Source organism: Ranitomeya variabilis, chromosome 5, assembly GCF_051348905.1.
Source record: "Ranitomeya variabilis isolate aRanVar5 chromosome 5, aRanVar5.hap1, whole genome shotgun sequence".
Lineage (NCBI taxonomy): Eukaryota > Metazoa > Chordata > Amphibia > Anura > Dendrobatidae > Ranitomeya > Ranitomeya variabilis.
In genome coordinates, this window is record NC_135236.1 from 122,765,414 (window position 1) to 122,837,502 (window position 72,089).

Genomic DNA, 72,089 nt, shown 5'->3' on the forward strand with positions numbered 1-72,089 from the left:
TACACACGTGGCTGGTAGTATCTGAACAGCTGTATACAGGTGGCTGGTAGTATCTGAGCTGTATACAGGTGGCTGGTAGTCTCTGAGTAGCTGTATACAGGTGGCTGGTAGTACCTGAGCAGCTGTAAACACGTGGCTGGTAGTTTCTGAGCAGCTGTTTCACGTGGCTGGTAGTATCTGAGCAGCTGTATACACGTGGCTGGTAGTTTCTGAGCAGCTGTTTACACGTGGCTGGTAGTATCTGAGCAGCTGTATACACGTGGCTGGTAGTATCTGAGCAGCTGTATACACGTGGCTGGTAGTATCTGAGCAGCTGTATACACGTGGCTGGTAGTATCTGAGCAGCTGTATACACGTGGCTGGTAGTATCTGAGAAGCTCTATACACCTGGCTGGTAGTATCTGAGCAGCTGTATACAGGTGGCTGGTAGTATCTGAGTAGCTGTATACACGTGGCTGGTAGTATCTGAGCAGCTGTATACAGGTGGCTGGTAGTATCTGAGCAGCTGTTTACACGTGGCTGGTAGTATCTGAGTAGCTGTATACACGTGGCTGGTAGTATCTGAGCAGCTGTTTACACGTGGCTGGTAGTATCTGAGTAGCTCTATACACGGGGCTAGTAGTATCTGAGCAGCTGTACACACGTGGCTGGTAGTATCTGAGTAGCTGTATACACGTGGCTGGTAGTATCTGAGCAGCTGTATACACGGGGCTGGTAGTATCTGAGCAGCTGTATACACGGGGCTGGTAGTATCTGAGCAGCTGTATACAGGTGGCTGGTAGTATCTGAGTAGCTGTATACACGTGGCTGGTAGTATCTGAGCAGCTGTATACACGGGGCTGGTAGTATCTGAGCAGCTGTATACACGGGGCTGGTAGCATCTGAGCAGCTGTAGCATGTTGCATTATGAAGCATGGTCCCACCACGGCCGGGGCGCACTACTGTCTGCGGCCGCCCGTCTGGTATCTCTCCCGCCAGTGACTGAACACGGCATTCTGCGGCTGCGCTAATCCTAGGCGACGTTCCCACAGACAGAGTTGCAGATTGATGACGTCAGAGCTTTTGAAATCGGCGCGAAAACACGGAGGAGAGAAAACAAGATGTCTGAATGTGTGCTGTGATAGAACCGGGGGAAACAGAGGTACCGGGATGGCGACCGCCACTACGTCGTGACTTCCCTCTGTGCCGCTTGTCTGAGCAGCACAATTGTATGTTTCTCACTGTGGCGAGACATGTGCGTGTATAGTATTTCCCCGTCACGTCCGATCCCGCTGTGAGCGCGCAGTGAGTGTAGCGTGTCATTGTTGTTCCGGCTGCGTGTAGTGCAGAGCACAGACGAGACTGATAGTGACTTGCGCCATAGAGAACATGCGCCCACGTGACTCCGCGCTACGCTGTGATTGGTTCCCTTGGTTAGCTGCAGCTGTGGATGGTTTGTGACTTTGTGTGAGGTAAATAGAGAACATGCGCCCACGTGACTCCGCGCTACGCTGTGATTGGTTCCCTTGGTTAGCTGCAGCTGTGGATGGTTTGTGACTTTGTGTGAGGTAAAGTCTGGCACTGAGTACAGGCCCGTCTTCAGTGTCAGTGCAGGCTCCTCAGTGTCAGACAGTCCAGAGTCGTCAGTGTCAGTGCAGAGTCCTCAGTGTCAGACAGTGCAGAGTCCTCAGTGTCAGTGCAGGCTCCTCAGTGTCAGACAGTGCAGAGTCGTCAGTGTCAGACAGTGCAGGCTCCTCAGTGTCAGAGCAGAGTCCTCAGTGTCAGTGCAGAGTCCTCAGTGTCAGTGCAGGCTCCTCAGTGTCAGACAGTGCAGAGTCGTCAGTGTCAGACAGTGCAGGCTCCTCAGTGTCAGACAGTGCAGAGTCCTCAGTGTCAGTGCAGGCTCCTCAGTGTCAGACAGTGCAGAGTCCTCAGTGTCAGAGCAGGCTCCTCAGTGTCAGGGTATGTGCACACGTCAGGATTTTGTCAGGCTTTTTCATCAGGTTTTGTAGCCAAAACCAGGAGTGGGTGATAAATGCAGAAGTGGTGCATATGTTTCTATTATACTTTTCCTCTAATTGTTCCACTCCTGGTTTTGGCTACAAATCCTGATGAAAAAGCCTGACAAAATCCTGACGTGTGCACATAGCCTCAGACAGTGCAGAGTCCTCAGTGTCAGAGCAGGCTCCTCAGTGTCAGACAGTGCAGAGTCTTCAGTGCAGGCTCCTCCGTGTAGGGTCGGTGTAGGAGAAGTGGCGGGTAATACACAGGGCTGGTGACAAACGGTCCTCCTGACAACCATTTTACGGTCTCTAATAAACCATTGAAAAATGTAATTCCATAATGTTTTCTTTCCCCTTCTTCTGATGTTGTTGGTTCTCTGTGAGGACGGGTTCTCCCCAGAGTTAGGAACTCTATTGTTCTATTACGTTACAGGAAAAGATAAATAAGATCTATGCAAGTAACGGTTCATTCAGATACCAAGCACAGTGACAGACTGACCCCATGGACTACAATGGGATCTGTCGGCTGTCTCTGTCCGTCCTTTTACCATATAATATAGCTCATCGTGCTGTAATTTTTTCTTCTTGTGTAAATTACAGAACTTGCAACCTAAATGAGACTGAAATGCAGATGTGGAAATAAGCCTAAATGTTGCAAAACACTTGTACAAAACGATGTGATGTCAGCACGCAGTACAGTAGTGTAAGGGTATGTGCACACGTAGATGGAACCTCTGCAGATTTTTCCACCTGTTTTGAGAAATCCTTTAGGTTAAAAGCGCTGCTTTTTACCTGCGGATTTTATGCGTTTTTTGTGCTGATTCCACCTACAGTTTTACATCTGCGGATTCCTATTATGGAGCAGGTGTAAACCGCTGCGGGATCCACACAAAGAATGAACATGCTGCGGAATAAACAGTGTAGCGTTTCCACGTGTTTTTTTCCGCAACATGTGCACTGCAGATTTTGTTTTCCATAGGTTTACATGGTACTGTAAACTCATGGAAAACTGCTGCAAGTCCGCAGCAAAATCCACAATGTGTGCATATACCCTAAAGCATGGTGCAACTGCAGAGAAGCTGCCGAAACCTCGGACAGGACAGTACGTGGATTGCAGACTTCTGAGTTGTAGTGACAGAGCGAGATACTAATGTAACATGATTGGAGTTGCTTGTTTTGTTCACTGTTGCGCTTGCTTTCTCACAGCATGGCGGCTTTACCACAGAACAACCTCCAGAAGCAGCTGGAATTATTCTCTTCCAAGCTTGCTGGGAATAAGCTTTCTCTGCAGAAAAATAAACCTGGGTGAGTAACCTTTAGTTATTTGCTGCAATATCGGAAATGTCTGTTGTATGCTTCCCAACAAAACCTGCTAATTAACAGATCATCTGACAGCTGTCTGCATGGGGGTCTCTATTCTGTCCCAAATCTCTGTATTGGCAAATCTAGAGGGGAGGAATTATATGCTGGTACATGAACCTGTCATTCTCTAGTCAGGGACCCGCAACCAGTCCATGATTGGACCGAGATCCATGGACATCTGTGTGACCCGTTACGGTTCCTGCAGACGAGCATATGACAAATCATCCGAGTTTTATCTAATTTTCATCCATGTAACATCTTTTTTTTTTTCGTCAGTGCGATAACCGCTTTCATACAGCAACATTAAAATGTACATGATCACATATAGTTTCCTAGGTTTATAATAAATATGTATCCGTAAAAGTCAGATTCCACTCTAATGGTCCATGTGAGATCCAATTTTTTTTTTCTCACATCCATAAACTTTAATGTTTGAGACTCAGATGAAGGCCGGGGTCACACTTGCGAGTGCAATGCGAGAAACTCTCGCATTAATACCCAGCACTCGGGACCGGAGTGTGCGGCTGCATGTATTTCTATGCAGCTGAACGCTACGGTCCCGAGTGTCGGGTATTTATGCGAGAGACTCGCATCAGACTTGCAAGTGTGACCCCGGCCGAAAGTAGTGCATGCTCAGATTTGTTTCTCGAGGACACTCGTACCGAGAGAAAAGGCATTCATCTGAACAGTCTTATTGAATAACATGGGTGAGTGTGCTGTCCGCGTGCTATCCAAATCAGACAGCACACATCCAATTTATATGCTCTACTGCATGAGCCGATAGGCTGATGACACACAGTGTCTGTGCTCAGTGCAGGTTTTTATGGTAACATCATAGTCATATGAGGCTTACAATGCAACTTTGACTATAACACACATCAAGCAGCTAAAGATTGCAGCAAGGCGATGATACATAGCAACATAATGATATGAAACTAGATGTGGTCCTTTTGTGGCCAGTAGGTCGGCTACTTCACCCCTGAGGAAGCCTGCAAAGTGTCAGCCTAAGGGCCCCTTTACACTTGCGAGAAACACGTCCGTGTCTCGCATGTGGAAACCAAGCTGTGGTGCCGGCACTTTGGAGCGGAGCTGTGCAGCTTCATGTGTTCCTATGCGGCCGCACGCTCTGCTCCACAGTGCCGGCGCCAGAGCTTGGTTTCCACATGCGAGACACGGACGTGTTTCTCGCAAATGGAAACAAGCCTATACACATGGGGTCTTTCTTACCTTCCATGCCCAGTTTCTACCAGAGTTCTCCTTTGTCGCCATGTATCTGAACTGTACGTAATATGACTTGTTTTGTATAACTTATTCTCCCTTTACTTACTCACCCACTCACGTGACTATGCTATTTCTTCCATTCACTTTATTCTTGTTAATATTTGTAGCGTGACTTTCATTATATCTATTCTTTATTGTGGCTGTTAATGTAGTTTTGCTTATTTGGATTGTTACATTACATCTAAATTGATTACTAGCGTTTTATGCTTGTTATATTCCATACATGTATTTACAATAGTCCATATATTTTGGAGTAATTTCTCTGGCTTTATGTGTGTAGATTTTGGCATAGCATGGGAGTTTACTTTATAGATTTCCCCTTGTTTTTTCATGTTTTCTCATGTTTTTAATTGTCTGGCATTTTTAAAAATATTTATCTCCATATACGCTTCAACTGTTTCTTGCTTGTAAGTTGACTTGACATGTAAGTTGCAAGAAACCTGAGGGATTTCTCGCAACCACTGTGCCATGATATCAGCACTTCGACAGCCTCAATGTGAACACATCTTCAATATGTTCGGACATAGCATTGGCATGCTAAGAATTTTAGGAGTGTGATGTTTAGCTACAACCATAAAGGGGTGTCCACTACTGGATAACCACATATTAATTGCTCCAGGTGCTGCATTAATTCAAAACATTTCTACACTTACTTCCCGGAATGGCGTCGTCCTCAATCTGAACCACCGGGGTGGTCTCCTGATATGAACAGTGTCATGTGACATCTGCAGCCTTCAAATTTATGTCCAAAGAAGTCAGATACAGACTTTTAGATACAGGTTTGTTTTATTTTATGCAGCATTCTGGGGCAGTTAATAAGGGGTTGTCATCTAGTGGACCAATCCCTTGATGTTTTAGGCTGGAATTTTTTGTTAAGTAAATTAGTTAAATTAAAATATACTTTAAAATATTAGAATATAATGCAAAACAAGTTTTGTAGGAAATTCTACACAAATTTCTGTGTATTCTGATTTATCTGGACTTAACGGGGTTGTCATGTCTCTGGTGCCGACGCCAGGAGTGGGTGGGTGCGTGACCACAAACATACAGACCAGAAGTGCGCCACATCGCTCACCACAAGTGAATCGAGCGAGGCCAGACACGTCTAGTCGGAATGTGGCCAGAGGTATGTAAATTGCATACTTGCGGTCACATGACCACTCCTGGCGCCGGCAGTAGAGAATCCTGACAGCACTCGCTGTATGTGACTGCAGACTTGAGCACCAAGCCAGAACAACCCCTGCAAAGACAACCATTTTTATTTCAGTTAATGTTGTAGTTAGCTTATAGCAGCAGGTCCCGGCACTGTGGTCAAACAGCTGATTATTTCTTTAATGTTACGAAGTGGCAAGTATTCCAAGACTACTGAAGAAACGGTCACTCTGTCATTTATTGCCCCTCAGAATGTTTAGTGGGCATAACAAGTAGATGTGTTTTGACCTGAGTGTGCCTTTAACCTCTTTCAAATCTCATAGCCACTATGTGTCCGTCAGATTTCTCATCTAACTTGTATGGTTCTCCTGTTTACACGTGATGGTTACCTTTTTTTCTCCTCTTTTTTTTTATAGTGTTTTTACCTTTAAAAAGAAGAGCTCTCCTGATGGATCCACATCTACTAGTGTCATTCAAACAAAGCAGCAAGTGCCTCTGAAGGACAAAAATGTGTACGTTTCAGTTGGCGACCCATCAAAAAACCACTTGTCAGTTTCGTCCTCCAAGGAAAGTGATAAAACCAATCGATTTTTCACTCCTAGTTGCCTGAAACTAACTGAGACGTCTCCAAAACCGACTTCTTTTAAAGTTGTCCAGCTTAGTACAGGTCAACAGAACGACCATGTTCCTCCAGAAAATTCTTCCTCAAAGACTATAAAAGACTGCAATACCTCTCTCAGCTCTGTTCTCAGCCTGGAGGATTGGGATGATATAAATGATTTTGACACTTCTGTATCACCAGTATTTCATACAAGGAAATTTGGAAAGACACCACAGAAATGCAGCAAAATTAAGTTAGAGACTTCTTCCAAACCACTGTTTACTGAAGTCGACCCCTGTAATAGTAAAGATAATATAAGGACCTCTGCTTCTGATCAGCTTGTGGATGCCAAGAAGCCTGATGTTGTGTCTGCAGCAGTCTCTACAGAAGCAATGGTGTGCCCAGGTCAGTTCTCTAGAATGGAAAGTAAAGCATTAAGTCTCTGTTCACATTGGAGGTTTCATTAGGACTCATGGCTGAGGCAGAATAGTGATTCTGTGTGTCAATTTGATGCAATCTAGGGTGGAACTTAGTGGACCCCTGAGTGAGATCCATCGGGCACTAGCACTATCCTTAATACCACAGACTTGGCAGAGGTTTGTGGTTTTCATTCTAAGTGGAGGCTATAGTGTGAACATGGGCCAAGCTTACCTTTTCTTTACTGACCTGATCTGGCCTGTGTTTCAATAATTTTCCCCGTTTGTATTTCTTTTTTACAGAATATAAATGGCAAAATATCTGCAATAATGTGAATGTTATCTCTGCATGGAAAATATTTGCTGCTCTTAATACAGTTCATGTGCATATATTCATTCATAGAGTAGAAGGGGACAGCACTTTTTGGTGACAGGATGTCTAGTTTAGGGACATAATTATTTTTACGTAGAGCTCTATGATTGACAAATTAAAGGGTTCTACGGCAATGTGATAAAAATGGTTGCTGTCACATATTTCATGCTGAAACCTGCCCTAGTCACGTGTGGGGATGGATTACAATCTCGAAACATACCACTCGAGATATGCGTCTAGTGTCAGAGGAGCAGCAGCAGCAGCAAAATATCTGATCTCTTCACTCAGCTGTGGAGCAGGGCTGTGAAAGGAGAAAACTTCTCGACTGACAAATAGAACGTGTTTATTTTTTTACAGCCTCAGTTCTGCTGCTTGCTTGCTCAGTCTCCATGCTGTGTTGTAAAGCTGTCAGACTGACCAGGCAGAGTGGGTTTACAAATATGCATGGAGCAGGATGAAGCTGGAAAGAAATAACAGCCAAGGAGATGTTTGTGTTTTTTTTTTCTTGCTGTCACTGCTCTTTTTCATAGCTGACTGAGGAAATTAGGTATGCTGCTTCTCTGACCGATGAGACACATGTCTCGAGTAGCATTGTTTTTCTGGCTACAAGCTTGAAATATGTGATGGCAGCCATTTTTATCACATTTTCTGAGAACTTCTTTAATAAACCCCTTGCATTTGCCAATGTATCTCTCACAGCCTGGAAGATGCATCTGCTGGGCAAGTCCTCCTACTCTCCCCTGTCCTGCTCTGTATGATGGACAGATCTTTTTCTGTCTGCACCTAAATAAATATTAGGGAATGCTAATATTGCAGTTCTCTAAATTCCCTGTTGAGCTGACCCTCCAGACTCAATGCTTCTGGGCACTGGTAATCTTGGACAGCTCCAAATTCCGTTGTGCCTAGTGCCAGCAAACGGCAATTGAGGCACTGCAGAAATTGTTTTAGTCCGGAAAACCAATTTAACCACTTTCTGTAATAATAAATTCCGTAACTAATAAAATAAATGTATGACCTAGGGGTGAAAGGGGGGATTCTCTTGGTAGGAGCATAACATGTAACTTCAGCTATCATCATCAGTATCATTGTAGCTCAGTAGAATGGTTTTAGCTTCTGTATTGATTTAGATTAGAACTAAACTTTATTAATTTAGATGCGTTGCCATTGAACTGTTAACAGTATCATAATTTTGCTGCTTCTTAGATGACAGCGCAAAAGTCACTGTGGATGCAATTTGTGATGATGACATTGATGCAGAGGCTTTGGACGAGGTGATACTTCCTGAGGATGAGTATGATGAGGATTTTATTCCTCCATCTCCAACTGATAGCAGTCTATCCTCCCCGCCGGCGCTCAGGGGTATCAGGTAGGTAGTACCTAGTAATGTGTGGATGCAGTAGTTCCTGAAATCAAAATATGCATAAGCTTTGTAAATTCATTGTTGCCCAAATATTGCTGCCTTTTTGTAATGTCATGATCCATTTTCTATACCCATGGTTTTACTAAAGTTTTCTGGGGAAGTCATCAGTCAGCTCTGGGACTGCGGAGGAGAATACGACAGAACATGTCCAAAAGGACTATGTGTCCGCAACACAGGGTAGGTTGTATCCTATGCTGGTGCCAGAACACAATGTATTGGTAAAGACTTAAGAACTTTTTCCTTGGGTGATTCCTTACATTAGGACAAGAGGTGTCACCTGAACTCTACACTGTGATGCTTGATATCTGTAAGCTTGTTGACCGGATTCCCACATCTGAGCTGCTGTTCCTGTCTTGTAGAAAGGAGCTGCAGAAGCAGATGGACATTTGGTAAGTACGTCAGATGTTCTATATATGTTCACTTTTTTTTTCTTTAATTTCTGTTATTTACTTTGACCTTTAATTGGACAGGAAAAGGCTCTCGTCGAATGATTCTGTGCTGAAATCCTCACTGGTCGAGGCTCATTGCTTATCCAGTGGTTCAAAGCGATCAGATTCTAAAATGGACTCGGCGCCAGGCTTTTTGGGCACTCCAGTGTCAGATGCATCAGTACAACGCCCGTTGGGGAATGTTTTTAGATTTACCTCGCTTGCTCCTGACAAGCCAAAGCCAAAAGAAGTTACTACGGATTGTGGAAATATGAGGGACTCTCGGATAGAAAACAAATTGTTTTCCTTTAAGGGTTATGACTGTACTAGTAAAGATTCCTCCAGTCTCCAGGACTCTGTTTTTTCCAGTCGTTTCAATACTCCATACAGTGAAAAGCCCATCATTTCTAGTACATGTGCCAAAGCGCCTGCACCGCAGCCGAATACCTCAGACATGGATGACATGTACTTTGATATTGACAATTTTGACATTGAAGATTTCGATGATGACGTGCAGTGCTTGGACAGCCCAGCTGCACCACCTACTAACAAACCGTTACCCTCACCATACCCCACAATACGGGAAGCGCCAGCCGTACAGAAGAGCAACCGAGTTTCATTACCATCTTCTGGATTCACCTCTAAACCAACTGGGACAGCAGGTAAATAATTATAGAAAACTTTAAAGGAGATCTCATTGTGAAAACCCTTTATGGAAGTGTAGCTATTCATTGAAGGGTCGGCTCATGAAATCTCTGAAATGGTTCTGGTATTGTCAGGAAGCTTGTGTTAAGCAAAATCTAACAAGTAATTTTACCATTTTATTGAGCACCGTACACCATATCAAAGTATCATATCAATAAATACACAATATAAGTTCCCAGTGTGCGACCTCTACCCCCACGCACCATCTATATCACAGTGTCGTTATGGTATATATTCTATAGGGATCCATTTGTCGTAGCAAGTACATTTGTCTGTCCTATTTTTTTTTTTTCATTGTACTATATCCTGAAACTGATGTAAATATTATTAAAGGGGGTTTCTCCTACGCCTCATTGGGGGACACAGACCGTGGGTGTTATGCTGCTTGCCACTAGGAGGACACTAAGTGATACAAAGAAAGTTAGCTCCTCCCCTGCAGTATACACCCTCCTGCTGGCCCTCAGCTAACCAGTTCTTGCTTAGTGTCTGTAGGAGGCACTTGGGTCTGTTTTCAGACCCCAACTTTCTTATTTTAATTTTAATTTTTTATTTTTCTGTAAATTTTTATTTTTTATTCAACGGAGTGAAGGGGGCGACGGATCCTTTTTTATGGGACCCGCTCTCCCCCGAACCAGCAACAGGCGAGCACGGCGAGTATACCTCCCCGTCCCTCTCCTGCGACGTTGGAGCACGCCAATTTTGGGGCGACGGTTCCCTCCTTGGTTCCGATCTCCCTTCCCCCCCTGCAAAACGGCGAGCACATAGAGCCTGGCTCTAATGTTCCTCTCCGGGGCCCGACAGACAAGGCCCACATTATATGGCGTTTGCACACTTCCATCGGGAAGAAGAATTCTCTCCATTCACCAAGGTGCATGGATTGAGAGCGTACACTCACTGTGTCAAGGGGACCTGCGCATCTGGAGGCTGTGAGTACATACTCCCCCCCCCCCCCCCCCCCCTCCTCCTCCCTTTCCTCCACGCTCCGGAGCTCTTCAGGAGGATGTTCTGGCGGCATGAGGTACGGTCCGGGTCCCTGGGGAGAGGCGCCGCCAGCAGGGGTCAGCGGCGGTTAGCGGCGCTCCATCGCGGCCGACACCGCGCATCGCCGGGCAGGCCCTCAAAATTTAGTCCCCGGCTTTCCAGCCGGACTAGGCCGCAGTGATTAGATCCGCCAACGGCCGTAACTCCGCCCCCTATATCGGCGCTTCTCGTCTGGGACGAGAGGCGCCCTGCAGATCTCGGGGGCCATGCTTCCTCACGCTGCCTGCCTGGAAGATGCGGTCCTGGGGGTGCCACTGGCCGGTACGCCAGCGGCAATCATTCGGCGCGCGGCCCGCCGACGCGCTCCACCGGCAGGCTCCATAAATTTAGTCCCCGGCTTTTGCAGCCGGACTAGGCCGCAGTGAAATACCTTTCAGGAGCGGAGGTGCTTTCATGGTCCCGATGGGCTGAACTTCGTGGATGTACAGAAGCCCCTCTCCATGGTCCGGGCAGCCTCCACCACTGTGAAAGCGGACAAGGAGGCGGACGGTTCCTCTCCACCTCCCTAACAAAGGGATGATGGATTGAGGTTTATCTCTCTACCCCTGCACCGTCCACGCTGCAATACCCGACATCCGCGGCGGCTCCATGCCGGGACGCGCACCGTTGGTAAGTGGATCCTGCCAGCAATGGGCTTCTGCAGCGGGATATTGACAGGCAGTCTCAGACTTCCCTGTGGCCACCTCCCTGAGGTAACGCTCCAGCCGGCTAACAAATTTAGCTCCCGGCTTCGGCCGATGTGTAGTCCGCACCTCCAGAAGCGCACTGTGTCGCCTCAAGGCGGCTTAGCCTTTTTTCCCGGCGCTTAGCGCCTGACGCGGAAGCGCTCAATTTTCTCGAGCAACGGGTGACCACCCCTAACTCTTACGCTGACGCCGGCTGCAGAAATTTACGCCCCGGCTGGGGCCTATCATGGAAGTTTCGAGGCTCCGACCACATCGTGCCTGTAGCTCCGCCCCCTAAATTGGCGCTTCTCGCTCGCTGCGAGATTTTACCTAAACCCGCATGACCAGTATTCCCGGTCTTAAAGTCACACGACCAGTATTCTCTGGTCTTAAAGGCACGTGACCAGTATTCCCTGGTCTTAAAGGCACGTGACCAGTATTTCCTGGTCTTAAAGGCTCGTGACCAGTATTCCCTGGTCTTAAGGGTACGTGACCAGTATCCCCTGGTCTTAAGGGTACGTGACCAGTATCCCCTGGTCTTAAAGGCACGTGACCAGTATTCCCTGGTCTTAAAGGCACGTGACCAGTATTCCCTGGTCTTAAAGGCGCGTGACCAGTATTCCCTGGTCTTAAAGGCACGTGACCAGTATTCCCTGGTCTTAAAGGCGCGTGACCAGTATTCCCTGGTCTTAAGGGCGCGTGACCAGAATTCCCGGGTTTTACAGGCACACATCCAGTTTTCCCTGGTCTTAAAGGCACGCGACCAGTATTCCCTGGTCTTAATGGCGCACTACCAGTATTCCCTGGTCTTAAAGGCGCACTACCAGTATTCCCTGGTCTTAAAGGCGCACGACCAGCATTCTCTGGTCTTAAAGCCACACGACCAGTAATCCCTGGTCTTAAAGGCACACGACCAGTATTCCCTGGTCTTAAAGGCACACGACCAGTATTCCCTGGTCTTAAAGGCACACGACCAGTTTTCCCTGGTCTTAAAGGCACACGACCAGTTTTCCCTGGTCTTAAAGGCACACGACCAGTTTTCCCTGGTCTTAAAGGCACACGACCAGTTTTCCCTGGTCTTAAAGGCACACGACCAGTTTTCCCTGGTCTTGAGGGCACCATGACCAATCCGAAACTGGTCATAGATGAGGAGCCCTCTGCCGCCGATCCCAGTTTATCCCAGTGTAACTAGTTCCCTCAGCCTATACTCCCTCGTAGAGCTTTTGCCATCCAGTCCGGATATGCGATTCACTGGACAGAAGCCTCTACGCGGGACGCTATGCCTGGTCTGATTTTTAAGGGCGACAGGCACTTTAAAGGGCGCCGGTCTCCCCACACCATCAACAGACGGGCACTCGAAGGCCCAGGCCTAACGCCAGACAGCCTGTCCTGTCCACCCGGAGACCTGTACTCTGTGGATGTACAGAGGCATCCGCTTTTTCGGGCGTCTGAGCACCCCTCTCTGCATCACCACTATTTAACAGAAGATGCAAGTAGGCGAATTTCCCTCTCCACTTCCTTGTTAAGAGGATGGTGGATCGAGGCTCCTAATTTTTAACTCTGCAATGACCTGATGGAAGCAGCGGCGCATTCTGCCACTCGGCAGATTAACCGGGTACAATCTCCTATGGGTTACCTACCAGTATCCCTGCCCGATATGTCCTCAATTAAAAATGCCACGATCTGTCAAATAGCATCCAGCCCTTTAACCTCCCTATCCGCCGCATGGATGCTAGAGCAACGGTCTCCTGCTTAGAGCCCTTAACTACTTTGATTCACACCAGTATCCCTTTCCTGAAGACAGTTCAGCTGGTCAATCATATTCTTGAGCGGGGGACTAACGAACAATCGTACGTTTCCGCAGCCCCGAACAACAGTGAAAGGGTTGTCCAGGACAGTCTAGATCTAAGGGATCTTGGTTACTAAAAGGTGGAACGATAAGTAGGACCGATTCCGGACCTCAAACTTCTAACAATCTTTTCACAAGGTTCTTCTTCTTCTTCGAATGGAGTCTCATCCGCTCAGCCATTACTTCAACAAAAAAGGTGCAGTTTCGGGCATCCATCGACATTCGGGATGCCTAACCTCTTCAAAAATTCCTTTGCTTTTCCATTCGTGAATAGCATTTAAGTCACGACATTGTTCTTCGGCCTTGCTACCGCATCCAGGGTGTTCGCAAGGGTCATGGTGGCTGTCATCTTGCACCTAGAGGCGTGGTCGTCCTATCCTGTTTGACCGACTGTTTACCCACCCTTGCAGGACTACGCTAAGTCGTCTATATCTCTTGCGATACCCTCTCACCTGGGCTGGTGGCTAGACTTAGACAACTTCTCATTTCCAGCCCAGCAGATATCCTTTTTGAGGATGATCCAATATTCTTCCAGAAGGGTGGTAAATCTCCCTCCGGACAAGGTCATGGTTTTTCAACAAGGAGCTCGCGCTCTTGCTCACTCATCCCCTCATTTCATTCGATTTGCTGGGAGGGTTCAAAAAAAAAAAAAAAACGGAGACGACAATGGAAACAGTTTCCTTTGCTCCGTTAGTTTTCAGCAAGTCAAGCAGCCTTTCAGACGATAGTCTCGGAGTTCCTTCTTCATCCGGAGTTTTTTCTCCCGGTTCCATGGTTACTAGTAACTTCCAATGCCAGTCCTCTTCTCCCGATCATTGCTCTGGAGATCTCAAGGGTAGTCCTATAGTAGGTCCACTCCTTATGGCGGGTCAACCCATCCGAATTCAATTGGACAACGCCACGGCTGTGTCATACGTCAATCATTTAGCGAGTACCCACGTTCAAGCACCATGGCCAAAGTACCTCACATGGGCCGAGATCTATCACTCGGTGATATTGGCAGTTCATATCCCAGAAGTAGAACTCTGGGCTGCGAACATATTTAGTCGTCAGGGTTTCATCTCAAGTAAGTGGGAACTTCACCGGAAGTATTCCATCAGACCCGCCTTCACTGGAGCTCTACAGTTGTAGCTCGGATAGCGTCCTGACTATCGCCGGCGTACTGGAGTTGGTTGTTCGGCCTCGAGATCCAGGAGCCTTCGCACTGCATGCTCCGGTTATTCCGTGGTACCAGTTTCCACTTCCGAAAGCCTTTCAGAAGCAGAAAGGGCCCCAGTGATCCTCGTAAATCCGTACTGACCACGTCAGTTCGCTTGCGGAGCTGGTAGCTTTCTGTATTTCTGCAACAAAACTGCAAGTAGGGACCACCTCGCAGGATGTTTTTCACATGTAATTCTTCCCTATTGCATACCGTTAGATCATTGCGATCTATTCTATTAGGGAAGGTTGTCCTTTTCTCTCGGCTATATCCTCATCCTGACGAGTCTTCGGTGCTAACGGGTCTTTTCAGACTTTTTTCTCTTATTTCCTTCAAGGCAAGGTTGTCCTCAAGCCTTCCCTGTCCCTAGTTACCAAGGTGGTATTGTATTACTACTGTCATGAGGGCATAGTTTCTCCCTCATCTCTTTTGGCACCACTCCACAAAATGGAATGAGGTCCCCATATTCCGGACAGAGCAAGTGCTCTGACTAGGCATGTCTTGAGGACGGCGTCCTTCCGAAGGTTGGACACTGTATCTTGGGTTTCCTACCGGTAAGAGGAAGGTTTCCTGACTTTTACAGGAAGGGTTTGGCCGTCTCCATCGGCCATTTAGCCTGGTGTATTCTTTCAACATCCAGTAGTCCTTCCGTGTTAGATGACAGCCTATCTCCCCGTCTATCGTGGGTTCCAGGCACCAGGCGTCAACAAGACACGCCTGCATGTTTGCGGATTTGTCCAGTCCGCATGCATTCTTGAAGCATTATAATTCCCAGACTTCCACAGATGTGACTCTGGGCAGGCGGACTCTGCAGGCCGCGGTGGCGCACTTGTAAGTAGCGGTTACACAGAGCCTGATCTGATGTTGTCCCCACCCAGGGACTGCTTTGGTACGTCCCACGGTCTGTGTCCCCCAATGAGGCGTAGGAGAAAAGGAGATTTTTGTTTACTTACCGTAAAATCTTTTTCTCCGAGCCAATCATTGGGGGACACAGCTCCCACCCTAGTATTGGCTTATGCTTGTTTTTACAATCCGATATGCTATACTCTCATATATAATATGACATGCTGTAAGCTAATATGTTGTTACTGATCTCCTACTGCTTTTTGCACCGAACTGGTTAGCTGAGGGCCAGCAGGAGGGTGTATACTGCAGGGGAGGAGCTAACTTTCTTTGTATCACTTAGTGTCCTCCTAGTGGCAAGCAGCATAACACCCACGGTCTGTGTCCCCCAATGATTGGCTCGGAGAAAAAGATTTTACGGTAAGTAAACAAAAATCTCCTTTTCTGGTTTGAAAAAAAACACCACCTGTCCTCCGGCTGCAATTTTTTTTTTTTTAAACAAACTAATCTATACTCACCCTCACCGGGTCCAGAGCTGAGTTTACGCTGCTTCTGTTATTGACTGCAGCATTGGGATCACCTGGACAGCCAAGCAGTGAGCTCAGCAGCTTGTGTCGTCAATTTGGGCAGAGCTACTAAGCTCGCTTATTGGCTTCAGTGTTGTCGAGGTGATCTCAATGCTGCAGACAATAAGAGACTCCGGCAGCAGCTGAGACTCTGTGCAGGACCTGAGGAAGGTGAGGAAAGTTCGTTTTTTAAACAAACTGCACCAGGAAGTTTTCAAAATCCTGAAAGTCCCTTTAAAGGATATTGACACCTTTCGGAGTAATTTTTTAATATATAGAATTTTTTCTTAAATGCATATACAGTAGTTTGGGCTAAATTAAGATCTTTGTAGTCACTGTAAAATCTTTCTCGTAGTCTTCATAGGGGGAAAGAAAAACCATCGGATATCACATATCTGTCCCTGGGGTGGGCATAAGCTAAATATTATACTGTTACCACAGAATTTTCCACTCTTGTCTTGCTCAAGCCATCGCCTGAGCAACTGTGGCCTGCAGTGTCGTCCTCCCAAGACTTGCATCTGCAGAAGCAAAGGTGTGGACCCAATAAAGCTTAGACAAGGTATTCCCTTATGAGCACGTAGCTGCCTTACATAGTTGCAGAACTGATGCCTGATGAGGAACGGCCCAGTAAACTTACAGCCCACACAGGGGGGGGGAGCGCTGGCCTTGCCTCACAAGCCTCCATAACGGCTGATCTAATCCAGCAAGCAATCGTCACTCTCGAGGGGGTCTGACCTCTGCGAGAGCTTACCGGGATGACCACAATACACCTGAACAGAGCTGTGAGGGACAGATGGAGAAGCACAGCTCTGACCACGTCAGATTATGTGAGAACCTCTCTAGGAAATGAGAGGCAAAGTATCTAAAGGAAGGAGAGCCATCGCCTCATTAAAATGAAAGGAGGGAGCCAAACGTCAGACTACTCTATCCCAGATAAGGAGAGAGACAGGAGAGAGCATCGCTTGATGGGAGGGATCACTAAAGAGAATAAAAATCATTAAAAAGCTGAAAAGAAGAGATCGTTCTGACTCGCACCAAGTGAGAGGACCGAAGGGCAAAAGGACCCAATAGAGGTCTCTTGGATCCCGGGGGGTTATATGGTGGTCTCAAGATCACCCTGTCTGAACTGGCAGTCCTGACCCATGACCTACAAGTTAAATTCTACTGAACCAGGATAATCAAGGAACCTGATTCCTGGGAGTCTACCCTAGCTCAATAGAGGCCTGCAAAAATTAAAATGGAAGATATTGCCAGATGAGCACTGCCCATAGGTTCTCGCCAATGAAAAAGGTGCCAAGAGTGGTCTGAGACTCAGAGCCATGTTACCTCGAACTGACACTACAGAAAACTGAGGAGGCCTGATGCTAGCAGGCGATGTATAGTCGCTGGGGAGGAGACAGTTTTCATTTAGGATGTAATTATAAGGTCATCCTCCAGGTGGCAGCAGGCTAACCCATGGTTTTTTTGTGTCCCCCAATGAAACGACCAAGAAAAATATTTTTTTAATTGCGTCTCGTGAAACATTTTGCACCGTTTGCCTTCTGTTGTCTCATTGTGTTCTTTATTGCCAGCTGCAGAATCAATTGAAGCTAAATAGATTTTGCTCACGATGTTGTGATCGGGAACAAAAATTAGAAGTGACGAAAAAGGATATTTTTAGTTATAAAAACATAATGTTTATTTGATGATAAAATAAATCACATAAAAGTTCAGCAGTTGGTGCTGGAATATAGAGGTATAGGTAGTGGAAAAGTTTATAATTAGCAGCAAGGTATACAATGTTACTTTTCTATATATATCTATTAAAAATCATGTAACACAATTTATAAGGTAGATTATAAATAATAATTAATCCAGATAATTTCTAAAGTGCCGATGTTGATGAAGAAAATTATAGAATGAAATGAACAATTCTTTAAAGTGCTGATACTGGTCAAGTACTCATTAATTTCAGGAATAACTTGATTAAAATATGTCAAGAGGTGTTAAAAAGAAAGCTACAAGGTGCAGTTTAAGTGATTGACCACTAGATGGCACTGCTATACTCTAAAATGCATTGTGCATAAACCCCAGAAAAAGTGTTTTCTTGGAAACAACCAAAATTATGATGTAATGCAGGATCTCCTGCAACTGTCTATAGTAATCAATGTAGTTTGAAAAAGACTGTGTAAAGCCATGATTAAACAATGGAAATGAGCACAGAATATCTCGGATCTGCTGCACTATGAAGCTGTTGTGCTGTTGTAAGACTATAACCTCCTGGCCAGGAGGCCTCTAGTGAGGAGATCCTGCATTAGATCACAATTTTGGTTGTTTCCAAGAAAATACTTTTTCTGGGGTATATGCACAATGCATTTTAGAATAATGATATAGCAGTGCCATCTAGTGGTCAATCACTTAAATTGCACCTTGTGTCTTTTTGACACCACTTGACTTATTTTAATCAGGTTATTCCTGAAATTAATGAGTACTTGACCAGTATCAGCACTTTAAAGAATTTTTCGTTTGATTGCATAATTTTCTTCATATGCATCGGCACTTTAGAAATTATCTGGATTAATTATTATAATTGTGTTACGTGATTTTTAATAGATAGAGAAAAGTAACATTGTATACCTTGCTGCTATTTATAAACCTTTCCACTACCTATACCTCTATATTCCAGCACCTATTCCTGAAATTTTGTGTTTTTGTTTTTTTTGTTTTTTTTTTATAAATAAAAATACCCTTTTTGGTCACTTCTAAATTTTTGTTCCCGATCTCGACATTGGGAGCAAAACCTGTTTAGCATAGATTTCTCCAAGAAGTGCAGCCCACTATTTATGGGCATATTATATATTTATGGACAATTTATGATATTTGAAGAATCAATTAAAGGTAGCCATGCAGCATTAATCACAGACAGACTCAGAGTTTGACAGCAGCACTTCACAGATTAACAGTAGCGAGCAGATTGTTAGAGGCAGGTCCGGAATAATACAGACATCACCTGCCCAGTATTGCTTCATACATCCGCTTCTGAGTGCGCTGAACGTGTACGTCTGATGTTGTGAAGGGGTTAATCTTAGTGTGTGCCAGCTTTTTCAGATATTTTGTTACATTCTAGATCTGTTATACCTTTCAATATTTACTTTGCTTATACATTATTTTTTCATCTGTAATCTCGTAGATTCTTTTATAAAGCCACCAATAGAGAACCCGGCTCATGAGCGATTTCGGGGTTACAACTTTTCCCACTCAAAAGAAATGATGAAGATTTTCCATAAGAAATTTGGATTGCACCGCTTCCGTATGAACCAGCTGGAAGCCATCAATGCTTCCTTGTGTGGCGAGGATTGCTTCATTTTGATGCCAACAGGTAAGTCGTCTTCTAAAGAGGGACTGATTAGTGATGAGTGAATTTGTTCAGAAAACGATCGCCAAACATAAATTCGGCATGAATATGGCACATTTGGATTCGTGATCGGAAACGCAAGCAAAACTTTAAAAATCTGGAAAAATCGGTAACATACTGTAAAAAGTGCGGAAAAATATTTGCGTTGCCACAAAAGTATTTTCAGCACTTTAGCAACGATAATGGTGGTGTATCATGAGTGTTTGGCACGTGTTTGATGAGGGGAGGAGGTTTGCAGAGCTCAGAGGCGCGGCGTTCTTGTAAAAAGTAATTGTTTTTTCCTAACTTTGTGTGCACATTGCAGCTAGCCAATCAGGGCCCAGGAAACATCCACAATGTCATGACACAATGGCTTGTGTCATTGGCTGCTGAAATCACATGTCCCTCTCCATATAAAGAGCGGACATCTTGATTTAGCGCCACTTTGACACTGTAACAGCGCAGAGAGGCTGCTCCCGATGCTGGCACTGTTACCAGTAAGATTTTAGCTAGTTAGCTAGGCGGTTATATATCAGTCAGCTAGTGTAGCTAGCTAGTGTCCAGTGTGACTGTGAAATTTACCTTCCAGCATTTTTTTTTTTTTGTCACTACTGAGGTCCACAGAGAAAGCTGGCAGGGCACCTGTCCTACAAGTGTGTTGTGCACTGCTTCTGTTGTGTGCAATGCTTCTATTGTGCTCCATTCACAGCCTGAAACAGTCTGCTATATTCCACCTTGTCATTTAGTGCTGTGGTGATATGAACCTGTCTGCAGACCTAACGTGCATTAAAAAACAATTATAATTTTTTCTTTCGTAAAATGTGATACAGCCCGCTGTATCACACGTTGTAATTTTATGGTGGTGATATGAATCTGTCTGCAGATCTCACGCACATTAAAATGTTGATAAACGTGATACAGCTCGCTATAGCCAACCTTTTCATTTAGTGGCGTTGATACAGCAGCCGAGGTCTGAGTTTGAAATTGTTTTGAATCTATCTTCTGGATTATGTGCATCTTTGGCATCCAATTTCTCACGGCCATCTTGTATGCCTAGCTTGAGATGCGCATCTGTTACACCTATCTTCTGATGAGTATCAAGCGCTCTCTGGTAATTGGTGTTGGGTAATAATAATCTTTATATAGCGCCAACATATTCCGCAGTGCTTTACAGTTAAACAGTTTCAAACACAACAGTCATAACTAACTGCGTTAACAATAATTATAATGATTAAAGCAAGATAAAACAACCCTGCTCCTGAGAGCTTACAATATACAATGAGGTGGGGGAGATACAAAGTACAGGTGTGTATTTACAATGATGGTCCAGCCATCTTCAGGGGGTGGTGGATAGGTGGAGATAGTTAATGGGCTGCACACACACTTACACATAAACTGACTTTGATTAGGGAACATGGTAGGCCGCTCTGAACAAATATGTTTTGAGGAAGCGCGTAAAACTGTGGAAGTTGTAGCTGGTCCTAATATCTAGGGGTAGAGCATTCCAGAGGATTGGCGCAACGCGGAAGAAGTCTTGGAGTGGGAGGTACGGATTAGTGCCCAGCTTAGTCGAAAGTCGTTTACAGAGTGCAGAGATCGGCTAGGCCAATAGACAGAGATGAGGGAGGAGATGTAAGGGGGTGCCGAAATGTGGAGAGCTTTGTGGGTGAGAACAAGTGCTTTGAATTGGATCCTATAATGAATGGGCAGCCAGTGTAATGACTGGCAAAGAGTGGACGCGTCCGAGTAGCGATTAGCCAGGAGGATGACCCTGGCTGCTGCATTAAGGATGGACTGGAGAGGGGAAAGTCGAGAAAGGGGGAGGCCAATTGATAGAGCGTTACAGTAGTCCAGGCAGGAGTGGATCAGGGCAACAGTGAGGGTTTTTGTAAATGAGTAATCGTTGTAGGCTGGATCTTGGATTTCGTACCTCCCATGGCCACCATGCTATTGATCCTGTTGTCCGATCCCATTCCCACCATCATGGCCCTTTTCTTGATCAGTTCATGTAACGACACGTCGTCCATATTTCTGTTACAAACCTGCACCTTACCAGCAGCAAATGTAGGAAAGGGGAGCGTTTCAATGCCACGGACAATCTTCTAGATTATACAGGACTGATCCACACTGAAGATATTTTTTTTTATGTTAATAGCGTGATTCGGAAGGAGAGACCTTAGTGTGAAATTGTTTTGAGCATCTAGTCTATGTTATACAGGCCTCATCGACAGGCCCCCAAAAATAATTGTTACTAACGTAATACAGTAGGGGAAATCTAGCATGCAAATTGTTTGGAACAAAAAAAAAATAAATAAATAAATAAATCTGTTACTAATGCCATACAGTAGGGGACATCTTACTTTAAAAATTTTTGGAGCAGCGCTTCTATGTCCTCATCCACACTGCAACAACTTTTTTTTTTCTGTGAGTAACGTGATTAATCACTCCATAATTCACCTTCTAATTTTGTGCCACTGAAATTCAGCTGTGTGCAGAGTTGAGAGGTTGTGCAGAGTAAGAAATCTAATTTTTAGTTGCTAATAGTGTGCTCCTAAAACACTTTCGGAGCAACATGACTGGGAAAAAGCGAGGTCGTGGTGGAAGGGGGATTAGGCTTGGTGTTCGAGGTGTATGTGGGGTAGGTGTTAATGTTTCTGAAAGCACTAGTGAACCACTAACGTGACAAAGACAACTTCTGTAACTGGATGTTGTAGTTTTTAGTGTGCTCTATTGTTCTCGGGTAATTGCAGTCTCTGATATCTTTAGTTGGTCTTATGTACCTGGTGTTGCTGCTGCTTGTGGAAATGTGAACAGTCCTGCTTGGGTGTCCATCTTGTGGGTTGGTGTAGTGGAAGACCTGTCGGTCCCTATTAGACTATTTCTACTGTGGTGAAATTGATGTCGCTTTATTGGTGTGTGCAAATATATTTTTGTAAATGTGTAGATTCCGCTTCATGTGTGTTGCCTGTAGCAGTAGGCCTCCGATACCGGCAGTCCTCCGCTGTCTTTGAGTCAACTACCCGTGTTACTATCCTTACATTTTTCTGACAATAGTAATCTACGAAACTGATATGTGTGCCACCTGAGTGTGGCTGAGCATCACTTTCAATTTTTGGGGGGCTTTATCACTTATATTGAGCCAATAATTCAACATTAATTTTACAGACATTTACTGACATTACTGGTACTGTCACCATTGGGACTCACAATCTAAATTTACTATCTGTATGTCTGTGTAGCATGGGTAGAAAAATATAATTACTGGGAGTAAACACGGGTAGAACATACAAACTCTGCAAGGCTGCTAATGTTTTTACATTGACAACTGTACGTTTCTGTGGTTGGAAGGCTATCACTGCTATGCAGACTGTGTGCCTCACTGCTATGTTGGGGAAAACCACTGTCAAAATTGTCTTCCAGCATGTTTTGACACTGCATCATGGGCACATCCATTTCCAGGGGGAAAAGCAACTGGCAAAATTTACTTTTGTATTGTGGCTATAAAACACTGGCAACCCAGTAGTCAGCATTATTTGGAATCATAACTATACGGGTAACAATCATGTTGCAGATAGTGCTGCAAGAAGGCGCTCATGGGTCGGTCTCTTTGATGAGGTCCACCTCCACAGTGTGTTGGTGGCGGGTTAAAACTCAAGCTTTCTTCCTCCATCCCCTCCTGACAACCACGGACAACATAGAGGGAAATCAGTATTGTCTTCATCTCCTAACTGTTGCGCATCCATCACCTCTTCCTTCTCGTCCTTTTCATGGGCCTTCTCCATTTGTTCTTCCCATGGCAAACGTCTGTGCGACAACAGACCTGAACTTATAGATACTGTAAACCCTAAAGGTCCTCCTCTTCCCCGAGTACCACCTCCTCCTCACCCACACTATTTAAAGTGTGCTCCAGCATGTAGATGACAGTAATAGGGATGCTGTTGACGGCATCATCACCGCTAACCATCTTAGTAGCCATTAAGAAAACGTGCACAATGGTGCAGAGGTCCTTCATATGTATCCACTACGCAAGTGTGAATTGCACCACGTCCGTACTGCATTGTGCCAGGCTATGAAAAATGTCATGCTGCACCAGGCCTCGGCGCTGCTGCCAGAGTTGCTGCAATACGTGCAGAGTTTAATTCCACGGTGTGGTCATATCGCATATCAACTGGTTAACCATTAGTCCGACAGTGGTTTCTGCAGCAGCGCATCCAGGCTGGGACAATGGCGAATTAATTGCTGTACCATGAGGTTAATGATGCGAGCCATGCAAGGCACATGTGTAAGGTAGGGCCTCCACCAGTTTTGCACCGTTATCGCACACAGCCTTCCCTAGCTTCGGGTTGAATGTAGACAGCCACTGCTCAAACTCTGCATGGATATCTGTCCACAACTGTTGTATGACTGCGATCTCCAAGGCATATTAATGTAAACACTCCCTGATTACGGTGAGCCCTGGCATCCCAGTACGGAGGTGGGGGAGGGATTCTTTCTGCAGTGTTGGAATGTGTGTTTAATTAAGGCAGAGGTTGAGGCCGCAGGTGAAGGCCCTAGAGGAGGTGGAGGAGGCAGTGTGTAGTGGTTTATTTCTCCATCCTCAAGCGCCCTGCAAGCCTTGGGGATTGCAAGACTTGTGGAGCAGCCCCTTCCCCGACTGCCCCCACAGCCACCATAGTCACCCAGTGCCCAGTCATCGAGATGCATCTCCCATGTCCATGCTTGCTCGTCCAGGTGTCATTGTTGAAATGCACCCTAGCAGACATAGAATTTTTCAGGGAACAGGTGATGTTGTCCGCGACTTGTTGCTGTAGTGCAGGCACATCTTTCTTAGAGAAGTAACGGTGACTGGGCAATTGGTACTGGGGGGACTGCGACGGCCATCAGCTTTTGGAAACCGTCTGTATCCATAAGGCGGAAAGGCTGCATTTCTGTTGCCAACAGATTGGAGTAGCCATGCAATAATCATAGAGATCACAGGCCATGACTCATACAGAAATAAGCGCTGTGATCTTGGTTGTGAATAGCTCTCAGCTGACCCCTGTTGTTCAGACAATGACACGATTGGGCGACGAATCATCTGAGCAGGTCGCAGGCTGTTCACAATAATTAGTTCTCAGAAAAGTAATAGTGAGCGTAAGGCTTATCCATGTCCAGATTAGAACACATGGAATATGTGTGTATCCTTCCGTACGATCACTGCTAACTCCACGATAACCCTACACTCCTCGCTGCCAACAATTTTGTTTTTAAGCCAATAAATAAATACAGGCCGATTGGACGCCATTCTTCTTTTTGAGGTTCACACCATCAGGGTGTTCCATCCCCTCTCCCTCAGAGTAGCAGTCATATGCCGGCCCCCAGGCTCACCCACCCAGTTCCTTGACCACCTTTCTGCGTTGCTGCCACACTTTGTCCTCAGAATTGACAACCCTGGGAGACTTCAACAGCTCCACCTCCCCAACTGCATCCCAGCTCCTATCTCTGGCCAATTCTAGTGGCCTCTCACAGGCCTCTCACAACTGTCAAACTCTGAGACACACAAAGACGGTAACACCACTGACATGGACTTTGTCCAGCTCAGTTCAATCTCCTACCTAGATGACTCACCACTTACCCTTTGTCTCCCATGAAATTAGGAGTATAACCACAACTTAGACATTTTTAGGTGCTCCCTAAAAACATATTTGTTTAGGGCGGCCTATCACGTTCCCTAATCAAAGATATATATATATATATATATATATATATATATATATATATATATATATATATATATATATATATTCTACTATATAATTGTCTAAGGGTACTTCCGCCTGTCCTTCTGTCTGTCGCGGTTATTCGTTCGCTGATTGGTCTCGCCAGCTGCCTGTCATGGCTGCCGCGACCAATCAGCGACGCGCACAATCCGGAAAAAAATCGCCGCTCCTCACTGCCCGGCGCCCACATGCACCCCTCCGGTCACCGCTCACACAGGGTTAATGCCGGCGGTAACGGGCCGCGGGTAACACACTGCGGGTAACGCACTCCGTTACCGCCGCTATTAACCCTGTGTGTCCCCAACTTTGTACTATGGACGCTGCCTATGCGGCATCAATAGTACAAAATGTAATGTTAAAAATAATAAATTTAAAAAAAAAAACCTGCTATACTCACCCTCTGTAGTCCGCTGAGCCGCTCGCACCGCCCGCCATCTTCCGTTGCAGGTTGCGGTGGGAAAGATGGTATGGCAGAAGGACCTGCCATGACGTCACGGTCATGTGACCGCGACGTCATCACAAGTCCTGCGCGCCTGCGCAAAAAGGACGTGACGTCACAGTCATGTGACCGCTACACGGTCATGTGACCGCGACATCATCACAAGTCCTGCACGCCTGCGCAAAAAGGACCTGACGTGACGTCACGGTCATGTGACCGCGCCGTCATCACAGGTCCTGCGCTCAGACCAACCCTGGGACCCGGAAGCTGCCGTGGACTACAAGAGGCCCTCGGAAAGGTGAGTATATGTTTATTTTTTATTTTTTAACCTGTGACCAACGTGGCTGTGCAATATACTACGTGACTGACCAATATACTACGTGGCTCTGTGCTGTATACTACACCACTGGGCAATATACTATGTAACTGGGCAACATACTACGTCGCTGGGCAATATACTACGTAACTGGGCAATATACTACGTCGCTGAACAATATGCTACGTCGCTGGGCAATATACTACGTCGCTGGGCAATATACTATGTCGCTGGGCAATATAGCTTATTTTCTACTTCTCTAAACATAATTTGCCTTCAAACTCAACCATACCCAAAAGGCTCATGCAGCCTTTATCTACCCCCATTTCCTCAAGATGGTTGTACCATTATTGTAAATAAGCACATGTAATTTTTGTCACCCCCACCTCGTTATAGATTGTAAGCTCTGAAGAGCAGGATCGTCATTATTTTGCTTGAATTGTTTGATTATCTTTAAACTTGGTAACTTTTGACTGTTTTATGGTACGTTCACATTTGCGTTGTGCGCCGCAGCGTCGGCGCCGCAACGCACAACGCAAACCGAAACGCAGCAAAACGCATGCACAACGCTGCGTTTTGCGCCGCATGCGTCCTTTTTTTCATTGTTTTTTGACGCAGCAAAAATGCAACTTGCTGCGTCCTCTGCGCCCAGACGCGGGCGCCGCAGGGACGCATGCGGCGCAAAACGCAAGTGCGACGCATGTCCATGCGCCCCCATGTTAAATATAGGGACGCATGCGGCGCACACCGCAAATGTGAACGTAGGGTTATATGAACTGCTGACTTGTAAAGCTATGCGGAATGTGTTTGATATATATAAATAAAGGTTGTTGTTATTAGTAGATTGAAGATGGTGAAGTTCAAGCTGTTAGCTTTGTCATGTGTAGGAGGAAAGAATCTTTTACGTGAGCTCAGCTGCACAAACGAGAGTTTGGAGTAGGATGAACACGACAGGCGGAGATGTTACGGTGGATTGAGAAAGATGGGGTGTGCTTGGTATGTAAGATCAGTCAAAAACAGCAGGCATGTCCAGTTCCTTATCAGCTGACAGGCTCTCAGTCCACCCCAACTCTAGGGAGTAAACAAATGGAGGTTCTTCGACTGGAGACCTGTGTGACAACACTTGCCAGGGTGAGGGAGGAGGAAGAATCAGATGTGGTTGATATGGTGGTTGGCGAGGCCCGCTAGTCTGCATTTTAGCACAGTGATGTTCCTAGAATAACGCGTGTTGAACACGCATGTGCCAGTTCATGCATGTAGTACTGAAATGTTTCATTTTTTTTTTTTTTTTACTCTACTAGTTCTTTTTTTAAAAAGTTGATAGCTAATGTGATTTTTCAGATTTTTGCCAGTCTAAAAAAAAGACCCAAGATAGGCAACCTCAGAACTGCGAATGCTGCTGTCCACTGCCAGAGTTGGGGCTCAGGATGCATTGGTTGCATAAGGCCGGGATCACACATACACGAGATACGGCCGAGTCTCGCAGGTGAAATCCCTCCTTTGGTGCCGGCACTTGGGAGCGGAGCGTGCCGCTCCATGTGTAGCGGCACGCTCCGCTCCGGAGTGCCGGTGCCAGAGGATGGATTTCACCTGCGAGACTCGGCCGTATCTCGCATATGTGTGATCCCGGCCTTACTTTGTCTACGTAACCTCCTCGTCTTCCTCCTTCTCCTCTGCTGAGCTACTCCGCTGCATGCCTCTGGGTTTACTCCAAGTGTGATCTACTACCTTATCGTCATCCTCTCTGTTCTCCCACTCCTTGTCCTGAGAGTCCCCCTCCCCTTCCTGCCTTGACAGCACAGTACAGTCCGCGGGCACCTCAAGTATCTGAGTCTCGTCACAAATGGATCACCTTCACCCAACGGGGTTAACGTCTGTTGACGAGGGTTGGTTTATGCTTGGACCCAACTTAATTCAGCCATGGATCAAACAGAAAACATTTGAGCATCGGTGCAGATGAATTCCTCCTCTTGACTCTGTGAGTCTTTAGAGTTCACTTCCTATGCGTATGGCATACAGTGTGTGAAGAGATCTGCAGACTCAGCCATCTGTGGTTCCCAACAGTCAGTTGGGCACTTGGAAAGTTGTGATGTGGGGGAAAAAAAAAAGGGTAATTGGGGTGCCACCACTGAGGACTGTACTGTGTGTGATAAGGTGGAGGAAGAGCAGCAGAGGCCACTTGATGCAGCGCTTGCCATCTACTGGAGCACATGTTTTTTCTGGCCCTCATGTACAAAGAGCACTGCTGTATATGGCTGCCAAAGAAAGGGAGCAGAGTTGCCCGTCCAGTAACAAGTTGTAAAAATGCTGCGCAATTGCTCACTGCAGCAAAACAAACAGACTTCTCTTCCCACATACCTGTCTCACAACCCTAAACAGCTCTTCCGAACTTTCAATTCTCTCTTGCGTCCACCAGCTCCCTCTCCTCTCATCTCAGTTGAAGACTTTGCCTCACAACCTGTGTACTTGACACAATAACAACCCATCTCATTCCAAACTTTACCACAGTCTTCATTACAAACCTAACCCACCTCTTTAACCTGTTATTAACAACTAATGTCTTTCCTCCAGATTGAAACATACCTCTATCACACCCATCCTCAAAAAGCCCACCCTTGACCTATTCTGTATGTCTAGCTTTCGCCCCTTATCATTTCTCCCCTATGCCTCCAAACTAGTGGAACAACACCATCCATTTTGAACTGTCCTCTAATCCCTGCTTTTGAAAGCTTAGGCAAGAGAAAAGATATGCATACCAAAAAAATACAACTTTACTTATAGAAAAAGGCACAACAGAGCAAGACATACATTTAAAAACCAAAAGACGGCACATGGCTAATAAGACACATGCACCCCCCCCCCCCCCCCCCAGGCAGTTGGAAACAAATACCTTAGAGCACTAAGCAAAATAGGGTATATCCATGAGAAAAAAAAAAAAATATATATATATATATATATATATATATATATATATATATATATATATATATATATATATATATATATATATATATATATATATATATGTCATATGAAAAAGTTTGGGCACCCCTATTAATGTTAACCTTTTTTTTTTTTTATAACAATTTGGGGTTTTGCAACAGCTATTTCAGTTTCATATATCTAATAACTGATGGACTCGGTAATATTTCTGGTTTGAAATGAGGTTTATTGTACTAACAGAAAATATGCCATCTGCATTTAAACAAAATTTGATAGGTGCATAAGTATGGGCACCTCACCAGAAAAGTGACATTAATATTTTGTAGATCCTCCTTTTGCAAAAATAACAGCCTCTAGTCGCCTCCTGTAGCTTTTAATGAGTTCCTGGATCCTGGATGAAGGTATTTTTGACCATTCCTGTTTACAAAATCATTCCAGTTCAGTTAAGTTTGATGGTCGCCGAGCATGGACAGCCCTCTTCAAATGATCCCACAGATGTTCAATGATATTCAGGTCTGGGGACTGGGATGGCCATTCCAGAACAGTGTAATTGTTCCTCTGCATGAATGCCTGAGTAGATTTGGAGCAGTGTTTTGGATTATTGTCTTGTTGAAAGATCCATCCCCTGTGTAACGTCAACTTGGTCACTTATTCTTGCACATTATTGTCAAGAATCTGCTGATACTGAGTTGAATCCATGCGACCCTCCACTTTAGCAAGTTTCCCGGTGCCGGCATTGGCCACACAGCCCCAAAGCATGATGGACCCTCCACCAAATTTTACTGTGGGTAGCAAGTGTTTTTCTTGGAATGCTGTGTTTTTTGGCCTCCATGCATAACGCCTTTTTGTATGAACAAACAACTCAATCTTGGTTTCATCAGTCCACAGGACAGCACGGTGGCGCAGTGGTTAGCACAGCAGCCTTGCAGCGCTGGAGTCCTGGGTTCTAATCCCACCTTGGACAACATCTGCAAAGAGTTTGTATGTTCTCTCCGTGTTTGCGTGGGTTTCCTCCGGGCACTCCGGTTTCCTCCCACATTCCAAAGACATACTGATAGGGAATTTAGATTGTGAGCCCCATCGGGGACAGCGATGATAATGTGTACAAACTGTAAAGTGCTGCGTAATATGTTAGCGCTATATAAAAATAAAGATTATTATTATTATTATCACTCTCCCATACAGCTTCTCCTTGTGCAAAGTGCGCTGTATTGTTGACCGATGCACAGTGACACCATCTGCAGCAAGATGATGCTGCAGCTCTCTGGAGGTGGTCTGAGGATTGACTGATCTCACCATTCTTCTTCTCTGCCTTTCTGATGTTTTTCTTGGCCTGCCACTTCTGGCCTTAACAAGAACTGTACCTGTGTTCTTCCATTTCCTTACTATGTTCCTCACAGTGGAAATTGACAGGTTAAACCTCTGAGACAGCTTTTTGTATCCTTCCCCTGAACAACTATGTTGAATAATCTTTGTTTTCAGATCATTTGACAGTTGCTTTGAGGAGCCCATGATGCCACTCTTCAGAGGAGATTCAAACAGGAGAACAACTTGCAAGTGGCCACTTTAAGTAGCTTTTCTCATGATTGCATACACCTGGCTATGAAGTTCAAAGCTCAATGAGGTTACAAAACCAAAAAAAGGGCTTTAGTAAGTCAGTAAAAAGTAGGTAGGAGTATTTAAAACAAGAAAATGATAAGGGTGCCCATACTTATGCACCTGTCAAATTTTGTTTAAATGCAGATTGCATATTTTCTGTTAGTACAATAAACCTTATTTCAATCCAGAAATATTACTGAGTCCATCAGTTATTAGATATATGAAACTGAAATAGCTGTTGCAAAAACCCAAATTGTTATAAAGAAAAAAGGTTAACATTAATAGGGGTGCCTAAACTTTTTCATATGACTGTGTATATATATACATATATATACATATGCACCAATAAACGCCAATCTGCTACCAGCTATACTCTCTGCACTGAGCAATAACTCGCAAATAAGTACAAGAATTAAACCTTGAGTCTCATATCCTAGACCCATTCACCCTGTGCAAGAAATCTCATTACACAAGATGCTAATAACCTGGATATTGACCCAAGGGTCCGGAAACGAGGTGTCACAAGACCCAAATAAAGTTTCGGTAGCCCAATAACGATGCTTGTGCTAATGCTAGTGCAGAATCCAGTACAAAACTACTACCCTCATCCACAAAGCACTCCATGGCTCAGCACCACCCTACATCTCCTCTGTGGTCTCAGTCTACCACCCTACCCGTGCCCTCCGCTCCACTAATGACCTCAGGTTAGCATCCTCAATAATCAGAACCTCCCACTCCCGTCTCCAAGACTTTACACGTGCTGCGCCGATTCTTTGGAATGCACTACCTAGGTTAATACGATTAATCCCCAATCCCCACAGTTTTAAGCGTGCCCTAAAAACTCATTTGTTCAGACTGGCCTACCGCCTCAACGCATTAACCTAACTATCCCTGTGTGGCCCATTCAAAAAAAAAACACAATCGGGTTCCTCGCATCATGTTCTCATACACTTTATGCAGTTAATAGCCCTCTGTGTCTGTACTGCTACATACTTAGGCTGTTACTGGTTCATGCAGCTTTACATGAACACCTGAGCCTTACACTATGGCTGGTCCAAATAACTAAAGCAATTGTTACCATCCACCTCTCGTGTCTCCCCTTTTCCTCATAGTTTGTAAGCTTGCGAGCAGGGCCCTCATTCCTACTGGTATCTGTGTTGAACTGTGATTTCTGTTATGCTGTAATGTCTATTGTCTGTACAAGTCCCCTCTATAAGTTGTAAAGCGCTGCGGAATATGTTGGCGCTATATAAATAAAAATTATTATTATTATAATGCTGGGGGGGGACTGGAGCCCCACGCGTATCGATGCTATAAGAGCGTCTTCATCAGGGGGAATGTAGAGTAGAAAGCTTGAGCTTGCTCTAATATAGCCGAATAATTAAGCAAGATAAATCTCACCTGTGAGGATGAGGCAGCGTACTGTCTCCTTTGTGGCATGCACGGACCGGCAATCACTTCCGGTTCAATAGGTTCACCCCACTGTGAATGCGCAGGAGGTCAAGTCTATGTTGCCAAGGCGAGCCGAGTAACGCGCGCAGTCCCGGCACAGAGTTGCCATCGTTACAATGACGCCGGATTAATCAGGAATTGCACCTGCACAAGTGTATCAGAGCAAGGAAGAGAGGTTTGCAACATTCAGAGAGCCCAATGATGAACGCCTGCACAATGAGACAGACCGACTAAAAAAGATATGTGTGTAACTAAGCACCAAAGGCGTACATACCATATGCAAACGAAAAATACCTTTAGTGGCCAAACAGCCTAGAATTGAGTGTCCATACAGTGCGACGACTACACTTAGAAGCATAAGTATGCATAGGTCAACATAGTTAAGGCCCCGTCTCACATAGCGAGATCGCTAGCGAGATCGCTGCTGAGTCACAAGTTTTGTGACGCAACAGCGACCTCAGTAGCGATCTCGCTATGTGTGACACGTACCAGCGATCAGGCCCCTGCTGCGAGATCGCTGGTCGTGTCGGAATGGCCTGGACCGTTTTTTGGTCGTTGAGGTCCCGCTGACATCGCTGAATCGGTGTGTGTGACACCGATCCAGCGATGTCTTCACTGGTAACCAGGGTAAACATCGGGTTACTAAGCGCAGGGCCGCGCTTAGTAACCCGATGTTTACCCTGGTTACCAGCGTAAATGTAAAAAAAAACAAACAGTACATACTCACCATCTGATGTCCGTCAGGTCCCTTGCCGTCTGCTTCCTGCTCTGACTGAGTGCCGCCGTACAGTGAGAGCAGAGCGCAGCGGTGACGTCACTGCTGTGCTGTGCTCTCACTGTACGGCGGCACTCAGTCAGAGCAGGAAGCAGACGGCAAGGGACCTGACGGACATCAGATGGTGAGTATGTACTGTTTGGTTTTTTTTGGTAACCAGGGTAAACATCGGGTTACTAAGCGCGGCCCTGCACTTAGTAACCCGATGTTTACCCTGGTTACCCGGGTGCTGCAGGGGGACTTCGGCATCGTTGAAGACAGTTTCAACGATGCCGAAGTCGTTCCCCTGATCGTTGGTCGCTGGAGAGAGCTGTCTGTGTGACAGCTCCCCAGCGACCACACAGCGACTTACCAACGATCACGGCCAGGTCGTATCGCTGGTCGTGATCGTTGGTAAATCACTATGTGAGACGGGGCCTTTAAAGCACAGGCGAAGGCAAGACACACACCAGGGGCACTAGGCCTATTATCAGGCCTCCTGATGAGCCAACTGGTGAAACACGTTGAGGCAACAATCTGAACATGTGTCTGGATAAATACATTTCTCTTCTTATCAAAGATGCTATATACTATATTCTATCTATGCACATTTATAGTGAGACTATTTGGTGCTTAAGGTGAAACTGGCTGATGCATCGAGCCCAGATTTTACACCATTATTCCGTTAATATATTGACTATATACTATCGGTCTACCTTTTCTACCTATAATATTATCAGCCTAGGGCTATCTAGGGTGCCAATGTTCACTGCTAGAGGCCAGACATTTAATCACTAAATAGGGTAATGTAGTATTTTTCCAGTTATATTCTGTATATTTCTATTTGAATACCATGCAGTACTATCTCATCCTATTATTGTGTGTAGTTGTGCAGCATTGGACATGTTTGATCCTTTTGTACTATGAAGACATTTTGTATATATCTGTGATTGTGTTTACAATTTTGAATATTATATACCCAGATTAGGGCACACCAGGGATTCCAGGGACAGCCACCAAGGAGCGGGGGCGCCATTGTTGAACTCTGTTAGAGTTTATTAACATTGTTTCTGTTTAAAGAATGTCATTTTTCAATTGATAATGATAAATATCTGAATTATTTCCAGGTGGCGGGAAGAGTTTGTGTTACCAGCTGCCAGGTTGCGTGTCCCCCGGTGTCACTATTGTCATCTCCCCCCTCCGTTCCTTAATAATTGACCAGGTTCAGAAGCTCACCACTCTCGATGTAAGCATTTGGTATTGGTCCTCTGTGTGTCTATCTATGACAGACCTGGTAAATTGAGTTGTAATAGTAAGGAGTAATTCTAGCCTACAAAATAGCCAAATAGGTAAAGTATGCAGATGTAATAATCAGTTTTATTTATGGTTTGCACAAAAAGGTGACATTATAGTATGTTTCCCTGTTTTGACAATCATGCCATTTTCAGGCCCAGGTCCAGAACGATGTTGAAGACACCTGATATTTCATTTACACATGGTTGCTTAGAATACATCATTGCTACTTACAATTTCATTTGGTTTTATTAGTGGTGGAAACGTGATATTCGTGGTTTAGAAAATCACTGTTCAAAGTTGCAAATATTTGGCGTCCTCCAATTAAGATTTTAATCTGTTGCTTTCCACAGAGAAAATATGTAGAAAATGTGACTGGAATCCAGTTTCATTGAGGGGCAGGATATTTGGGCATAAATCATCTAGTGTCTATATTTCACCTAAATAAGAAGGAAAACTCATACCCCAGTATAAATAAATATGTAAAATAGTAAACAATGATCAAGTAGATACAGTACAGATAAAAACAAAAACTACTTGAAAGGTATGAATGAAACCAAAAAATTGGCAACGATCAATAACAGTATTTTATTATATTAGAAATACCAAAAAATTGACAAACAAGATAAAAAAAACACAAAACTGAAAGACATGATATAAAATGTATGTGTTTTTTATCTCGTTTCTCAATTTTTTGGTGTCTCTAATATAATAAAATAATGTTATTGATCATTGCCAATTTTGTGGTTTCATTCACACCTTTCAAGTAGTTTTTGTTGTTTTCATCTCATGTCTATAGCTTGTATGAATTTAACGCCTCAAAAGACAAATAGACCTGATATTTTGTCATATTACCTGTTCTGTTCACCTAGATTCCAGCCACATATCTCACAGGAGATAAGACTGATTCTGAAGCTTCCAGCATTTACTTGCAGCTCTCTAAAAAAGATCCAATCATAAAACTGCTATATGTCACTCCAGAGAAGGTAATAATGTGTTCTGAATTGCCTGTAAAAAATTAAAAAAAATTGCATTTTAAGCATATTACATGGCGGTTTTTTTTTTGTTTGTTTTGTTGTTTTTTTTTTAAGTCCTACTGAAAAGCCAATTGAAACTCCAGAACTACCAATCTTATTTCAGCAATCAATCTTGTGATTTTTGTCATGGTGAGATATGTTGTCTATTCCATTGGCTTTTTAACTTCCCAAGCTGCCAGTATCGTGTGCTCAAAATCTGAGCATCAAAATTGCCCTAAAACAATGGGGAATTCTAAAAATGGTGTATAAAGTTACATAGGCATAAGTCACTAATGTATAAATACCCTTAGGGCCCTATTCATTATTGTACTTTTTGCATTTTTTGTCTAGCTTCTTGTGTATTTTTGCCTTTTTTTCACTTGTGCGTTAGTATTCTTTTTAATTTGTGCCTTTTTTTCTACAGTCTATTAAGTGTTTGCCTGTAGTTTTGTTTTTAATGTTTGACATTATGGGCAGCGTTTGGGCTTTCAGAATGTTTTCGGCAGATACATCAGTTGCCACTTACACTGTGTGCAGAATTATTAGGCAATTATTGATCAACAACTATGTTCTCAACCAACCCAAAAGACTCATAAATATCAAAGCTTAATATTTTTGGAAGTTGGAGTGAGTTTTTTTACATTTGGCTATCTTAGGAGGATATCTGTTTGTGCAGGTAACTACGGTATTACTGTACAGAATTATTAGGCAACTTAATAAAAACCAAATATAATCCCATCTCACTTTTTCACCAGGTAAACTAGTATTACTGCACAAAATTTAGAAATAAACATTTCTGACATGCAAAAACAAAACCCCAAAAATTAGTGACCAATATAGCCGCCACCTTTCTTTATGATGACACTCAACAGCCTTCCATCCATAGATTCTGTCAGTTGCTTCATCTGTTTACCACCATAGCCTCCCAGACACCTCCCAGTTCCGAGAGGTGGACTGTTTTCCCTCCCTATAGATCTCACATTTTATGAGGGACCACAGGTTCTCTATGGGGTTCAGATCAGGTGAACAAGGGGGCCATGTCATTATTTTTTCTTCTTTGAAACCTTTACTGGCCAGCCACACTGTGGAGTAGTTGGAGGCATGTGATGGAGCATTGTCCTGCATGTTTTTCTTGAACGATACCGACTTCTTCCTGTACCACTGCTTGAAGAAGTTGTCTTCAGAAACTGGCAGTAGGTCTGGGAGTTACTTCACTCCATCCTCAACCCGAAAAGGTCCCACAAGTTCATCTTTGATGATACCAGCCCATACCAGTACCCCACCTCCACCTTGCTGGCGTCTGAGTCGGAGTGGAGCTCTCTGCCCTTTACTGATCCAGCCTCTGGCCCATCAAGAGCCACTCTCATTTCATCAGTCCATAAAACCTTTGAAAAGTCAGTCTTAAGATATTTCTTGGCCCAGTCTTGACGTTTTAGCTTATGTTTCTTGTTCAAAGGTGGTCGTTTTTCAGCCTTCCTTACCTTGGCCATGTCCCTGAGTATCTCCAGTAATGTTGCAGCTCTGAAATATGGCAAAACTGGTGGCAAATGGCATCTTGGCAGCTTCACGCTTGATTTTCCTCAATTTGTGGAGTTATTTTGCGCCTTTTTTGCCCAACACGCTTCTTGCAACCCTGTTGGCTATTTGCCATGAAACGCTTGATTGTTCGGTGATCACGCTTCAAACGTTTGGCAATTTCAAGACTGCTGCATCCCTCTGCAAGACATCTCACAATTTTGGACTTTTCAGAGCCCGTCAAATCTCTCTTCTACCCATTTTACCAAAGGAAAGGAAGTTGCCTAATAATTAAGCACACCTTATTAAGGCTGCGTGTCCACGTTCAGGATGGCCGGCGGTATCGCCGGAGCGGCAAAGCCGCTCGGCGCTAAGCCCCGCCCCCTTCTGGGACGCGATGATGCCGGATGTGTTAACTGTACACATCCGGGATCGTCGCACCCCTCCCATAGGGCCCTGTGTTATGCCTTGCATGGACGCTGCGTCCCCGCAAGGTGAACGGACATGCTGCGATCTGAAAAGACGCGCAGCATGTCCGGAGTCGCAGGCCCGCCGCGTGCGGGTTTCCACGCATAGTGGACACGGGATTTCAAAAAATCCCCTCCACTATGCTGGAACATCTGGACGCTGCGTGTTTGACGCTGCAGCTCTGCGCAGCGTCAAACAAGCAGCGTTTACTGACCGTGGACACACACCCATAGGGTTTTGATGTCATTAGACAACACCCCTCCTCATTACAGAGATGCACATCACCTGATTTACTTAATTAGTAGTTGGCTCTCAAGCCTGAACAGCTTGGAGTAGGACAACATGTATAGAAAGTATCATGTGATCAAAATACAACTTGCACAATAATAATGCACACAGTGTATGCACAGAAATTTTCCAACTTTTTAAAAATATACTCTAGTCCCCCACCCCCACTGCAGAGAATACATGTATAGCTGAAATTATGGGTCAGATTTTGCCACAATTTGATTTTGTGCAAAATTCTTGAACCCCGCGCTCAATTTTGAAGAATTTAGAACAAAAAGAACGCCAATAAATACCAGAAGAGAAAAAAATATAAAATTTTTGTACTGAAATAATACAAAATTCAGACAGAATTAGAAAGATGAATGAGTTGGACAAATCACGAAATTAATACTTTTTTGTCTTGCAGAAATTCAGTTTTTGGGCATTGTCTCACCATGATGTCCCATTTTTAATTTAAAGCCAGCTTTAAGATCAATCCAAGAAAAGATGGGGCCAACTTTACATTTGCAGTGTACTGGAGTTGTAGCAGTACAAGTACATGGCAAGATCAGCCAGACGTACAGCTACACGTTGTTTTTGTCCTTTCTCAGCAATAAGGGCATCTATGCGAGAAATGTGGTATTCTAGTGGTTGTTCTAATACTAAGTAAATACATAAATTATATTAAGGGCCCAATTCATCATTTACGAGGTTTTTAAGTCACTCTTCTTTTTCTTTTTTCTTTTTTGTCTGTACAAAAGGTTTGCGCAAGCCCCAGACTTATTACCACAGTGGAAAATTTGTATGAGCGTCAGCTGCTGGCACGATTTGTCATTGATGAGGCTCACTGTGTAAGCCAGGTAAGCTGTTCTGTGCTCTGACATATTTTGGTAGTAAGTGGGTTGTTCCATTATTAAGATTATCAGTTTGTAACAAAAAAAAATTAATTATTGCACTAATATTGTACTCCGGACTGCAAGGTGACCAATGCCTTCACAGGATCGGCACTGTAACCAAGAACTGCTGCACCCAGCCTCTGTGTTTAAGCTGTAGTAAGACATGCTCTCCATGTTTAGAATACAAATGGGGAAAAAAAACATTTTTAATTTGTTTTTTTTTAGAAGTTTGAAATCAGCAGAACGTATAATTCATTTGTATCTAATACATTGTGAGGAATGTGTGAAAACACTTTAGAAAGGATGTCAAAGCTTAGGAAAGAGGTTCTTTTTTTTACCTAATATGGCTAATTTTAATAATGGAATATCAAGAAATATTGATACACACACTGAAAAACCTTGTATAACTTTCAATTTCTTAACGCGGCTAATTTTCTTCTTTTTTTCTTTTACATGTTGCATTTTTTACTTCTAACAGTGGGGCCATGATTTCCGTCCAGACTACAAAAGGCTCAACATGTTGCGTCAAAAATTCCCTTCTGTACCAATGATGGCTCTTACAGCAACTGCAAATCCCCGTGTCCAGAAAGACATTCTCAACCAGCTTAAGATGACCAGACCTCAGATGTAAGAATGGCATGAAGTGGATGCTATGTGTTAGTCTATGTAAAGAGAGCGTCGCCTGTCCTGTACCCTACTCACTTTTATTATTTGGTTATTAGAATTACTTGTTGTAGTAGTATTTTCTTCTATACATACCCCATAATATGATGTTGACTGGACCCTCCTGGAAATCTTTTGTTTGCTCACTTCCTTAACTGTGGCTTACCTAACTCTGTAAAGGCTAAATACACCTTTGCATACACTTGTTTTTTACATTTTTTTAGCTCCTTAAATGCAAATTAAGGCAACTTCTACCCTTTTCCTGCCGCAGGGTGTCTGTAAATTCTGCATGTAGCCAAGTGCTCAGTAAAAATATCACAAATCCATCAAATTACCTGCTAATTGTTCTGATGGCTTTCGCTGGTCTTCACTTCTTTCTATGCTGCAGAGAGAAAGTTGCACACTCAAAACTGGAGAGGAAAAAAGCATGCACAGTCTCAGGGAGGGCAGAGAAACCAGTCTATAGAAAAGTGGAAAGCACTTGAAGAAATTCAGCATTGGAGCACTGCTGATATTTGAGCTTATGAAGAAAGCAGTATACTGTATAAACACAGCGTTCACATCCAGCCTATATTACTATCACTTCTCCCACAAAACAATCTCAAATTTACATTATTCTGCAAATTTCATATCACAGGGGCTGAAAATCAATGGAAGAATGAAGTTTGCAGACTGAAATTTAGTGCAACTACTAGCATGTACAAATATTTTGTTCTATGTCCATAGCCTTTATTTTTGTGTGAGCTCAAAGGGGAACAGTCAGAAAGGGTTAAATATCAGCTGGTATTGCCCTTGTCTGTACTGGCAGCTGCTTACAGAGAGCTACTGTCCGGGATTCAGAACAACTACTATGACCTCAAACGTTAGTGCTTTGCAAACTTATTACCGTAATTTTTTCCTAAACCTGTTGAATAATATCTGTATTGATGTTTTGTTTTTTTTTTTCAGATTTTCTATGAGCTTCAACAGAGACAATCTTAAGTATGATGTATTACCAAAAAAACCCAAGAAGGTGGCTTATGACTGTGTGGAGTGGATAAAGAAAAATCACCCCAGTGAGTCTCATAGTAACTTTGTCTCCAAACTTGTCATTACATCATGCTTCACTTACTATGTAAATCTGAGCAGGATAGGAGAAAATTGTATGAGAGGAAGTTTGTTAGATCCCAGCGTAAATCCTTGTGAAAATACAAAACCGTGTTAGGCTATGTTCACTCTTTGCATTTTTTTTTCTATAGGAAAAACCTGCCCTCTTGGCAGTAAAGAAGCTGCTTCCAAAAAAACAGGTTTTGCTGCATTTTTGGTGCAAAATCATGATGCAACTTCCTTAAGGTTTTTGTACCAAAAATGTAGCAAAACCTAATGCATGCAATTTTTTTTTCCTGCATTTTTTGCTATGCTTTTGCACTTAGCCATTCTTTTCTATGGGTGAAAAAACGCTGAAAGAAGTGACATTCAGCAGTTTGCAAATGCAGCAGTTTTCCAAATCAGTCAGTAAAAAAAAACAATGTGTGCATGAAATTTCTGAGATCTGTAAAACGCAGCTTAAAATTTGCATAAAAATGCAATGTGTGAACATAGCCAAGGAGGAGAAAGCTGGAGCCAGCCTGGCCCTGCAGCAGTTGTAGTTTTAGGCTGTGTGCACACGTAGCAGATTTTTTGCGTTTTTTTCGCGGTTTTTCGCTATAAAACCGCGAAAAAAACGCTAACATTAAGCATCCTATGTAACAGAATGCAATCCGCATTTTTTGTGCACATGCTGCATTTTTTTCCTGAGCGGAATTGCAATCCAGAAAAAAACGCAGCATGTTCATTAAAATTGCGGAATCGCGACGATTCTGCATACATAGGAGTGCATTGATCTGCTTACTTCCCGCACGGGGCTGTGCACACCATGCGGGAAGTAAGCAGATCAAGTGCGGTTGGTACCCAGGGTGGAGGAGAGGAGACTCTCCTCCACGGACTGGGCACCATATAAGTGGTAAAAAAAAAAAGAATTAAAATAAAAAATAGCGATATACTCACCTTCTGGCGGCCCGACCTCAGCGGCTTCCGAGGTGTGTGTGAAGGACCTGCGATGACGTCGCGGTCACATGACCGCTACGTCAATGGAAGGTCCAGAACACACAGCATTAGGAACGGACGCCTGCAGGTGAGTATAACCTTTTTTTTTTATTATTTTTAACATTCTATCTTTTACTATAGATGCTGCATAGGCTGCATCTATAGTAAAAAGTTGGTCACACTTGTCAAACATTATGTTTGACAAGTGTGACCAACCTGTCAGTCAGTTTTCCAAGCGATGCTACAGATCGCTTGGAAAACTCTAGCATTCTGCAAGCTAATTATGCTTGCAAAACGCTAGTTTTCTGCGGGTATATGCATGCAAATTCTGCATGCGATATACCCGCGGCAGGAGGCGCAGAATTGCCGCGGATATTTCCGCGGCAATTCTGCTACGTGTGAACTCAGCCTTAGAAATGTGTAATGTTGGTTCAGATCCTTTAAACTGATAAATAATAGAATTTGCTGTGGAAATGAGGACGATTTTTTGTTTCAGAATTTAGTTTACATTTGTTGATGTTAAAATACAGTCTTTTGTGTGTAATGCTTAGTTTTATTTTCCAGATGAATCTGGGATAATTTACTGTCTCTCACGACATGAGTGTGACACTATGGCTGAAACCCTGCAGAGGGAGGGTCTAGCCGCTCTGTCCTATCACGCAGGGCTCAGCGACTCTAACAGAGACTATGTACAACAGAAGTGGATCAATCAGGATGACTGTCAGGTAAGTCTGTATCAAATGCAATGAATTATATCATATAAACCTGAAAAAGGAATTTCCTTTTTTAATTTTTTTCCCCACTATACTAGTAAGGTTTAATTCCAATGTCTCCTCGTCCTTATTTGTGTCTGCTGGCTCTAGGTGATCTGTGCCACTATTGCTTTTGGAATGGGTATTGATAAGCCAGATGTTAGATATGTCATCCATGCTTCTCTGCCAAAGTCTGTGGAAGGATATTACCAGGAGTCTGGAAGAGCAGGACGAGACGGAGAAATGTCCCACTGCCTCCTGTTCTATAGCTACAGCGATGTAACAAGAATCCGTCGGCTGATTCAGAGTGAGTACCCCTGCAGTGTAAAAAAAAATAAAAATCAGCCTTTCGGCTCATTTTTAGTGATATATTCAGTGTAAAATGAAAAAATATTCTATAGATCCTCCTTACAATTTAATTACAGTTATTACTTGTTTGAAATATACACTCCTCAATATTGAAATTGCAAGACCAAGAAAGACAAGCTGTGAGATTATGCCAATCTAGGATGTACGTGTTTCACTGACCTCAGCAAATGATTGCATTTTCAGGCACCTAGCTTTACTTTGTGGCATGGGGAGGGGCATAAAAGCCAGATAAAGCTATTTTTTTAGCTTATGTTTACGCCTGGATTTAGACATAAATTATTGCCACTATGGTGTGTTTTATTTGCAATCCTCGGAGGCGCTCAACAGTAGTAAGATGCACCTAACTTATTAAGTGGCATGCGTCTCTTAAAGGGAATCTGTCACCCCAAAAATCGTATATGAGCTAAGGCCACCGCCATCAGGGGCTTATCTACAGCATTCTGTAATGCTGTAGATAAGCCCCCGATGTATCCTGAAAGGTAAGAAAAAGAGGTTAGATTATACTCACCCAGGGGTGGTCCCGATAAGGTCCGGTCCGATGGGCTTCGCGGTCCGGGTCCGGCGCCTCCCATCTTCATACGATGACGTCCTCTTCTTGTCTTCCTGCCACAGCTCCGCCGCAGGCGTACTTTGTCTGCCCTGTTGAGAGCAGAGCAAAGTACTGCAGTGCGCAGGCGCCGGAAAGGTCAGAGAGGCCTGGGCACTGCAGTACTTTGCTCTGCCCTCAACAGGGCTGACAAAGTGCGCTGGATCCACAGCAGGAAGACAAGAAGAGGACGTCATCGTATGAAGATAGGAGACGCCGGACTGCGACGCCCATCGGACCCGAAACGAACCGGGACCGCCCCTGGGTGAGTATAATATAACCTGTTTTTCTTACCTTTCAGATTACATCCAGGGGCTTATCTACAGCATTCCAGAATGCTGTAGATAAGACCCTGATGGCGGTGGCCTTAGCTCATATACGATTTTTGGGGTGACAGATTCCCTTTAATGAATGAAACACCGGTTTTAAAGGCTTTGGTCCTGTGTTTTTAAAAATCTGTCTGTGTGTAAAAGTATGTATAGATGCATGCCTGTGTGTGTAGACACAGGCCTGGATATACTATACTGTATATACCTGGGTGAGGGAATTCCTGAAGAAATTTTTTTATATTTCATTGTGCTTAAGTTTTTACTGTAAGGATGGTATGTACTGAATTTTATGTTCTCACGTGGTCAATACTCAGTAGATTTATTTACTGTAAATTTGCTTGCAGCGAGTCCTCTGCATATTACTGTCAACTTTATGGACAAGCTTTGGTGAAAACTTACTAACACACTGCAGAGAAAATCCGCAGCATATTTTTGTAGATAATGTGGGTTTGAAATCCTTGGCATGTCAATTCTTGCTGCCAATTTCACCGTGGATTCATCCCCTTGAGAAAGCAGTTTACCGCGTAAGCGAAACGCGCGTCGGGGGTCTTTCTTCCCGGTCCCAGCCTGGTGTCCTGGTGAGCCCATATCATTTAGCGGTAAGCATGTCTTGCGGTGCCCATTATCAGTGTCTGCGGTCACTATACAGCACTTATTTAGCTCTTTGGCATCTTGCGGTTATGTTCACTCTCAGTCTGTGGTCCTGTGCAGACTATTGGATTATTTGGGCCCCGTTCACCAGTGGGACTTTCTGTCCCCATCCTGTATGCACTTTATATGTAGCTTCTATTTATGTCTTGTATTTATGTAATTAATGCCCGTATTTACACACTGTATATTTAATAAACTTTGATACCCAATATACTCCTTTTTTCCTCTTCATTCCTAGTATCTATATGGAGTGGGTGGCCTTTTGTGTAGGCCTGGGGCTTTTGTACACTATTATGTGTTAATTCGCCCCTCCTTGCGCCGTTTTTTTCGGCAATATGCTCTCTGGTTGTGTTTTAAATATTTTTGTAGATAATGTGGGTTTGAAATCCTTGGCATGTCAATTCTTGCTGCCAATTTCACCGTGGATTCAGACTTCTGTTACTCTATCTAAATGAGATTTGTTCTGTTACTGTATCTATGTGGAGAGCTTAAAGGGGTTTTCCAGGTTTTTAACGAAAGTCTGCAGTCACCGTTTGTGACTGTAGACCTGTGAATCCTCATAGCTTCCATTGTAAGGATTCTCATGTGCCAGCGCCGAGACTGGGCGGTCCTGTGACTGCGGTATGGATACTCCCAGCCACATTCCGACTAGACGTGAATTGAGAGAGGCTACATACTTCTAGTCGAAATGTGCACGCTGTAAGGAATCACAAGTCTAGTCACATACAGTGAATGTAGACTTTAGTGAAAACCTTGGCAATCGCTCTAATTCTCTTACCATCTGTTAGTGAATCTTAGTATTGAGGTGGGTGCAAGCACATTAATATGTAAGTACTAGATGGCAGCCCGATTCTAAAGAATCGGGAGTCTAGAATCCATATATACTTTATTTATTCAAATGTAAGAATAATACAATTAATAAATATTAGTAAGAAAGAACAAAAAATGGCTGCACTCACCAGCTCTTGACAATTCTTGACAGTACGGCACATTTCTGATTGGTCGCTCGCGGCAGGCGGCAACCAATCAGAAAAGTGCCGCGCACCACGAAGGCATATATCTTTGTCCACCCTGAGCGGGTGTAGGACGCTGGTGACGTCACTTATCTCCGGACATTATCTCCGGACAAAGCCACGGAAGTTGGCACAAATTGCCGGAAGTAGTATTCTAGGCAATTATATATTAGATTTTAATGTTATCAGTGTTTACCTTTGAACGTTTATATTGTATTGTCCTGTCACCAGCCATGTGTACGATTATCGTCCGAAAGCCTCTCTGGAACCAATAATCACCCCATGTAAAGGTATCTTTATAAGTTAAAGATTCAGAATACTATGACTTTTATCATATCCTGAACAGTCAAGTTTTTTATGAACCGTTAAGGTTTTCTGGTTGAAGTAAAAAAAACTCTGAGTGTTTACAGTTTGAAACCATAAAATGTTGAAAAATTATGTCATTCTTGAGTATATCACTCAATGGTGCTCATAAACGTGTCAAATTTGATCTATAATATACTTTAATATACGTTACTTTAATCTTTAATATACTTAAGAACAGGGCCCCAGACATCGCACAGGGGATCTGAAACACCGCACAGTGGTCCAAAATATCGCTGTGCTCTGCCTGGGGCCCCATATGCTGCCTGGGGCCCCTGTGCTCTGCCTGGGGCCACTGTGCTCTGCCTGGGGCCCCATATGCTGCCTGGGGCCCCTGTGCTCTGCCTGGGGCCCCATATGCTGCCTGGGGCCCCTGTGCTCTGCCTGGGGCCCCTGTGCTCTACCTGGGACCACTGTGCTCTGCCTGGGGCCCCATATGCTGCCTGGGGCCCCTGTGCTCTGCCTGGGGCCCCTGTGCTCTGCCTGGGGCCACTGTGCTCTGCCTGGGGCCCCATGTTCTGCCTGGGGCCACTGTGCTCTGCCTGGGGCCCCATAGGCTGCCTGGGGCCCCTGTGCTCTGCCTGGGACCACTGTGCTCTGCCTGGCGCCCCATATGCTGCCTGGGGCCCCTGTGCTTTGCCTGGGGCCCCTGTGCTTTGCCTGGGGCCCCTGTGCTTTGCCTGGGGCCACTGTGCTCTGCCTGGGGCCCCATATGCTGCCTGGGGCCCCTGTGCTCTGCCTGGGGCCCCATATGCTGCCTGGGGCCTCTGTGCTCTGCCTGGGGCCCCTGTGCTCTGCCTGGGGCCCCTGTGCTCTGCCTGGGGCCCCATGTTCTGCCTGGGGCCCCATGTTCTGCCTGGGGCCCCTGTGCTCTGCCTGGGGCCACTGTGCTCTGCCTGGGGCCCCATATGCTGCCTGGGGCCCCTGTGCTCTGCCTGGGGCCCCATATGCTGCCTGGGGCCCCATGTTCTGCCTGGGGCCCCTGTGCTCTGCCTGGGGCCCCTGTGCTCTGCCTGGGGCCCCATATGCTGCCTGGGGCCCCTGTGCTCTGCCTGGGGCCCCATATGCTGCCTGGGGCCCCTGTGCTCTGCCTGGGGCCCCATGTTCTGCCTGGGGCCCCTGTGCTCTGCCTGGGGCCACTGTGCTCTGCCTGGGGCCACGTGTTCTGCCTGGGGCCACTGTGCTCTGCCTGGGGCCCCATAAGCTGCCTGGGGCCCCTGTGCTCTGCCTGGGACCACTGCTCTGCCTGGGGCCCCATATGCTGCCTGGGGCCCCTGTGCTCTGCCTGGGGCCCCTGTGCTCTGCCTGGGGCCCCATATGCTGCCTGGGGCCACTGTGCTCTGCCTGGGGCCCCATATGCTGCCTGGGGCCCCTGTGCTCTGCCTGGGGCCCCATATGCTGCCTGGGGCCCCTGTGCTCTGCCTGGGGCCCCATGTTCTGCCTGGGGCCCCTGTGCTCTGCCTGGGGCCCCTGTGCTCTGCCTGGGGCCCCATATGCTGCCTGGGGCCCCTGTGCTCTGCCTGGGGCCCCTGTGCTCTGCCTGGGGCCACTGTGCTCTGCCTGGGGCCACTGTGCTCTGCCTGGGGCCCCATATGCTGCCTGGGGCCCCTGTGCTCTGCCTGGGTGTAGGACACTGGTGACGTCACTTATCTCCGGACATTAGCTCCGGACATTAGCTCCGGACATTAGCTCCGGACATTAGCTCCGGACATTAGCTCCGGACATTAGTTCCGGACATTAGCTCCGGACAAAGCCACGGAAGTTGGCACAAATTGCAGGAAGTAGTATTCTAGGCAATTATGTATTAGATGGGCATTTCCTGAAGGAAATACATGGTGCTTGAACAGCGCTACCAGCTTTACAGCAGCACTTTTCACACACGGGACTGGGGGGCGCGCTTACTTTTGCACCCGGGGCCGAGGGCGCGCTTACTCTTGCACCCGGGGGCGCACTTACTTTTGCACCCGGGGGCGCACTTACTTTTGCACCCGGGGCCGAGGGCGCGCTTACTCTTGCACCCGGGGGCGCACTTACTTTTGCACCCGGGGGCGCACTTACTTTTGCACCCGGGGGCGCACTTACTTTTGCACCCGGGGGCGCACTTACTTTTGCACCCGGGGGCGCACTTACTTTTGCACCCGGGGGCGCACTTACTTTTGCACCCGGGGGCGCACTTACTTTTGCACCCGGGGGCGCACTTACTTTTGCACCCGGGGGCGCACTTACTTTTGCACCCGGGGGCGCACTTACTTTTGCACCCGGGGGCGCACTTACTTTTGCACCCGGGGGCGCACTTACTTTTGCACCCGGGGGCGCACTTACTTTTGCACCCGGGGGCGCACTTACTTTTGCACCCGGGGGCGCACTTACTTTTGCACCCGGGGGCGCACTTACTTTTGCACCCGGGGGCGCACTTACTTTTGCACCCGGGGGCGCACTTACTTTTGCACCCGGGGGCGCACTTACTTTTGCACCCGGGGGCGCACTTACTTTTGGGGCCGCACTTACTTTTGGTGGGCGGGGCTCCTCGGCCTCCAATGTGGTGGGCGGGGACCCCCGGCCTCCGATTTGGTGGGCGGGGCCCCTCGGCCTCCGATTTGGTGGGCGGGGCCCCTCGGCCTCCGATTTGGTTGGCGGGGCCCCTCGGCCTCCGATTTGGTGTGTGCTCTGCCTGGGGCCACTGTGCTCTGCCTGGGGCCCAATATGCTGCCTGGGGCCCCATATGCTGCCTGGGGCCCCTGTGCTCTGCCTGGGGCCCCATATGCTGCCTGGGGCCCCTGTGCTCTGCCTGGGGCCCCTGTGCTCTGCCTGGGGCCACTGTGCTCTGCCTGGGGCCACTGTGCTCTGCCTGGGTGTAGGACACTGGTGACGTCACTTATCTCCGGACATTAGCTCCGGACAAAGCCACGGAAGTTGGCACAAATTGCAGGAAGTAGTATTCTAGGCAATTATATATTAGATTGAGATTGGTTCTGAGCGTGAATCTTAGTACTGCTGAATTTAGTTGGTAGTAAAATAAGGGTATTGGCACCACACAACCAGAGTAAAGAGTAACTTTATTGTGTATGTCCATACATTGTCCACACAGGTTGCCAATAGTTGTGAATAGATTTGCACTATCTTGGTCTGGTATCCACTTTAATACTCTGTGGCAACCGAGCCAGGACAATACAAACTTCGTTAACCACCACTCAAATGCCAAAATCCTTGTTGCTTCTTAGGCCGGTTTCACATTTGCGGTTGTGTCCGCAGCATTTCTGACCCATACATCCGTATGCGTCCTGATTTCATATCTTTTACATTGTGGACACAGGTTCATGCGTTTGCATGCGTCCGCCTGCGTTTGCTTACACATGCGTCTTTTCACAGTGTTCGGCTAATGCACCATGTTGCAATTTTTGAGGTGGCACATTTCCGTCAAATATGTGCAGGCATGCGCATACGGATGAGTGCGTTAAAAAAACGCATTACTGTCTATGGGAACGCATGTGTATGCATGTCTTTGCGTATGCATGCATTCAATGCGCTTGCGTACTTCGGACTGCGCATATCCAGGAACTGATTTAGACACGCACATTGAGACACGCCCTCCTTGAAATATCAAATGCATGCACATAAAAAGCGCAAACGCATGCAAACACAGCCGGTTTTTTTGCCATCATGCATAAGCTGATGCAGATAAAAAACGCTGCGTATGCATGCATCATGCGGTTGCGGACAAGATGCTGCGGACCCAACCGCAAATGTGAAACCGGTTACTACAGACAAGTATGCTGCAAGTCTTTTTAGTAATCTCTAGTTTCCATTTTTATGTATTATAGGTCAGTGGAAATATCTCCTTGGTAAAGTGGCATAAAGAGATATTTAATTAAAGAAGATTGTTCGCTACCTGTTTCTACATTAATTTAGTCTGACTTTCCATTAAAGAAGTTGTAGCGAGGTTGGATTTTATCCCCTATCCATAGAATAGGGAATAACTTTCCCAATTGCTGGGTCCCTGTCCAATCCCAAAAACCAAGGCTCTGAATAGCTTTGTATAAATGAAGCGGTGGTCGATCATGCATACTGCAGCTCCGTTCTTTTTTAATGGGAGCGGCGAACGCTGCCATTGGCCGTTTCCGGTGGTCGCATAGATAATGAATGGAGGGGAGGTGCACGTAATCGACCACACCTCCTCTTGGTTCTCGACATCAGTAAGGGTCCCAGCACTTGGCAATCAGAAAGTTATCCTATGGATAGGGAAAACCCTCTAAATTTCTTTAATGCTTATATGAGCCCTTAATAAAAATTTTTAACATTAACTGTTATTCTTTTCTATCAGTGGAAAAAGATGGAAACAGTCAGACAAAACAGACACACTTTAATAACCTATACAGCATGGTACATTACTGTGAAAATGTGCTAGAGTGTCGTCGGATGCAACTTCTCGTTTATTTTGGAGAAACTACGTTCAATCCGAAATTTTGTAAGGAAAATCCAAGAGTTGCATGTGACAACTGCTGCAGAACAACGGTGAGCACTTTCTTATGTGATTTCTAACACCTGGCCAAATTTAGTTCAAGACTCGCACTTTTTGCAAATACTTTATTAAAGAGATTCTGTTGTCTTATACAAATAGGGATTAAGAAGAGAATCTTGAAAATTTGTGAAACTAATGCCAATATTAACAATACTAATAGACACTGTTCCTTGGATCAGAAAGGATTACATAAAGATATTGTAAGGCACCCAAAACATCAACAAGAACAGAGCGATAGTTCTTAGACAAGTTTAAAAGTCTGGGTCTCACAGTACCATGTACAGACTGCAATTTCCTCTCCTGACCCAACTCTGCAGTCTCAGGCTTAGATGGGGTAAGACCAAATGTTGGCTTTAATGTGAGATTAGACATATGGAGGAAAATCAGTAGAGACTCCTTTAAGTAATATGATTGACTGCTAACTCCTCTACATATGCATATATGTGGGATCTAACAGTTGCCAGACAAAAATCAAACTCCTTGCAGCACAGACCTGTAACTTCCCACATCGCCAAGAATAACTTACCAGACTGCAAAAATGGAGGCTACATCAAAAAATATAGCACAGGGCTTACAGAGACCCAATATTCACAGAAGGAATCTCCAAATATGTGTCACATAGTAAATCATGTTGTAATTTACCTAACTAGATCTAGTAATAGTTATAAGAAATGTAACTGTGAAATACAGTTGGGTTCCTGCATTTCAGGAATACAAGTCCAGAGATGTCACAGAGGAGGTGAAGACCATTGTGAGATTTGTCCAGGAGCACTGCACAGCTCAAGGTAGAGGGAAGGGTGCCAAGAATCGGTTGACACTCAACATGATGGTGGATATATATTTAGGTAAGTATCCTGCAAATGACAAACTATTGGTGTGTGAATCAGGGCAAGGTACAGGTCATACATATCCTTTATTTTACCAGGGAGTAAAACTGCAAAGATCCAGACAGGTATATTTGGAAAAGGAGCAGCATATTCACGCCACAATGCAGAGCGATTATTCCGGAAGCTGATTCTGGAAAGGATTCTGGACGAAGAGCTATATATTACAGCCAATGACCAGGCTGTAGCGTACATGAAACTAGGAGAGCGCTCTCAGGCTGTGCTGAATGGGTTCTTAAAGGTATTTACCTCCTGTGTTCTTACTTTGCAGAATTAAGGCATTTGCACAAATTAATTGATATTAGAAGTAGTGCACTATAACAGTTAAAAAAAAAAAAAAATATATATATATATATATATATATATATATATATATTAACATGGCACACAACTCGTATACCGGTCCACCGAGGGGATGTACACACAGTTTTTGGACATGTGTTATTTTAAGCAGTTCCGCTTCAAAATCTCTGTGTGAATCATTATTTATGCCATTAATTATCTATCAACATTCAGGAACATGGTTATCCCCTTAATGCCGCAGCCCTTTTTCGTGTTTTCATTTTTCGCTCTCCTCCTTCCCAGAGCCATAACTTTTTTATTTTTCCATCAGTATGGCCATTTGAGAGATTATTTTTTGCAGGACGAGTTGTACTTTTGAACAACAACATTGGTTTTACAGGAAAAAAATTCCAAGTGCTGTGAAATTGCAAAAGAAAAGTGCAGTCCCACACTTGTTTTTTGTTTGGCTTTTTTGCTAGGGTCACTAAATGCTAAAACTGACCTGCAATTATGATTCTCCAGGTCATTACGAGTTCATAGACACCAAACATGTCTTATCTAAGTGATGAAAAAAAATTCCAAACTTTGCTAAAAATAAAAATTGCGCAATTTTCCGATACCCGTAGCGTTTACATTTTTCGGGATCTCGGGTCAGGTGAGGGCTTATTTTTTGCACGCCAAGCTGACTTTTTAATGATACCATTTTGGTGCAGATACGTTCTGGCTGTCATGCCGACGCATCACTGACCCCCGATCACGTGACGGGGGTCAGCGATGCGTGCATTTACAACTCGATGACCGGAAGCGCTAGTTAAATGCCGCTGTCAGAGTTTGACAGCGGTATTTAGCTGGTTAATAGCGGAGGATGGATCGCGATTTCACCCACCACTATTGCGGGCACATGTCAGCTGTACAAAACAGCTTACATGTCGCGGCTTTGATGTGGGCTCAGCGCCGGAGCCCACATCAAAGGGGGAGACACGACATGCGCAGTACTAGAACAGCACATGTCGTAAAGGGGTTAAAAAATGTTAAAGGGAATCTGTCACCTACTTTTTCGTATATAAGCTTTGGCCACCGCCATCAGGGGCTTATCTACAGCATTCTGTAATGCTATAGATAAGCCCCCGATGTAACCTGAAAGATAAGAAAAAATAGGTTAGATTATACTCACTCGGGTGGTCCCGGTGCGGTCCGGTCCGATGGGCGTCGCTTTCCGGATTTGGAGCCTCCCATCTTCATGCGATGACGTCCTCTTCTTTGCTTCCTGCTGCGGCTCCTGCGCAGGCGTACTTTATCTGCCCTGTTGAGGGCAGCGCAAAGTGCGCAGGCGCTGGGCTTCTCGGACCTTTCCCGGCACCTGCACACTGCAGTACTTTGCTCTGCCCTCAACAGGACAGACAAAGTACGCCTGCGCAGGAGCCACAGCAGGAAGAGAAGAAGAGGATGTCATCGTATGAAGATTGGAGGCGCCGGACCCGCGATGCCGTCCGGACCGCCCCCCTGGTGAGTATAATCTAACTTGTTTTTCTTATCTTTCAGGTTACATCGGGGGCTTATCTACAGCATTACAGAATGCTGTAGATAAGCCCCTGATGGCGGTGGCCGAAGCTTATATACGAAAAAGTAGATGACAGATTCCCTTTAAAAACAAAAAGGTGCATATAAAGATGCAAGCAATGGCTGACCAATTATGGCGGATTATTTGCCATTTTGCACAAGAAAAGGTTTGTTCTATGTCATATATACAGTATTTTTCACTATGCACCAGAACCCAGTTTGGCATGTGGGCTAATGCGAATCATCATTTATAATTGGTGTCTGCTGATATGTAAAAGAAAACTAATGGAACTGTAGCTATTGCTCTTATTTGTGAGTAATAAGCTGAACTCCTGTGAGTGGCACTCAGAAATCTGACTTCTGGTCCTCGTGACTTTCTACCTCTCACAGGTTCAGTTCCAAGATACTGAAAATGCCAGCAGCCTCCGGAAACAGAAGGCATCTGTTATGGCTGCTACATCCCAGAGGGAGGAAATGGTTAAGAAATGCCAGGCTGAGGTGACTGAGCTCTGTAAACGCCTGGGGAAAATCTTTGGTGTACACTACTTCAATATCTTCAATACAGCCACCATACGTAAGATCGCAGGTAAGTCTTGGTATAGGCACCGGTATGTAACACTCATCCAGCCACCTGGGAACAATGTTTATGAATCAGAAAATTTACAATTTATACGTTTCACAATTATATATTAATTTACGGTGTCAGTTCATGCAAAACACAATTATTTAACTGGAATAATTTAGGAAAATGCTCTTGTATCTGGTTAACACTTGTATAGACTAGTTATGGTGTCCATTGCTGTTCCTCTGATTCTCGCTGGGAGTTTTGCCATATTGTTTTGTAGCCCATTCCAGCTTTATGCAGGTCTATGATCTTGTCCCTGACATCCTTATAAAGCTCTTTGGTCTGGCCCATGTTGTAGGAGGTTAGAGTCTGACTGATTAATTGAGTCTGTAGACAGGAGTCTTTTATAAAGGTGACTATGTAAGACAGCTGTCTTTAATGCAGGTAACGAGTTGATTAGGAGCGTCTAACTGGTCTGTAGGAACCAGAACTCCTAATGGTTGGTAGGGGATCAAATACTTATTTCTCACTGCAAAATACAAATAAATTTATATAATTTATACAATATGATTTTCTGGATTTTATTTTTGATATTCTATCTCTATGTTAAAATTAACCTACCATTAAAATTATAGACTGTTCATGTCTTTGTCAGTGGGCAATAAACATAAGGATGAATGACCTCGTGGAGATCAAAACATCCAACACCGCGGAGACACCATCACGTGTTTCTCAACGCAGTGATCCAGAACACTGCCTCATCCCTGATGGGAAATATGCAAATGCATGTAGAAAAGCCGCGGAGACACCATCACGTGTTTCTCAACGCAAGCAATGAATAGCCAGGTCTTTCACCGGGAAGGAACAACCACGGGAAGGGCAGCATCCGATAAAGGAAAACCACCTATGCCAAAACATGGTATCCATCCACAGACCGCTGTTTCAGGGTATTTGCCCCTCATCAGTGTGGAGTAGGAAACTGGCTATTTGTCAGTGGGCAAACTTACAAAATTATCAAGGGATCAAATACCGTATTTTTCACTTTATAAGACGCTCCAGATTATAAGAAGCACCCCAAATTTTGAGGAGAAAAATAGGAAAAACATTTTTTTAGTTATAAAATGGAGGTGCCTCTTATAATCCTTGCGTCTTATTGCTTACCGGGGGCGGTGGCTGCGGTGAAGCGGGGACCCAGGGTCGCTGCTGGAGGAGGCAGGAGTGATGCTGCCGGCCGCAGGGTGTCCGGTGATGCTGCAGGTGTCTGGCGCTGCTGCCCGGTGCTCTGTGGGTGTCTCCGGTGCCCGGCGGCGCTGCGGGGGGGGGGGGGTGTCCGGTGCTCTGCTGGTGTCTGCGGTGCTGCGGGTGCCCGGACAGCGCTGCCCAGTGTTGCTGTGGCAGTCTCCATTGCTGCCGGGGCTCTGCCGACATTTTGAGAAAGGCCAGAGCCCTGGAGACCGCTGCAGCAGCGCCGGACACCCGCAGCACCACCGGACACCCCCTCATCCCAGTCTGCAGCAACGGTACCGGTAAGGTACATTCGCATTATAAGACGCACCCCCATTTTCCTCCAAATTTGGGGGGGAAAAGTGTGTCTTATAATCCGAAAAATATGGTACTTATTTCCCCACTGAATATAGTGAACCATTCAGGAATGCTGGATGTTTTACTATCCATTAATAGCCAAGGCAGGGTTAACACCTATACGGTTTTCTGATTACATGACTGACACATACGGCATTCAAGGAACCCCATGGGGTCTGCAGGACTCCATCAAGGTGTCGGTCATTTTACCTGAAAAAAAAAAATGATATATCCTGCGCTATGTTTTTCTTTCTTTAATTTTGAAAAGAACCACCGACACTGATGTGAGCATAACCGATAGGGGTCATGGCAATATCTACAGTAGAAGTGCAGCAATTAATCTGAGGGTTTGCCTGATTTGTGTATTTCAGAATCCCTGTCTCCAGAACCTGAAGTTTTATTACAAATTGATGGAGTCACAGAAGATAAGCTTGAGAAATATGGTGCAGAGCTAATAGATGTTCTTCAGAAGTACTCTGAATGGACACTTCCAGGTTTGGTTTGGTGCCCCATATTGATTTGTACCAGATACTTGTATTGTGTGAATGTATTTTTGTGATTTTTTTTTTTTAATGTTTTTTTCTTTCCATAATTTGATTCCCTCGCAGCTGAGGAAATTTCCCAAAAGTCCAGTGGGTCAGCTACTCACACTGCAAGGATTTATGACAGTGAAGGTGAAGAGGAAGATAGAAATACAACTTCCTCTTATTTTAACTCCTCTCGGAAAAATAGCACAAAGAGAAAAAATGGGTCATATAATCGTAAAGCTAAGAAACAGAAGACGTGGGGAGATGGACAGCAATCTCGATCCAAAAGGTAATGTGTGCTTAGTTCTATAACCAACCAAGAGGAGAGTATATAGCATGGTGGGTTCAGTATCCAGTATACAAAGAAAAAACAAAGGAGTGAACCACCCAACAAAACACATAAACGAATATAACTCTTTATTAGTACAATAATTAAAAACAAATAAAACAGGAGAAATTATGTACAGAAAATAAATATGATGTCCTAGTTGCATATGAAAACAGTTTTAGTAATAATTATTGGTAACTCAACTGCTTTTTGTTTGTTTTTTGTGTGCTTTGTTCTGTTTGACTGACTTTTTTTAATAATGGAGTTGTACTTGTTATTTTGAGGGTATAGTTCACAATGTGTGAATTGTGGTGTTTAATATGTTTTTTGTTTTTTTTCTACCTGTTAGCAGTGGTAGCAATTCTTCATACAGAAGGAATAACGCTGCTTCTACTAAAACAGGCAAAGGAAATAATGTAGATTACAGCAGTGGATCTAGACCAGCAGTGAAGAAGCCTGGCTTCATGGCAGTTCCAATGCCCCAGAGCAACCGAAGTTTCCTGAAACCTTCCTACAGTTTTCTTTGATATTGACTGTATTTGTGAATATGCTCTTATTCTTTCTAACAAAGCCTTGTAATATTTGTATTAGGTTTACAAAAGTCAATAAATGTTTGAACGTGAGACAATATTTTGTGAATTTCACACAAGTACAAAAAATGTTATATCCGAGTGTATATGCAGTTGTGCTCAAAAGTTTACATACTCCGGCAGAATTTTTGCTTTCTTGGCCTTTTTACAGAGAGTATGAATGATAACACCAAAACTTTTTCTCCACTCATGGTTAGTTGGCTGAAGTCATTTATTATCAAACTACTGTGTTTTCTCTTTTTAAATCATAACAACAACCCAAAGCATCCAAATGACCCAGAATAAAAGTTTACATACCCTGGTGATTTTGGCCTGATAACATGCGCAGAAGTTGACACAAATGGATTTGAATGGCTACTAAAGGTAACATCCTCACCTGTGACCTGTTTGCTTGTAATCAGTGTGTGTGCATAAAAGCTGTGTGAGTTTCTGGGATCCAGACAGACTCTTGCATCTTTCATCCAGCCACTGACGTTTCTGGATTGTGAGTCATGGGGAAAGAAAAAGACTTGTCACGGATCTACGGGAAAAAATAGTTGAACTGTATAAAACAGGAAAGGAATACAAAAAAGATATCCAAGGAATTGATAATGCCAGTCAGCAGCATTCAAACTATGATTAACAAATGTAAAATCAGAGGCTCTGTAAAAACAAATCCACGGTCAGGTAGACCAACAAAAATTTTGTCCACAACTGCCAGGAAAATTGTTCGGGATGCAAAGAAAAACCCACAAATAACATCTGAAATATTGGACTCACTGAAAACTAGCAGTGTGGCTGTTTCAAGAAGCACAATAAGGAGGCACTTGGAAGAAAACTGGGCTGCATGGTTAAGTCGCCGGAAGAAAGCCATTACTGCACAAATGCCACAAAGTATCTCACCTACAATATGCAAAACAGCACAGAGACAAGCTCAAAACTTCTGGAACAAGGTAATTTGGAGTGATGACACCAAAATTGAACTTTTTGGCCACAACCATAAACGTTACATTTGGAGAGAGGTCAACAAGGCCTATGATGATAGGAACACCATTCCTACTGTAAAGCACGGAGGTGGATCGCTGATGTTTTGGGGATGTATGAACTACAAAGGCACAGGATACTTGGTCAAAGTTGAAGGAAAGATGAATGCAGCACATTATCTGCAAATACTGGAGGTAAATTTGCAGTAATCAGTCAGGAAGCTGCACATGGGACATACTTGGACGTTTCCACATGACAACGATCCAAAACACAATGCCAAGTCGACCTGTCATTGGTTACAGGAGAACAAAGTGAAGGTTCTGGAGTTGCCATCTCAGTCTCCTGACTTCTATATCATAGAGCCACACTGGGGAGATCTCAAGTGCTCAGTTCATGCTAGACAGCCCAGGACTTTACAGGAACTGGAGGCTTTTTGCCAAGAAGAGTGGGCAGCTTTACCATCTGAGAAAATAAAGAACCTCATCCACAACTACCACAAAAGACTTCAAGCTGTTATTGATGTTAGAGGGGGCAATACACGGTGTTAAGAAATGTAGTATGTAAACTATTGATCAGGGTCATTTGGATGTTTTGGGTTGTCATTATGATTTAAAAAGAGAAAACACAGAAGTTTGACAATAAATGGCTTCACCCAACCACTAACCATGAGTGGAGAAAAAGTTTTGGTGTTATCATTCATATTCTCTGAAAATGGCCAAGAAAGCAAAAATTCTGCAGGGGTATGTAAACTTTTGAGCACAGCTGTACCCCCAAGTCTGTATGTACACACCGCGTGTACGACCGTGATGCCCAGATTACTCTAAGATATGTGCTTTATACTTTATATGTACTTTAGCGCCTTTACCTCCGAGGGTGGTTTGCACGTTAATGACCGGGCCAATTTTTACAATCTTGACCACCGTCCTTTATGAGGTAATAACTCTGGAACGCTTCAATTGATCCTGGTGATTATGAGACTTTTTCATAATATGTTTTGATGAAATTTACTTCATAAGACTTGAGTTATTTGTGAAAAAAACAGAACTTTGGCGAAAATTTCGCAATTTTCCAACTTTAACCCCTTAACCCCCAAGGGTGATTTGCATGTTAATGACTGGGCCAATTTTTTCAAAAATCTGACCACTGTCCCTTTGAGGTTATAACTCTGGAACGCTTCAACAGATCCCTGTGATTCTGACATTGTTTTCTCGTGACATATTGTACTTCATGATAGTGGTAAAATTTCTTTGATATTACTTGCGTTTATTTGTGAAAAAAATGGAAATTTGGAGAAAATGTTGAAAATTTCGCAATTTTCCAACTTTGACTTTTCATGCCCTTAAATCACAGAGATATGTTACGCAAAATACTAATAAGTAACATTTCCCATTTCCCACATGTCTACTTTACATCAGCATAATTTTGGAACCAACATTTTTTTTTTGTTAGGGAGTTATAAGGGTTAAAAGTTGACCAGCGATTTCTCATTTTTACAACACCAATTTTTTTTAGGGACCACATCACATTTGAAGTCACTTTGAGGGGTCTGTGTGATAGAAAATACCAAAAAGTTACACCATTGTAAAAACTGCACCCTCAAGGTGCTCAAAACCACATTTAAAAAGTTCATTAACCCTCCAGGTGCTTCACAGGAATTTTTGGAATGTTTAAAAAAAAATGAACATTTAACTTTTTTTTCACACAAAAATTACTTCAGCTCCAATTTGTTTTATTTTACCAAGGGTAATAGGAGAAATTGGACCCCAAAAGTTGTTGTACAATTTGTCCTGAGTACGCCGATACCCCATATGTGGGGGTAAACCACTGTTTGGGCGCATGGCAGAGCTCGGAAGGGAAGGAGCGCCATTTGACTTTTTCAACGCAGAATTGGCTGGAATTGAGATCAGACACCATGTCGCATTTGGAGAGCCCCTGATGTGCCTAAACAGTGGAAACCCCCACAAGTGACCCCATTTTGGAAACTAGACCACATAAGGAACTTATCTAGATGTGTGAACTTTGAACCCCCAATTGTTTCACTAAAGTTTATAATGTAGAGCTGTGAAAATTAAAAAAAAAAAACATTTTTTTTCCACAAAAATGATCTTTTGCCCCCAATTTTTTATTTTCCAAAAGGTATCCGGAGAAATTGGACCCCAAAAGTTGTTGTACAATTTGTCCGGAGTACGCTGATACCCCATATGTGGGGGCAACTACCGTTTGGGCACATGGCAGAGCTCGGAAGGGAATGAGCGCCATTTTGGATGGCAGACTTTGATGGAATGGTCTGCGGGCATGATGTTGTGTTTGCAGAGCCCCTGATGTACTTAAACAGTAGAAACCCCCCACAAGTGACCCCATATTGGAAACTAGACCCCCCCAAGGAACTTATCTAGATGTATGGTGAGAACTTTGAACCCCCAATTGTTTCACTAAAGTTTATTATAACGCAGAGCCGTGAAAATAAAAAATCATTTTTTTCTCACAAAAATAATTACTTAGCCCCCAAATTTTTATTTTCCCAAGGTTAACAGGAGAAATTGGACCGCGAAACTTGTTGTCCAATTTGTCCTGAGTATGCTGATACCCCATATGTGGGGGTAAACCACTGTTTGGGCGCATGGCAGGGCTCGGAAGGGAAGAAGTGGCGTTTTGGAATGCAGACTTTGATGGAATGGAATTGATAAAGCAGTTTTATTCTTCGGGTTAGTACGATTACAGCGATACCTATACCTCGTTTATATCATTTTTTATGTTTTGCCGCTTTTATACAATAAAAATAATAATTTTTGCATCGCTTTATTTTCCTCTGGTGAACGCTGTATGGCGGCTCGTTTTTTGCGGGACAAGATTAAGTTTTCAGCGGTATCATGTTTATTTATATCTTCAGCGGTATCATGTTTATTTATATCCGTCTTTTTAATCGCGTGTTATTCCACTTTTTGTTCGGCGGTGTGATGATCAAGCATTGTTTTTTGCCTCTTTTTTTTTTTTAGTGTTCACTGAAGGGGTTAACTATTAGGACAGTGTTATAGGTCGGATCGTTACGGACGGGGCGATACTAAATGTGAACTTTTAGGCTATGTGCACACGTAGGAAAAGTGGTGCAGAATTTTCTGCACAAAATCCGCATCTCCTGGCAGAATCCGCAGCCGCGGATTTTGTGTGGAATTGATGCGGATTTTGTGCGGATTTTCTGCAGTTTTTGCCACTGTGGATTTCTATCATGGAGGGGTCCAGAAATGCTGCAGATCCGCACAAAAGAAGTGACATGCACTTCTTTTAAATCCACAGCAATTCCACACTGATTTTTCTGCACCATCTGCACAACTTTTTTTTTTTTCCATTGATTTACATTGTACTGTAAATCACAGTGCGGATCTGCAGGGTTTCTGCATGGAAAAATCCGCTGCGGATCCGCAGCAAATCCCCATCGTGTGCACATAGCCTTATTGTTTTTTTTTTATTTACATAAAGAAATGTATTGGAACAATTTTTTTTTTTTTTCTTTATTTAGGAATTTAAAAAAAAATATTTTTACACAGTGTAATTTTTTTTTTTTTTTACTTTGTCCCAGAGTGGGACATCACTATGCAGTTTGCACAGCACTGTGTCAGATCAGCGATCTGACATGCAGTGCTGGAGGCTTGCAGGCGCTCGCAAGCCACCTCCTTGAAGGACCCGGAAGGTTCCCCGGGGCCATCTTGGATCCAGGTCCTGCAGGGAGGAGAACGGAGGAGACCATCGGAACAACGCGATCACATTGTGTTGTGCTGAGGGTCTCAGGGAAGCACGCAGAGAGCCCCATCCCTGCGCAGTGCTTCCCTATGCCACCGGAACGCTGCGATTATGTTTGATCGCAGTGTTTCGGGGGTTAATATGCCGGGAGCGGTCTGTGACCCCTCCTGGCACATAGTGCTGGATATCAGCTGTGATAATCAGCTGACACCCGGCCACGCTCCCCCCGTGAGCACGGCTGATCACCTATGACGTACTATCCCGTCCATGGGAATTAAGTCCCAGGTCACATGGACGGGATAGTACGTCCAATGGCAGAAAGGGGTTAAATTTTCATGCCCTTAAATCACAGAGATATGTCGCAAAAAATACTTAAGTAAAATTTCCCACATGTCTACTTTACATCAGTACAATTTTGGAACCAAAGGAAGGAAGGTATAAGGGTTAAATGTTGACCACCACATGTCTACTTTACATCAGTACAATTTTGGAACCAAAGGAAGGAAGGTATAAGGGTTAAATGTTGACCAGCGATATCTCATTTTTACAACACCATTTTATTTATTTATTTTTCTCATTTGAAGTCACTTTGAGGTTTCTATATGATGGAAGATACCCAAAAGTAACACCATTCTCTGCACCCCTCAAGCTGCTCAAAACCACGTTCAAGAAGTTTATTAACCCTTCAGATGCTTCACACGAAGTTATGGAATGTGAAAAAAAAAAATAACATTCAGCTTTTTTTTTTCACAAAAAAATTACTTCAGGTCCATTTTTTTTTTATTTTGACAACGGTAACAGGAAAAAATGGACCCCAAAATTTGTTGGGCAATTTCTCCTGAGTACGCCGATACCCCGTATGAGGGAGAAAACCACTGTTTGGGCGCACGGAAGGAACTTGGAAGTGAAGGCGCGCCATTTGACTTTTTGAATGCAAAATTTGCTGGAGCAACAACAGAGCTCCAGTGTATGTCACCCGTGATCACTGTATTACGTGTACACTGACACTATATACAAAGCTCCTGTTTATAATGGCGCTTATGGTAAAATTAGTATTTTTTTTTATTAATGATCAGTATTGTAGTATTCGGTCGCTATGTGATTGTAATATGTGGTCCGGCCATGGTGTCCCTTGTACAGTATGAGGTATTATTCAGTCACTGTGTGGTGGTAATATGTGGTCCGGCCTTGATGTGTTAGTATTTGTCCCCTTGTATGTGGTATTATTGTTCATTTTAATAAATGTATCTGACTAGAGATGAACGGAATCCAGGATGTTTGGGTCTGGCGGGTTCGGCCGAACAGTTGCAAAAAGTTTGGATACCAGAACAGTACCCGGACCCCATTCACTTGAATGGGGGGCCCGAACATCCAGTGTTTGCCACGCTGTCATGTGCATGTGCGCTATTGATCGGTGGTGAAATCATCGCCGCCAGTCAGTGAATCACGGTTCCCGCACTGTTAGAAGACTGCATGAGCACTCAGCTGGTATCAGAGGTATAAAGTTTACCTCCGGTCACTGGTGTCAGCTGATGGGACTACCGATCCCATCATCCAACACCTGCTGCCGCTAATAACAGTGAGAGCAGGGGATAGGAGTATTCATTAACCGCTCCTGCGCTGTAAATAAATAATTTTTAAAAAAGCCCGGCGTGGGTCCCCTTGTATTTTTGATAACCAGCCAGGCAAAAGTCACAGCTGGCAGCTGCAACCCTTAGCTGTCAGCCTCAACAAGGCTGGTTATCAAGAATCGAGGGGTCACCACGCAGTTTTTTTAAATGATTTAAATAAATTAAAAAAACGGCGTGGGGTCCCCCCCATTTTTGACAGCCAGCCTTGCTAAAGCTCATAGCTGGGGGCTGGTATTCTCAGGCTGGTAAGGGACCATGGATATTGCCCTCCCCTCTGCCTAAAAATAGCAGCCTGACTGAACTGCGAGCACAGCCTGAGTGACCGGTGGTGATGTCATCGAGGTTACCTCCAGTCACTGAGGCTCAATTCCCAGCCGGGCTGAACTGCCGTGACCTCGGTGAGATCCCCGCTAGCACTGTGAGAAAAACTCACCAAGGTCACAGCAGTTCAGCCCAGCAGGGAACTCGGCCTCAGTGACCGGAGGTAACCTCGATGACATCACCACCAGTCACTAAGGCTGCACTCGCATCAGTTCAGTCACCAGAGGTTCTCAGCCTGGACGGTCGCATCTTGGTACCGTCCAGGTTGAAAACTTTATCCTCCAGACATGGATTACGGCATGGGACAGAACGACAGACAAGTATGGTATATTGTTGTTTTTTATTTTAGTTTTATTACAGGAGAATGAGAGCTTCGGTGGAATTGAGCAAGGTTGTAAGTATGGCTTAATTAAGATTTTTAAAGGAGTCTGTGTCATTTTTTGAATAAAAGGACTTTATTCTTGGTGTTTGGATTTATATAATGTGACTATGTGGTTAGTAATGGGGGTGACTTATAGACGCCTCTTTATTACTAAATCACACTTGCCACCACTACAGGGCAAGTGGGAAGAGCCGGGCAGAATGCCAGAATTGGCGCATCTAATAGATGTGCCTTTTCTGGGCAGCTGCGGGCTGCTATTTTTTGGCTGGGGGGGCCAATATACATGGCCCTACCAGCCTGAGAATACCAGCCCCCAGCTGTCTGCTTTATCAAGGCTGGTTTCAAAAATGGGGGGACCCCATGCTGTTTTTTTAATTATTTCAATAATTTAAAAAAAACAAGTGTGGGGACCCCTCTATTCTTGATAACCAGCCTTGTTGAAGCTGACAGCTGAGGGTTGCAGCCCCCAGCTGTGAGTTTTGCCTGGCTGGTTATCAAAATTACAGTGAGACCCACGCCGTGTTATATATATATATATATATATATATATATATATATATATATATATATATATATATATATATATAGCGCAGGAGCAGCAGATGAAAACTCCCATCCGCCACTCCTGCTCTCACTGTTATTAGCGGCTGCAGGTGTCAGATAATGGGAGCAGTAGTCCCATCAGCTGACACCAGTGACCGGAGGTATACGTTGTACTTCTGATCACAGCTGAGCGCTCACGCTATCTTTTGACAGCGTGGAAACTGCGGCTCTCTTACCGGCAGGGAGGATTTCGCCACCAATCAGAAGCGGTAATTACCACGCTGTTATGCACATGACAAACACCCTGTGTTCGGCAGCCGAACCCAAACAGTAACACGGACTTCCTGGTGAGGTCCATGTTCGATGTCCGTGCCCTTTACTGTTCGGGTTCGCCCATCTCTATATGTGGCACATTCCGTTAAAGAAACATACATAAAAATATACCTAAATATGGATATTTTAGCAAAATATTTAAATAGGTTAGAGTAGAGTAGGACCCGGCCAAAAGAGTCTACCTTGTCGTGGTGGCAACTTAAAAATATATATTTTAGCCAAAACAAAATGTGCTGGCTATGTATGTGATATGGTGTTAGATAAGAACTGATAATGTGTGATTGGTGAGGGCGTGGTGCAGATGTGGAGTTTTTCTATGAGTGGGCGGTGGGACTGTGGAAGGTTGGAGGCGGAGTCTCAAGGGGCCCCAAAAATGTGGCCAGTATGGGGCCCTGAAATTCCTGGTGGCAGTCCTGCTGATGTAAAATATCTACCAAATACTGAATGTGTGAACGTGGCTTTGCAGCGATCACATGCCAAGTCATTTGTGCCCTCAAGATTTCAGCTGCAGTTACCATGGCTATCTGCAGATTTTTATCTCTGCCATTAAAGTGAGGGTGTTGTGCCTTCCAAGTGCTTGAAAAATAAGTATTTATGTTTATGGAGCTTTTCCAGGCTTCAATAAACTTTAATGTTGATAATCCCATAATTGACCTGGTGTTTGGATCTCAGTAATGCAGTACTATGGCACAGGACATCAAGTCGTTAATGAGAATTTAAAGAGAACCTCTCATCTGGATTTTATCACCAAACAAATGGCATGTATGTAAAGGCGCTTTAATGCTAAGTGAATCCTTACCTTTCTTGTACAAACCCATTTTGCTGTTTTAGAGAAATCCATAATTAAAATGTTATGCTCTCCCCCTATTCCCTTGCCTCCTGTCTCTACGTCTTGTTTCAGTGACCTGTCAGTCAGAGACAGAAGACAGCAGGCAGGGAATAGGGGGAGAGGCAGGAGAGCTGTACGTTCAGGGCCCGCCTATTACACCTGCAGCTCATTAACATACGGTAAATGTTCTGCTATGGATTTCTCTAAAAGAGCAAAACGGATTTCTTCAAGAAAGGTACGGATTTACTTAGCATGTACGTAAAGTTGTTTTAATGCTACACTCCCTGACAGAAGTTATGTCGCTTATCCATGTTATGTAAATAAAAGCTTATAACCTGATGTTAAATTCATCCATTGCTTGTATAAATTATTCCTTTGAAAGCTGAAACCCTCCGAAATGTGGTTTAGGTTAACAAAATAAATTGGCATCAATGCAGAAATATTGATAAGTTAATGGACACAGAATGGTCAGAGTTTGGCAAGACAAAAGTTTTGTCGCCCATAGAAAGTAATGTGATATTCAAACAAATAATTAACTTATAATACAAATATGTTACATAACATTGGTGAATGAAGTTGTGGTGCTATCGGTCATATTTAATATTTTGTGTGACTTCCATGAGCTTGAAGGATTGCATCCATGCAGTTCAACAATGATTCATACAATTTATTAATAAAGTCATCAGGAATAGCAAAGAATGCAGTCTTACATGCCTCCCAGAGTTCATCTAGATTCTTTTGGTTTTGTCTTCCAAGCTTCCTTTTTCATCCTACCCCAAACATGCTCAATGATGTTCATGTCTGGTGACTGGGCTGGCCAGTCCTTGAGCACCTTGATCTTTTTTGCCTGGAGGAACTTTGTTGTAGAGATGGATGTATGAGATAGAGCACCAGCCTGCTGCAGAATTTGACCCCTTTTATGATTTGGATTATAAGAGGTAGCTAATACTTCTTGTTATTTTAGGCTATTGATATTGCCTTCCACCTTGCAAATATTTCGCACACCCCCATACTGAATGTAACCCCAGACCATGATCTTTCCACCACCAAATGTAACTGTTTTCTGGCTGAATTTTGGATCCATACGGGCTCCAGTAGGTTTCCTGCAGTATTTGCGGCGGCTGTGGTGTAATTCTACTGAAGATTCATTAGAGAAATCCACCTACTGCCACTTTTCCAGCATCCATCTGTTTAGCAGGCTGTGGGACTTTACAAATGCCGCACAGTTTTTTATTTGTCTTTTGTTTAGTGCTGGCTTCTGGGCACTGATTCGACCATGGAGGCCATTTCGAGACAGAATCCTACAATCTGTTCTAGTTAACACAGGGACTTGAGGTGACCAGGCCTATTAGAGCTCTGCTGCAGTGGAAGAGGGGTTTGCTTTGGATTTTCTAACTAACAAACGTTCCTCCTGAGCAGTTGTCTTGCGGGGTCTACCGGACCTGAGCTTGTCAAGCACATCTCCAGTCTATTCAAAACTTTTTTGTAATTCTTTGTACTTGACACTGAGACACATTAAAGGTGCCAGCCGCCTCTGCAGTGAATCTGGTCTTCAGCCTCTTGATAATCCAGGCTTTGGTCGCAGGGTGGATTTTTGGCATGTTGTCATAGCTCAAGTTGCAGTTCAAGTGAAGGTCTAGGGTGCTGGGTTTCTTTTTATACACACACACTAATTAACCGATCATTTACTGATCAAAGGTGAGGATGTAAACTAGGATTGGGTGCATTATATGACCAGGCAACAAAACTTTTGTCTTGCCAAAATCTGACCATTCTGTGTCCATTAACTGACCAATATTTCTGCATTGATGCCAATTTATTTTCTTAACCTAAACCACATTTCGGAGGGTTTCAGCTTTCAAAAGAAAAATTTATACAACCAATGGATGAATTTAACGTCCGGTTAAAAGCTTTATTTACATAACATGGATAAGCGACATAACTTCTGTCAGGGAGTGTATTAGTTTGGGGTCTAAATTCCCGAAGACAGGTTTTAGTGCAAATACTTTGAAGAACATTTGAAGTTATCAGCTATCCTCAGCAGGGACCTGTACTGATCCCAAGAACGTGGGGCACTGAAGAGCCCTGGTCCTTGTACTGATGCCAAGAACGGGGGGCACTGAAGAGCCCTCTCTGGAAGGAGCGAGCTGAGGTCAAGCATGTGCAACTCCATGCCATTCATTGTCAATACGAGTGCTGGTGATAGCCGAACACAGCACTACGCTATTCTAGTAGGCCAATAGGAAATGAATCAAGCATGCTCGACCTCCGCTCTATTCACATAGCCTTTCAGCTCCCTGTTATCATGGTCATTGGTGGTCACTTTGTCAATCTAAAGTGATCAGAACGTTTTTTCCTATCTTACGGATTTGTCTTTAACTTCAGATTTTGGTGCAATCCCCTTAGGTTAAATTCCCACGATGAGTATTTGATGTTGCCAATTTTCTGCATAATTTCTGCACCCATTAGCTAAATTAGGTTACTTGCGTTTTTTTTTTTACTGCGTTTTTAGTACGTATGTTTACATGCATTGTTTCACCTCATATTTTTGCCTCCATTTTGTATGTTTTGTTTTCAATATAGCTGGTATTTGACTTTGATAAAACTTTAGTGACACAATCATGTGCGAATTATGTGATTTTAGTGCGTTTTCCTTGGGGAAATGCAAGAAAAACGCATATGCGGTTTTAACATACAGATTTTCCTCCTTTCTCCTTCGCCTCATTGGGGGACACAGGACTGTGGGTGTATGCTTCTGCCGCCAGGAGGCTGACACTAAGTAAACGTGAAAAAAAGTTATCTCCTCCTCCGTCGTATACACCCTGACACTGGCTACCGGAGAACCCAGTTCTTGCTTAGTGTCTGAAGGAGGCACACCTCCGGGTCCCGGAACTTTTGGACCCGTTTCTTTTTCATCGCTACACTAACGGATTGAAGGGGCGACTGACCCTTTTGAGGGTCCGATCTCCCCAAAACCAACAACGGGCAAGCACGTGCGAGTTTCTCCACGTATCCTTTCCCGCGATGTGGGATCCATCACCGGACTTGACCCTGAGGTATTTAGACCCTAGGCTGTACAGGTGCCCTTAGATGTCCGTGTGTCCCCCCTGATTCCTACACCTCTGCTCCGCTGCGGTGATAGATGGGGTGGTGAACGGTCCCTTTCCTTATCCTGGCTAGATAATGGAGCTAGGGTTCCTGCACCGTCATTTGCCTCCCCGCTGGAGGTACTCAGCCTGCAAAAGGGGGGAGGGGCAAAAAGGGGGGCTCCTGACGAGGCGCCCAATGCATCTTTAGATGCTGATTTACCTGGCGCTGCTTGTTCCTCTGGGCGTCTTTGTGCTTTAATAGCGACGCCGCATTTCCAGGGGTGCTCTGCGGCGGTACGGTGGCGGTTCTCGGCGGCGCTGTGCGGCCGGTGCTGTGGTACTTTCCCTGCGGTGCGGCGCTGCCGGCGCCGTAGCAGTGCGGTGCCTTCGGCGCCGCTTCGGTTCTGTGCGGCCGGTGGTACTGTGCGGTCGGCGCCGCGGCCTTCCAGAGGCTTCAGGCTCCGGCCTGCCCTCCAACAGGCACTTCCGGGTCGCTCAGACCCGGGCTTCCGCCCAGCAGACGGCGCTGTGATGCCCCGCCTTTCCTTCTCCCAGGGAAAATCGAGACCCCGGCTTCAGGCCTACTACAGGCCGCACCGCATCATGGTGGTCCCGCCCCCTGAGGTCTGCTGGGGATAAAGGTAGCTCATTTGGCTCCGCATCGTGCGTTCGGTTCCGTCGCTGTAATCGTGGGGACACAGGACTGGGGTAAGTGCTTCTCCCTCCAGCTGGCAGAAGCATTATTTTTTTCCCAGTCTCAGGCCCTGGGTATAGCTTTTACGGATCATCATGTCTAGAAGGGTTAAAACTCACACGGTCCTATATACCGGTTGTGTAGCTTGTCGTGCTGCATTCCCGCACGCCCAAAGTAATCGTCTCTGCGAGGCCTGCGACTCTGAACGCGCCCAGGAGCCCCCCCCCCCCTGCCAGCTCCCCAGCAATCTCTCTGGCTCCTGCCCCTCAAGCAGAGGCTGGGGCAGTTCCGCCAGAATGGGTTACATCCTTGTCGCAGTCCATGGCGTCCCTAACTGAAGCAATCAAATCCCTTCAGACCCCGGTGGTCAGGGCCAGCAGTCCTTCTGTCTTGCAGAGGGCCTCGGGGTTTCAGGAGCCCTCGGCCTGCAGGGGCCGCGCCCGCACTAGACAGACGCGTGGAAAGCGGATTCGCACAGCGCCGCCCAGGCCCTCAGGTGCTTCTGCATCCTGGAGCTCCCTGTCACGTTCTCCTTCCCCAGCAGAGAGCGGGGAAGTTGAGACAGACTATGAGTCAGAGGAGTCCCTTAATTTTGAGAATCCTGGTTTTCAGGAGGCTGTAGATAGCCTGATTGAGGCTGTCAATCAGTCCCTGGGGATAGAGGATGAACTCGCCTCATCCTCAGATCATAAAGTCTCATTTAAGCGGGCCAAACGGGCCCATAGGGTTTTTTCCTCTCACCCTGAGTTTGAGGACCTGATTCGGCGTAACCGGGAGCACCCCGACAAGCGTTTTTCGGGGCAAAAAGCCTTGAAGGTTAGGTATCCCTTTGCTACTGAGCTTTGTAGTAAATGGGCAGAAAATCCTTCAGTAGATCCTCCGGTGTCCCGTTTAGCCTCTAACACATTGCTATCTCTCCCTAATGGCTCGTCAATTAAGGACCCTACGGATCGACTTATAGAGAGCCTGGCTCGTTCCGTTTTTGAGGCTTCAAGTTCGGCACTTTTTCCTCCTTTTGCGGCAACTTGGGTTGCTAAGGCTATGATGTCTTGGTCAGAGTCTTTACCAAAGGCTCTTCAAGAAGGTGATTTGTCAGCAGAGTTGGTGGAAATGTCATCTCAGATAGCACTTGCTGGTAGCTATCTGATCAATGCATCCTTAGATGCTGCAGACTGTGCCTCTTCGGCTGCAGCTAACGCTATTGCTATTAGAAGGGCTCTCTGGTTAAGAACATGGCGGGCAGACTCTACCTCTAAAAAGTCTCTTACAACCCTACCGTATCAGGGGGGTCGCTTATTCGGAGAGAAGCTGGATCAGCTCATTTCTGACTCCACAGGAGGGAAGAGTAAGTTTCTTCCTCAGCAGAGGATTAGACAGCCTTTTCGTCGCCAATTTCAGGCCCGTTTCAGACCCTTTCGTAATGCTAGATGGGCCCCAGCATCGGGCTCTGCTGCGCAAGGTCGACCCAATCAGGACCGAGACATTCGGATCTCTTATACGGCCAACCAGGGGGGAAGAATGCGTTCCCAGTCAACTAGATCCAGAGGATCTAGGACTCAAAGGTTTTCAGCCAAGTGACTGGAGGCCTCCTCGGAGTGCCTCCAACAGAGTAGGCGGACGTCTACTTTTGTTTCGCCAGGTCTGGATTCAGGTAATCCACGACCGGTGGGTGGGAGAGCTCGTATCTTCAGGTTACAAGATAGAGCTGGTCCGCCAGCCTCCTCCCCGGTTCTTCCCATCCCGTCTTCCCAGGTCCAAGTCCCTCCGACAAGACCTGTACAATTCCATAGAGTCCCTTCGTCTCAACGGAGTCATTTCTCCTGTTCCAAGGGAGGAAGGGTTTTATTCCAATCTTTTTGTAGTACCCAAAAAGGACGGAACAGTAAGGCCTATCCTAGATCTGAAACGCTTAAACAGGTTTGTCCGCGTTCGTCACTTTCGGATGGAATCTCTTCGGTCAGTTATTGCTTCAATGGAAAAGGGAGAGTTCTTGGCCTCAATAGACATTCAGGATGCTTACCTACATATTCCCATTTTTCCTCCTCATCAAAGGTTTCTCAGGTTTGCTTTAAACAACCTACACTTCCAGTTCACGGCTTTACCCTTCGGGCTGGCCTCCGCCCCCAGGGTGTTCACGAAAGTCATGTCAACTGTGGTGGCCATTCTGCACTCCCGAGGCATAGTAGTCTTGCCATATCTGGACGATCTTCTGATCAAGGGGCCGACCTTTCAAGCTTGCAAGGAAAATGTCAGCATTGTTCTAGACACCCTTGCTCGTCTAGGTTGGCTAGTAAATTTAAGGAAGTCATCCCTACAACCATCTCGGAGGATCTCATTTCTAGGCATGATTTTCGACACCTCTCAGGCCCTATCAATCCTTCCCCAGGACAAGGTCCTAGCCCTTCGGCAGGAAGGGAGGAATCTTCAGGAGCCATACCCTCATACGATCCGGTCCTGCATGAGGGTGTTAGGAAGGATGGTTGCAACTATAGAAGCGGTACCATTCGCACAGCTTCATCTTCGACCTCTCCAACAGGCAATCCTAGCAGTATGGAACAGGAATCCACTCTCCCTCAACTGCAGATTTCCGTTGTCTCCCCAGGTCAGGCAGACTCTCTCATGGTGGTTAAACAGCTCATCCCTACTTGGGGGGAAGCCCTTTCCCCCAACCAATTGGCTGGTGGTCACAACAGATGCCAGTCTCCTGGGTTGGGGAGCAGTGTTTTTTCACCACACAGCTCAGGGGCGTTGGTCTCCTCGGGAATCAGATCTCCCCATCAATCTCTTGGAGATTCGGGCAGTTCGACTAGCTTTGCAGCATTTTCACCATCTTCTGGCGGGTCGCCCTGTCCGAATTCAATCGGACAACGCCACAGCCGTGGCCTACATAAATCATCAAGGGGGCACCCGCAGCAAGGCAGCCATGCAGGAGGTAAAACAAATACTCTTCTGGGCCGAGAGAAATCACTGTGATTTCAGCAGTCCACATTCCAGGCATAGAAAACTGGGCGGCAGACTTCCTAAGCCGTCCGGGTCTAGCGTCCGGGGATTGGTCTCTCCATCCCGAGGTATTTCAGCAGATATACCAACTATGGGGGACCCCGGACGTGGATCTAATGGCGTCCAGGGGGAACGGCAAAGTACCCAGATTTGTCTCCCGGTACCGAGACCCACAGGCAATCGCCGTGGATGCGCTAGTACTGACTTGGAACCAGTTCCATCTCTCTTATCTGTTCCCTCCTCTGGCACTACTCCCGAGGGTAATCAAGAAGATCAAGTCAGAAAGAGTATCTGCTATTCTGATCGCCCCGGATTGGCCGCGACGGACCTGGTATTTGAACCTAGTACAGCTTCTCTCTGGGGTTCCATGGCGGCTCCCTGATCGGCCGGATCTTCTATCCCAAGGGCGGATCTACCACCAGAACTCAGGGGTCCTACATTTGATGGCCTGGCCATTGAATCTTGGGTTTTAACTCAGGCAGGGTTCTCCCAAGAGGAAGCAGATACCATGATCAGTGCACGTAAAACTGTTTCTGCCATAGTTTATTATCTCACTTGGAAAGTTTTCCTTGCTTGGTGTAGAGAGCGCGGGCTGCCTCCTCTGTGTTTTTCCGTCCCAAACATTCTAGCTTTTCTCCAAGCGGGCCTGGATTCAGGACTTGCTCCAGGTACTCTCAAAAGGCAGATTTCGGCCTTATCGGTCCTTTTTCAGAGCAGGATTGCTATCAACCGTCAGGTCAGGACTTTTTTCCAGGGAGTCGCGCATAAGGTCCCTCCTTATAAAACTCCTTTGGAAGCTTGGGACCTTAATTTGGTCTTAAGGGCATTGCAGGAAGCTCCTTTTGAGCCTCTTCAAGATATTTCCTTGACTTTCCTTTCTTGGAAAGTCGTATTTTTAGTGGCCATAACTTCCATAAGGCGGGTATCAGAGCTGGCAGCCCTTTCCTGTCGTACTCCCTTTCTACGTT

General features: G+C 45.0%; 1 protein-coding gene across 6 annotated transcripts; it reads left to right on the top strand.

Annotated features, from left to right (window-relative positions):
- The first annotated feature begins 935 nt into the window (after positions 1-935).
- Positions 936-55,650, top strand: BLM (BLM RecQ like helicase). Of its 6 annotated transcripts, none has more exons than XM_077263167.1 (22): positions 936-1,141; positions 3,189-3,287; positions 6,194-6,783; positions 8,371-8,533; positions 8,676-8,764; positions 8,850-8,976; positions 9,058-9,677; positions 19,052-19,240; positions 33,645-33,763; positions 34,683-34,796; positions 37,838-37,936; positions 38,451-38,599; positions 39,584-39,690; positions 41,264-41,424; positions 41,563-41,758; positions 49,084-49,274; positions 49,991-50,126; positions 50,207-50,406; positions 52,398-52,593; positions 54,525-54,647; positions 54,762-54,969; positions 55,358-55,650. In XM_077263167.1, exons 2-22 carry the CDS (start codon positions 3,190-3,192, stop codon positions 55,533-55,535), a joined length of 4,053 nt encoding a protein of 1,350 aa, XP_077119282.1. In that variant the 5' UTR covers positions 936-1,141; position 3,189; the 3' UTR covers positions 55,536-55,650. The 6 variants fall into 6 exon arrangements, with proteins under 6 accessions (XP_077119282.1, XP_077119287.1, XP_077119285.1 ...); XM_077263172.1 differs by having other exon boundaries at positions 1,005-1,141; positions 55,361-55,650; XM_077263170.1 differs by having other exon boundaries at positions 1,074-1,208.
- Positions 55,651-72,089: the final 16,439 nt, after the last annotated feature.

Coding starts and splice junctions, on each gene's coding strand:
- BLM (XM_077263167.1), top strand. CDS start 3,190: ATGGCGGCTTTACCACAGAACAACCTCCAGAAGCAGCTGGAATTATTC. Junction 38,600..39,583: donor AAGATGACCAGACCTCAGAT/GTAAGAATGGCA, acceptor TTTTTTTTTCAG/ATTTTCTATGAGCTTCAACA. Junction 41,425..41,562: donor TCAATCAGGATGACTGTCAG/GTAAGTCTGTAT, acceptor TGCTGGCTCTAG/GTGATCTGTGCCACTATTGC.